Source organism: Rana temporaria, chromosome 13, assembly GCF_905171775.1.
Source record: "Rana temporaria chromosome 13, aRanTem1.1, whole genome shotgun sequence".
Taxonomy (NCBI): Eukaryota; Metazoa; Chordata; class Amphibia; order Anura; family Ranidae; genus Rana; species Rana temporaria.
Window position 1 is genome coordinate 89,611,994 of NC_053501.1, and position 72,089 is coordinate 89,684,082.

Here is a 72,089-nt window from a genome sequence, read left to right on the forward strand (position 1 = left end):
CAGCAGACTTCAGCCCCCAGCATGCACTCTGCTGGAAGAGAGTCTAGAACCAGGAAGAAACTGAGGGAGTGATTGCTACAGGACACAGGAAAAAGAGAGGACTGCCCTACATGTGGCAAGTGACAATCTGCAACATGTGGCAAGTGACAATCTGCATCTGGTGGCAGGTGACGCGGCAAGTGACACACTTGGGGCTCCCACTGATGGTGAGTTGAACTATTTTATTTGATATAACAATGTAATAATGCACTTTTTCTTTTTCTTTTTTTTTTGTTATTCGGCACTGCATCGATTTAACTGACAATTGCGCAGTCATGTGACGTTGTACCTAAACAAAATTTACGTAATTTTTTCCCCACAATAAGATTTCTTTTGGTGGTATTTGATCACTTCTGCGGTTTTTATTTGTTGTGCTATACACAAAAATAGCGACAATTTTGAAAAAAAAATTTTTTTTTTTACTTTTTGCTATAATAACATCCAAAAAAATCAAAATTAACATTTCTTCATCAGTTTAGGTCGATGTATTCTTCTACATATGTTTGGTAAAAAAAAATGCAATAAGTGTATATTGATTAGTTTGCACAAAAGTTATAGGGCCAGATTCAGGTAGATCGGCGCATCTTTGTGCATCTCATCTCATCTCATCTCATATGCGATACGCCGACACAATGGCAAGCAGAGTATTCACAAAGCACTCGCTCCCTACAATGCGCCAGCGTAACGTAAATCATTTGGCGTAAGCCCGTCTAATTCAAAGTAGGTGGACTGTGGGCGTGATCCATTTAATGAACCATGACCTCATGCAAATGATGGTATGACCGAATGGCGCATTTGCGTGCATGCTCAGAATCACGTCGAACATACTCCCTAAGATACGACGGCTCAATGCCTACGACGTGAACGTAACCTACGCCCAGCCCCATTCACGTACTACTACGTAAACGACGTAAAATACAACAGCTGTTCCGTCGTCCATACCTTTGCATGGGATGCGCCTCCTATAGGTGGAATAACTTTACGCCGGACGTACGCCTTACGTTGGGAAGGTAAGCGCTCTGTGAGCCCACTGCTGTGAAGATTCACTTAGAAGATCACAGAAAGAATTACAACACTATCAATATTATCTCAGTTATCCACAAAGTGTTTTATTATTGGGACTTTATGTTTTATCACTTGCTTTATTTTGCTAGTTTTAGCATTCATCTTTGCTAGCTTTTATTAGCTACACACATAGCACCCAGCTGTGCTCATTTTCACATCTTGCACATTTATTGCGCTCATCACCCCAATCACTAATCACTAGGAACAGCAGATCTGTCTCTCCTCCCCTGTCAGAATGTTTACATTGACAGATCCCCGTTCTGGCTCTCTGGAGCGATCGCGGGTGACCGTCTGATATCTTGGCCACGCACAGGTCATTTTATACTCCTATATACATGTATAAAGTCATGACAGGTCCTCTTTATACTCCTATGCATGTATAGAGCCATGACAGGTCCTCTATATATTCCTACATGCATGTATTGAGCCATGACACGTCCTTTTACACTCCTATATACATGTATAGAGCCATGATCGGTCCTCTTTATACATGTATAGAGCCATGACAGGTCCTCTTTATACTCCTACATACATGTATAGAGCCATGACAAGTCATCTTTATACTCCTATGCATGTATAGCGCCTTGACAGGTCCTCTATATACATGTATAGAACCATGACCGGTCCTCTTTATACTCCTATACATGAATAAAGCCATAACAAGTCCTTCTTATAGAGCCATGACAGGTCCTCCTTATATTCCTACATACATGTATAGAGCTATGACACATCCTTTTACACTCTTATACACATGTATAGAGCCATGACAAGTCCTCTTTTTATACTCCTATATACATGTATAGAGCCATGAAAGGTCCTCTTTTTATACTCCAATATACATGTATAGAGCCATGACAGGTCCACTTTAGTTATCATGATATAAAATAATGAATGTGGGGGCATTTTGGTGGGCGTGATTTTTTTTTGGGGGGGGGGGCAGCATTTCATTCTTGGTACCAGGCAGCACAATGTCTTGGGCCGGCACTGGGTGTACTGGACTCTTAATTAAGGCACCGAATGGATCAGTTCCGGAGAGAACTTTAGATTCATTCCATGCCTTCCAAATCTTAAAGGACCTAGGTAATGAACCATCAATAAATGCAGTTAAATGTTCCATCCTTCATATGTCTGTCACTGTAGCTAAACATTGTGGGAAGGTAGGGGGAGATGTGGACAACCAGCATCTAGGTATGACCCGCTGCTTTGCAGCAAATAAAATAAAGGACATAAGTCTCCCTGAGGCCCCATACACACCATAGAATCTATCCGCAGATAAATCCCATCAAATGGGTTTCTGCGGATAGATCCTATGGTGTGTACACGCCAACGGATATTTATTCGCAGAGAAATCTCCCCTGGGATGGATTTCCAGCAGATGGATATTTGCTGACATGCTCAACAAATCCATCTGCTGGAATCCATTCCAACGGATGGATCCGCTCGTCTGTACAGACTTACCGGATCCATCCGTCTAAAGGGATTCCCCGCACGCGTCGTAATGATTTGACGCATGCGTGGAATTCCTTATATGACAGCGTCGCGCCCGTCGCCGCGTCATAATAGCGGCGACGGCGCGACACGTCATCGGCAGAGGATTTCAGCGCGGATTTCAATGCGATGGTGTGTACACGCCATCGCATAGAAATCCTCTGAAATCCTCGAGGATTTATCCGCGGATACGGTCCGCTGGACCGTATCTGCGGATAAATCCTCTCGTGTGTATGGGGCCTGAGGCTTTAGGGATACCTGGTGGAGGAAGACCCAATAGGTAATGTATAGAGTTGAGAGGTATGGGGGTGTTCAGTAGGTTTTGCAGAAAATCCTGAATCTGGCCCCAAAACAAACTAATAACGGGGCATTCCCAGAATATATGAAAGTGGGTGTCTGTGGACACTTGGCATCTCCAGCATAGACTTGAGGCTTCTAGGTTTCGAACGTACAAGATGCCAGGAGTCCTATACCAGAAAAGAAGACCCTTAAATGCTGTTTCTTTCTGCACAACACAACGTGATGTTCTAGATATGGATTCCCATATTTTCCCCCAATCCTTTAAAGAGATAGGTTGCTGTAAAATACGGGACCATTTTTTCATATATGTGGTGGAGGGCGTCATGTAGAATTTTGTATATAGACAAAATTAATTGAGGTCCGTAAGGACCATTATCACAAAGGAGTTTAAAAGTAGTGGGTTTCTCCAGAGACAGTGAGGGAGATTGTATAGAGAAATAGTGTTTGAATTGCAAGTAGGAATAAAAAAAGTGTCTTAGGGACCTAGTGTTTCGCCTGGAGATCTTAAAAAGACATGCATGTCTGTGTCACTGGGTTCACAGGGTACTGAAGCTGGAAAACCCCTGCCTGAGTCCAAGGTAGCATCCGCTCGTAGGATAAACAATTGGGAATATCTGGGTTAAAGAGCACATTGGAAAAAGGAGGACAAGGGGAGGAAAGGAAAAAACGTTCCAAGCAACTCTTCCATATGGATAATGTGAATAACATTGGGCCTAAGCATATGGGGCCAAATTCTCAAAAGAGATACGCAGACTTAACTCCATTTTTTTAAATTTACACGGCGCGTATATTTGCGCACGATCGTCAAAACGACTTAAGCAAACATTTCCGTATTTTCAGCCCGCATTCCCGGGCGCAAATTACGCTAGGCTCGCCGCTGTTTTTGATAGGCAAAGATGCAAATGAGGGAGTTAGGGCGATTCTCAGAATTAAGTGTGTGCGCCGTATTTTCCGCCCTGTGCGCACCTGTTAGTTTTTCTGACTAAATTTCCACATTATAAAACCAGCCCTAATTTTACACATGCTGTGGAAGGGTTTGCTGAAGGTAGTCACTAGAGGTTAGAGCTCTAGTTGTGAAGGTAATTTGTTGAAAAATGCCAGGACCAGCGATGATTCTGACGGCACTTGCTGCCTTACAGGCACAAAGGAGGAGGAGGGCACAGAGGAGGAGGATGAGGGCACAGGCGCGAGTTTATCGTCCACGGCGTGATATTTGGCAAATGCCAGCTTATGAGGTGATTGGCAACTACCGTTTTGATAGGGAGGCCATCCTGGAGATCACCCAACTCCTTCATGAGGATCTAATCGCCCCAACCCTACGTTCCCATGCCCTGACACCTCTCGAAAAAGTGATGGCAACCCTCCATTTTTTATCGAGTGGCTCATTCCAGCGTGCATCTGGAGGTGTGGCTGGGATGGTGCAGTCATCAATGAGCAAATGTGTCCATCAGGTGGTCCCTGCCATACTGCGGCGCATGAGCAACCAGTTTGTCATGCCCACCCAGGAGGACCAGCGTGTGCAAGCCATGACAGACTTTTATAACATTGCTGGCTTTCCAAGGACCATCGGGGCGATAGACTGCACCCATGTGGCACTACAGCCCCCCCATGATACTGAACACCTGTTCAGAAATAGGAAAGGCTGGCATTCTATAAACGTACAGGTTATCGTAGATGCACATGGACTCATCTGGCACGTTTGTGCCAAGTTTCCTGGCTCGTGCCACGATAGTTACATCCTACAGCAGACCAAGATCTACAGAGACTTGGAGATGAACGTTTATGGAGACAGCTGGCTGATTGGTGAGTGACATTGGTGTCAGGTATGCCCCCCCCCCATGATGCAGACATCACAAGGGGCACATGCATGACTAATATCCTCCTGTCTTTTCCCTTACAGGTGACTCAGGATATGCTTTGGGACCCCACCTGATGACCCCCTTTAGGGACCCCCAAACACCCGGAGAACGGAAATTCAATGAGGTGCACATAAAGACCCGGGCAATAGTGGAGCGGACTTTTGGCCTTCTCAAGTCCAGATTTAGATGCCTTGACAAGACTGGGGGTACACTATTGTATTCCCCAGACTTTGTCTGCCAAATTATTGGGGCATGTTGCATCCTGCACAATTTTGCTTTGAGAAGGGGCCTGCATGTGGAGATATGTCCTGACCTAACCCCCCACCCAGGCAATCCCCCCCCCCAAACCCCTCTACCCGGTCTGCTGAGGGCCAGGCAATAAGGAGACAACTGTCTGAAGGCATCTTTGCCCAGTAAATGGATCCTAATTATCTTTTTGTTTTTGCTTTGCCCAGAACAAATCACAGAGATTATGTGACCTTTAAATATTTTCTTTGCAAATTAAATGCACATTACTTATATGCCAATGAGAATTTTTTTTTTTGTTCCAAAACGCACATTAATTATCTCACAGTGAGAATGCATGAATGCACGTCACTGTGGTCCTTAGCACAGACACATCACATGCACATCGAATTGGATTAGATCCAAGTACCCCCCCCCCCCTTTGGTACTTGGGAGCAGTAACGCCCCGCCACGGCTCCAATTATGTCACTGTGCATTCATACACCATTCAGGAACCTAGGATGACTTCTCCCTGGTCCTGGGGATCCATACTCCACCAAAACTGAGGGTGACGCCCTTATGATTTCAGGAATGCCACCCCCCCACATTCACACATCATTCACACACATAAACCAAATCATAAGTACAGTAGCAAAAAAAATATAAATAATAAATCAAAAGTACCCCTGCAAATTAACGATGTTGCCGAGTGCTCCTTCTGGGCTGCCCACGGCCACGGGCACGGCCACGGGGACGGCCACGGCCGACTGGGGGATCTTCACGGGGGGGGGGTCTGTGCAGGGGAGGGAGTATTTTCAGGGGGGGGGAGACTGTGCAGGGGAGGGAGTATTTTCAGGGGGGGGGTCTGTGCAGGGGAAGAAGCAGCCTCCCCTGGTGTCTGTCCTCCTGCTGGCCTTCCCTCCAAGGCAACGGCTATCCTTGTCAGACAGGAAGTAATCTCAGCCGTATTGGCCTGCACAGCCCGGGTATTGGCCTGCACAGCCTGGGTGAGGGCAGTCACCTCCTGGGCCACACCTGTTGTGGCGTTCCTCAGGTCCCACAAGCAGGTGATGACCCCCACGGAGTTGGTGGCCACGTCACCCAGTGACTCCCTCATTGCACCCAGGCTGCGCTCCACCTTGGTCATTGTTTTTTGTATTGCAGACAGACTGCGGGTCTGCCGGACATTGTCCCTCAACAGACTGACCGGCAGACGCACCAACCCCCCCCTGTTTTCCGGGGTCGGCCTCCTACTTGCCCCTGAGGCTTGTGGCCTTGGAGGAGGAGTTGGAGTGAGCCATGGGTGCTGCTGCATGTTGGAGGAGGGTTGGAAGGGGCGACCCATGATGGGGGCCTGACTGCTGGGCGCCTGTGGGGTTCCCTCAGGGGATGATTCAAAGGTCATATCTTGGCCCATCATTATTTCCTGCCCAATCAGAATATTGTCATCTTCCTCCCCCTCATCCTCCTCCCACTCAACATCCAAATTAGGGGAGTTGTGGGCACTCCCCTCCCATGGCGAATCCTGCCCTTCTTGGGACTCTGCATGAGCCTGTCTTGGGGGTGGTGCAGCAGCCTGCCCTGATGGGCCAGCAACCTCCTGACCTGATTGGGCTGCCACCTCCTGCCCTGATGGGCCAGCAACCTCCTGCCCTGATGGGGCTGCCACCTCCTGCCCTGATGGGGCTGCCACCTCCTGGGCTGATGGGGCTGCCACCTCCTGGGCTGATGGGGCTGCCACCTCCTGGGCTGATGGGGCTGCAACCTCCTGGCCATCTGGGGAGGACACAAAACAATCACAGGTTGTTGGATCCACACACTTGGCACATCTTCCCTTCCCCCACCCACACATGCTAATCACCAGATCGAAATTAAAAAAAATTACCTGTCCTCATAAGAGGATCATTGTCAAAGCCAGGCAGGCCCACCACCTGCTGTGGGTGGAAACACTGGGCCACTGCCCATTCCTCCTCACTCATCCTGACTGGGCAGGGTCCCCCTCCTCCAGTGCCCCTGGTATGGGCATGCAGCGTTGCCAGCTTGTTCCGGGACACGCTCCTCAAGTCATTAATTTTTTTTTGAACTCCAGCGATGGTCCTGGTCTCCCCCCCCCCCCGCCGCATTGATCCGATCGGTGATCTTTTGAAGGATCTCCTTCCTCCTGGCCGGGGTGGTGTTGTGGCTCTCAGGGCCATGGAGAAATCGCCCAAATTTAATGACGCCCTGAGCAAGTATATGCTTCTCTGCCAGGGTAAAATTAAGCTTCCTGCGCTTGGGAGCCATGACAGACAACACCCAGCAACAGGGAACTCACCCAAAAAACAAACACTTATCAAAAACAATCAGGCAAAAAAGGAAAACAAAAAACAATCACACACCAAAAAACAAACACTTATCAAAAACAATCAGGCAAACAATCAAAACAAAGAACTAATTAGCAAAAACAAACACCAACTATACCCTCCAACTCCACAAACACTTTTCTCACAAACAAATCTTACCAACAAACACTGACAAACGTTCAAAGCAGAAGCAACTTGCTTTAGGAAGGGAACACAGGGAAATACTTTTGCAATTGAAGTCTGTTTGACTGGGGCTATTTAAACACAGGGCGATCTTCAAACTAAGTACGCTTGGCCTTTTACCTATCTCACTGATTGCGCTGACCAAAGTTCTGCACATGCGCAGTGAGGTCCAGATTCGTGCGCGCATGCGCAGTACGGCCGGCACTTCATTTGCATGGGGTCACGGCTCATTACAATGAAGCACGCCCACTTCATTCCCACTTGCCATAACCACGCCTTACGCATTGAAACTTAAGTTAGGGATGGCGCAATTTTGTGCGCAAATGCACTGAGAATACGGTACTTACGACACCAACTTAGGGCGCCGTAACTTAAATGACATAAGTTAGATAATCCGAAATTTACACATGTTTTTGAGAATTTGGCCCATGGATCTCAATTGTGCCATATGTTTGCTCGAGGAAGGCCACAACATGTAGCATGGATGCACCGGGGAAGTAATCCCCATTTTGATTTCAGCCCATCTATTTGGGGCCTTTCTAGATGTCAAAGATGTCAGTACCTGCAAATGAGACGCATAATAATATTTAATGATGTCTGGAGCGGCCAGACCCCCTTTAGTTATAAGAGTAAGGACCACTGAACTTGCGATGCGATGGGAGGCCTTATTCCATACAGAGCATAGGCACTTTCATTGTAGAGCCTTTAGATGTGAAATCGGGACTTGGAGCGTCTCAAATAAGTAAAGACGTTTGGGAAGTATCGACATCTTGAGTATATTAATTCTTCCAAGAAGCGACAAAGGGAGGACAGTCCATTGGTTTAATAGTAATTTCCGTAAACATCTGAGGGAAATTGGCCTGATAGAGAGTAGAGTAAGAGGGGGTGAGATGGATACCTAGATATTTAAGGGTATGAGCACACCAGTGGTATTTAAAATTATGTTGGCGGGAAGCGAGTTGCTCTTGGGGGACATTTATAGGTAGGGCTTCTGTTTTGGACAAATTAATTTTAAACCATGATATAGAACTAAAATATGCTAGGGTATCGTATAGAGAAGGTAGTGAAATGTGGAGATGGGTGAGCAGGATATCGTCGGCAAAGAGGGACAGCTTATAATCTCGAAAACCCGCAAATGACTGGATGAGACCTAATGGCCTCCAGACAAAGGGCAACCCTGTCTGGTACCATTACTTAGGGGGAAGGTCTGCGACAGATGAGAGGACAGCTGGACTTGGGAAGAGGAATGTGAATATAGAGCCTTTAAAGCATTAAAGGGGTTGTAAAGGTTTGTTTTTTATTTTCTAAATAGGTTCCTTTAAGCTAGTGCATTGTTGGTTCACTAACCTTTTCCTTCGATTTCCCTTCTAAATGTTTTTTCTCTTTGTCTGAATTTCTCACTTCCTGTTTCTCCTCAGTAAGCTTGCTCCTATCATCCGAGCTGTTCTGGCTGGGGGTTAGTCAGCCAGAACAGCTTACTGAGGAGTAACAGGAAGTGAGAGTGAGAAATTCAGACAAAAACATTTAGAAGGGAAATGGAAGGAAAAGGTTAGTGAACCAACAATACACTAGCTTAAAGGAACCTATTTAGAAAATAAAAAACAAACCTTTACAACCCCTTTAATGAAAGAGCCCAAAAACCCATATCGGGATAGTAATGCGAACATGTATGGCCAGCTTAAGCGATCAAACGCTTTTTGAGCATCCACGCTCAAAACTATGGCAGGGCACTTTGTCTTAGTTAGGAGATCTATCAGATCTATTGTACGTCTTGTGTTGTCTCCTGCGTGTCTAGTTGAAACAAAGCCCACCTGATCCTTATGTATTAGAGACGGCAGCAATAGTGAGAGTCTATTGGCTAGAATTTTGGTAAATATATTATAGTCTGAATTTAACAATGATATGGGATGGTAGTTATCAGGTAGTAAGGGGTCTTTGCCTGTTTTTGGTATAACAATTATGTACGCATGTAAAAATTCAGGATGTGGGAGAGTGCCTTTGAGCAATGATGAGAATAGGGTCAGTAGGCGTGGGCCTAATGTTGGGAGGAAGGTTTTGTAGTAAAAATAGGGGAGCCGGAGACTTATGGAACGATAAAAGTTTGATCACTTTAGAAATTTCCTCGGCCGTAATAGGCAAATTAAGTTTAGAACTTTGTTCACGGGATATCTCTGGCAGTTGTATAGATGATATAAAGTCGTCAAATTTACCTTGTGTAAAATGTGAGGTAGGATCTGAGCTCAGACAATTATAAAGATCTTTATAGAAATCTCCAAACACCTTAGACATGGTATGAGGACAATAAGTGGGGGTACCATTCGGAATGTATATTATTTGTGAGTAGGATGCTTTACTCTCCACGTACCATAAAGATTGTAAGAGCGAACCAATTTGCAAAAAGAGGTGGATAGCTTTTGAGCTTGGGCTGGCGGAGTAGATTGAAATAAGGCAAATCCATCTTTAGTCGGGGACATGAACATATTAAAATCGCCTCCTATAACCATAGAGGGCTGTGAAATAGTCTGAAGTTTTTCAAAAACTTTCGTGAGAAAACCAATCTGTCCCGAATTAGGGGCACATATGTTTGCCAGATTAAAGGACGTATTCAGATGGGTACACTTCAGGAGCACAAACAAACCGTGGGGATCCAATATTGAAGAAAGTATTCGAATAAGGGTCAATCGTTTAATTAAAACTGCTACGCCGGCCTTCCCCGAGGGGTCAGACGCCCCAGGGTCGGAAATGAGTCTCCTCTCCTGGACCATAATTACATCTGCTCCAGAGGCTGAATTCCTTCAAAGCTTTCCATCTTTTTTTTATGGAATTCAAGCCCTTCACATTATAGGAAAGTACTTTAAGAGCCATTATAAATCATAATAAGTTTCAATGTTCGCTCAGGTAATAAGGAAATAGACAAAAATCTACGGTGTAAGGAACAGAAAATGCATTGAGGCTGGTTTGTTGAAATGATGAAACAGAGTGCATCTAGTAACCCAGAGAATGACAAAAAAAAGGCCAGCTGAAAAAGATATCAAAAGATCTAAAAAAAATTACTCATAAAAAAACAAAAAGGTTGAAAAAAGACACAAGTCCATTCAGTTCAACCACAAAAAGGGGTTGTAAAGGTACAATTTTTTTCCTAAATAGCTTCCTTTACCTTAGTGCAGTCCTCCTTCACTTACCTTATCCTTCGATTTTGCTTTTAAATGTCCTTATTTCTTCTGAGAAATCCTCACTTCCTCTTATTCTGTCTATAACTCCACACAGTAATGCAAGGTTTTCTCCCTGGTGTGGAGTGTCGTGCTTGCCCCCTCCCTTGGACTACAGGAGAGTCAGAACGCTCTCTACGTTGCAGCTAGAGAAAGGAGCTGTGTGTTAGTAGGCGACCTGACTCTCCCGTAGTACAAGGGAGGGGGGGAGCACGACACTCTACACCAGGGAGAAATCCTCACATTACTGTGTGGAGTTACAGACAGAAGAACAGGGAGTGAGGATTTCTCAGAAGAAATAAGGATATTTAAAAGCAAAATCGAAGGACGAGGTAAGTGAAGGACTGCACTAAGGTAAAGGAAGCTATTTAGGGGAAAAAATGGTACCTTTACAACCCCTTTAATAATAACATTGAGAGAAAAAAAACATTGTAGAAGGCCTGAAGGAAAAAAAAAATCTTCATGGATCCAAGGCAACTGACTTGAATATTGGTGAGGTGCATGGCTACCTGCAAGATCCAACAGTGGGGTCCCGTCTCCTCTAGGGAGCACATAACCTGATCTAATATGGAGTTAAAGGGGTTGTACATACGCTCATACTCAAGGGTGAATAGGAGCTACTAATCCAATTAACATAGAATGTGGTACCATTCAGAAAGAGAACGGGTGAAGCAACATCTGCCTTGACACATTATGTGTTGGGGTATGTTCCTGAAGCTCATTAGAACTAAAAAAAAAAGCTTTGACGAATAGCAAAACATATATTATTTTACAGAGCAAGTCCAGGTGAATGTGACTTATTACTACTAGCTATATGGAAACATAACAAAAAAAAATAGTCTGCAAAAACTTACCCGGGTAAGGCTCTTCCCCTGAAAAAACTGTCCACGCTAAGATTCCAAAACTACAACACAGCAAAACATAGTAAAGAGTTTGTCTAAAATATGGTAAAAACAATATAAAATAGCGTACAACTGACTGATATGTCAGCATAAAACATTAATTTCCAGCTACGACTATTATTCATAATTATTCCCGAAACACTAGGTTTATAGTAAGTTCCTTTTCCTTTAAACAACTATGTGTGTAAATTATAACAATCAGTAAATATAGAACATAATTTCTCAACCTTTTCAACATGGAGGAACCCTTGAAATAACTTTCCAGTCTAAGGGAACCCCTACTAAAAAGCACTATAGCTACAGCTCATGATACATTTGTGTGATGCTCAGTGCAGGAAGAATGCTCCCTACATTTGTGGTCATTGGGAAGAATCCCCCCTTTCAGATAGCTAAAAAGATCATTAGTTTCAGCGGGAACTTATCTAATGCCGTGTACACACAAACGTTTTTCATGACGGGAAAAATGCAATTTTTTTAATTGCTAGATTTTGATTGCTATGCCCTTGGGTGGCAATCAACACCCTGAATATACAGTATATAGTGCCACATCATAGTGAATGTTTGAAGAATATAATACAAAAGATGGACTTTATAGGCACTACTTAGAAATGTAAAAAATAGATTTTTAATAATCTGCAAATATGTACAATTCAAGGATGCCAATTGCATCTAATGAAACATTTAAAACACTAAAATTAAAACAAAATGTCAAGGTATAAGACCAGGTGAAAAAAAAAACGCAAATACAGGCTAATATTGTTGTTAATACTGTCGCCAAAGCGTGACAATTGGGGTTGATATTGCCTGGGTCGACACCGTCAAAGTCTTGACATGTATAGAAGTTGCTCAAAGGTTGCTCTTCATGTTTCGCGGATCAGACCCGCTTCCTCAGAAGCATTAGAACTACAACATATAAAGAATAACAGACAAAGAAAATAAAAAATATTAAGACATATGCTCAAAAGCAGATCCCCATGCTGGGATCGTGAATAAGCATTGGGTAAATATTATTGTACACTCACCAATCTAGTGGTGTTATTGGAGAATGTCCAGCGTGATCGTTATGCACTTCCAAAGATTATAACTTCAGCCCACCTACACCCGGCCGGGTGAGGATAGATGAGAAACTGAAAATTCCTATACTGCGTACTGCTGTGGCCAACAACTGGTTCAGCTGATGCACAAGGGGGTACACCAGGTAGCTAAAGAAATTACTGTATTTTAGATTCATGGTACAAAGCACTCGAATATAAAGCTTCTCCTTTAGGGAAGGTGCAAAAGCTGACATTGGGGCTATCTACAAATTTGCTGTAACATTGTTGCTAAGGTATATTAAACATTTATCTATTTGGCATTATGTGTCCGATTATAGCAAATATGCTTATAGTATAAGACACTGCCATGGGTCATATATACTTAGTGCGGATAAGGTGACTGATATTATGGATACTATTTTAATAATAGCGGTCTCTGAGTGCGCACGCTCCAGCTGGCGAATGCGCGGTAGGCTATGTGGCCGGCTCGCGTGACGTCAGACGCACGTCTGTCATGAACGCGAGCGGGGTACATATAAAGCGATGTGAGTTTTCACTCTCCAGCTGTCTTTTGGAGAGTGCAGCCACATCGCATATCCTGTCACAGAGAGCCCTGCACATATTGGGAGGTGAGTCACCATGGAACCGTCTGGATGTTGATTCCAGTCAGTCTCTCACTAATTAGCCTCACTTTTAAAGTGGTCTAACATGCAATATTTTCGCTGTTTGCTTGCCAGATCTGCTCCAACTGCAATTGAGCCTTAAGGGCTCCACTGTCCATAGTCTCTGTATTAGTGCTCCTTACAACCAATAAGGCAAGTTTATATTCAACTATTTATATTCTTTACATCCATGCATGCTTAAGTGTATCTGTATATAATTATATACACTTATAGGGCTAGATTCAGAAAGATGAGCGCATCTTTCTTCCGGGGTAACGGATCTCCGATACATTACGCCGCTGTAACTTTGGGCGCAAGTTCTGTATTCAGAAAGAACTTGCGCCTTTAGTTACGGCGGCGTAACGTATGTGTGGCGGTGTAAGCCCGCCTAATTCAAATGGGGATGTTGGGGGCGTGTTTTATTTAAATTTTACTTGACCCTGCGTTTTTAACGTTTTTTTCTGAACGGCGCATGCGCCGTCCGTGAAAAAATCCCAGTGCGCATGCTCGAAATTACGCCGCAAAGCCTCATTGGTATCGACGTGAATGTAACTTACGCAAAGCCCTATTCGCGAACGACTTACGCAAACAACCTAAAATTTTCAAAACTCGGCGCGGGAACGACGTCCATACTTAACAGTAGCTACGCCTCATATAGCAGGGGTAACTTTACGCCGAAAAAAGCCTAACGTAAACAACGTAAAAAAATGGGACGTACGTTTCTGAATCGGCGTAAATACCTATTTAGCATATTCCTCGCATAACTATACGGAAGCGCCACCTAGCGGCCAGCGTGATAATGCAGCCTAAGATACGACAGTGTAAGACACTTACACCAGTCGGATCTTAGGGATATCTATGCGTAACTGATTCTCTGAATCAGGCGCATAGATACGACGGCCGGCACTCAGAGATACGACGGCGTATCAGGAGATACGCCGTCGTATCTCCTATCTGAATCCGGCCCATATTGTTATTTGCCATTTAGCCAGGGTTTTCTAACGCACAAACAATAATATTTATCAGTATAGCCAAGAAAAAGATGCCTAAATGGTCCCATTAATTGCAATATAGGTTCTGAGTATTTTGCTTTTTTTACTATGGTTGGTACGCTCTGATCTCCCAGAACGGGAGTGTACCAACATTTAAACAACCTACCAAATGTTTGTATACATTTATATATTTTTGTATTGAGTGTAAAACAATTATATATATTATTAAAATAATATCCATAATAGGATATGTCACCTTATCCGCACTAAGTATATAGGACCAATGGCAGTGTCTTATACTATAAGCATATTTTCTATAATCGGACACATAATGCCAAATAGATAAATGTTTAATATACCTTAGCAAAAATGTTACAGCAAATTTGTAAATAGCCCCAATGTCAGCTTTTGCACCTTCCCTATAGCAGGAGCTTTATATTCGAGTGCTTTGTACCATAAATCTAAAATACAGTAATTTCTTTAGCTACCTGGTGTACCCCCTTGTGCATCAACTGAACCAGTTGTTGGCCACAGCAGTACGCAGTATAGGAATTTTCGGTTTCTCATCTATCCTCATCCGGCCGGGTGTAGGTAGGCTGAAGTTATAATCTTTGGAAGTGCATAACGATCATGCTGGACATTCTCCAATAACACCACTAGATTGGTGAGTGTACAATAATATTTACCCAATGCTTATTCACGATCCCTGCATGGGGATCTGCTTTTGAGTAGGGTTGAGCGAACCCGAATAATTGGAAACTACGGACTTTGTTTTTTTTTTTGTTCCCGAACCCGAATAATTGGAAAAAGTTTGGGTTCGGGTTTGGAGTTCGGCTATTTTATGGTGCGCTGCACGACAGCCAATCGCCATTTGTTTTACTAGTGAGACTAGGAAGCCATCACAGCCATGCCTACTAATGGCATGGCTGTGATTGGCCAGTGCAGCGTGTGACCCAGCATGTGACCAGCCTCTATATCAGATAGAGGCACACAGCACAGCTCGTCACTCTGCTTTAGCTAGGGTAGGGACAGGCTGCTGTTGATTGAGGGACAGTGTTAGATAGGATTATCCTGCTTGAGAAATCTACACCAGCACAGTTTATTTCTGTGAGATCTGCATCTTATCGTTTAGGGACTGTGCATTACATCGTTCAGGGCTCGTCAGTCTGCTTTAGCTAGGGTAGGGACAGGCTGCTGTTGATTGAGGGACAGTGTTAGATAGGATTATCCTGCTTGAGAAATCTACACCAGCACAGTTTATTTCTGCGAGATCTGCATCTTATAGTTTAGGGCTAGGTTCCTGCTATTTGCTATAGGGACAGAAATATATAGCTGACTCTCTGCATATTTCACCAGCACTGCACCTGTCACCTGTGATATACTGTGTGTGTCCAGTACATTGTTTAGGGAGAGGTTCCAGCTATAGGGACAGCAATATATAGGTAAATCTCTGCCTATTTCACCAGCACTGCACCTGTCATATACTGTGTGATTCCAGTACATTGTTTAGGGAGAGGTTCCAGCAATTTGCTATAGGGACAGCAATATATAGGTGACTCTCTGCCTATTTCACCAGCACTGCACCTGTCACCTATGATATACTGTGTGTGTCCAGTACATTGTTTAGGGAGAGGTTCCAGCTATTTGCTATAGGGACAGCAATATATAGGTGACTCTCTGCCTATTTCACCAGCACTGCACCTGTCACCTGTCATATACTGTGTGTGTCCAGTACATTGTTTAGGGAGAGGTTCCAGCAATTTGCTATAGGGACAGCAATATATAGGTGACTCTCTGCCTATTTCACCAGCACTGCACCTGTCACCTATGATATACTGTGTGTGTCCAGTACATTGTTTAGGGAGAACCATAAATGGAACATCTCTATATGATTCACGTAAGTTGCCAACACCCCTGGTAAACAGGAAAAGGTGGAGGGACCCCCTAAATGGGGCTTTAAAGGCAACAAAGGTATACAGTAATCACAGTAATCCAAAAAATAGATAATTTAATATTCAAAAATGGAAATTGTACACATATATCACATAGAATTATTTAAAAACAATACATGGTTAGGTGTCATTGAAAAGCAAGGTCCATGAAGACATACACGGCCCTACGCGTTTCGGATTACTCTTCATCAGGGGCCGAAGTATATGTAGTCAACGAGTATAAGAACCACTTTTCTAAAAAACAAAGAAAGCATATATGTCGCAAGTGTTACAAAATAGAAAAATGGCAATAAATACATCAAAAGGTGCAGATAAAAACACACACATACCAATCACAGCGTTTAATCAACCCTGCACACCCCAGAGAAAGGACACCACTATCAGGACGCAGAAAGACTCCTCTGGATGAAATTAAGAGGAAGGAAGCCGGCGGTGCAGAATCACATATAGCAAGACCTCAGGCCCATATAGTCACAAAGTAACATATGATAATGTAAAAACCTGTCCATAAAAAAAGGGACAGGATAAATATACATGTAATGAAATACCTAACCATATGTAGAAAAATATGTCAAAAAATAATAATTAAATAACTGCATACCTGAGGTTAGCAGAAATGTGTCATATTAAATTTGGCCAGAGGTGTCAGTAGAGAGCTAGCAGAGCTCCAATCTGTGAATACAATTGCATTGCTGGATGGCAGAGGTACTAGTGACATGTCTGGTGGCCACACTGAGCGCTTGTCTCTTGTAAGTACTCCCTTACTCTGGATCCTTTTATTTATCACCTTTTGCATTGGTTCCCTCCTTCCTTATCTAATGCCTGTTTCTATTGCCATCCATTGTATTCACAGATCGGAGCTCTGCTAGCTCTCTACTGACACCTCTGGCCAAATTTAATATGACACATTTCTGCTAACCTCAGGTATGCAGTTATTTAATTATTATTTTTTGACATATTTTTCTACATATGGTTAGGTATTTCATTACATGTATATTTATCCTGTCCCTTTTTTTATGGACAGGTTTTTACATTATCATATGTTACTTTGTGACTATATGGGCCTGAGGTCTTGCTATATGTGATTCTGCACCGCCGGCTTCCTTCCTCTTAATTTCATCCAGAGGAGTCTTTCTGCGTTCTGATAGTGGTGTCCTTTCTCTGGGGTGTGCAGGGTTGATTAAACGCTGTGATTGGTATGTGTGTGTTTTTATCTGCACCTTTTGATGCATTTATTGCCATTTTTCTATTTTGTAACACTTGCAACATATATGCTTTCTTTGTTTTTTAGAAAAGTGGTTCTTATACTCGTTGACTACATATACTTCGGCCCCTGATGAAGGGTAATCCGAAACGCGTAGGGCCATGTATGTCTTCATGGACCTTGTTTTTCAATGACACTTAACCATGTATTGTTTTTAAATAATTCTATGTGATATATGTGTACAATTTCCATTTTTGAATATTAAATTATATATTTTTTGGATTACTGTGATTACTGTATACCTTTGTTGCCTTTAAAGCCCCATTTAGGGGGTCCCACCACTTTTTCTTTTTTATTGTTTAGGGAGAGGTTCCAGCTATTTGCTATAGGGACAGCAATATATAGGTGACTCTCTGCGTATTTCACCAGCACCGCACCTGTCATATACTGTGTGTGTGTGTCCAGTACATTGTTTAGGGACAGGTTCCAGCTATTTGCTATAGGGACAGCAATATATAGGTGACTCTCTGCCTATTTCACCAGCACTGCACCTGTCACCTGTGATATACTGTGTGTGTCCATTACATTGTTTAGGGAGAGGTTCCTGCTATTTGCTATAGGGACAGCAATATATAGGTGACTCTCTGCCTATTTCACCAGCACCGCACCGGTCATATACTGTGTGTGTGTGTCCAGTACATTGTTTAGGGACAGGTTCCAGCTATTTGCTATAGGGACAGAAATATATAGGTGAATCTCTGCATATTTCACCAGCACTGCACCTGTCCCCTGTGATATACTGTCTGTGCAGTACATTGTTTAGGGCTAGGTTCCTGCTTCTTGCTATAGGGAAAGAATTATATAGGTGAATCTCTGCATATTTCACCAGCACTGCACCTGTCCCCTGTGATATACTGTCTGTCCAGTACATTGTTTAGGGCTAGGTTCCTGCTTCTTGCTATAGGGAAGGAATTATATAGGTGAATCTCTGCATATTTCACCAGCACTCCACCTGTCCCCTGTGATATACTGTCTGTGCAGTACATTGTTTAGGGCTAGGTTCCTGCTTCTTGCTATAGAGAAAGAATTATATAGGTGAATCTCTGCATATTACACCATATTACACTATTGTTGTATTTAAAAAAACACCCATTTAGGGCAAGATCATACATTTGAGAAATATGAGGAAAACTTCAAATAAGGGACGTGGCCGCGGTCGTGGTGCTGCTGGTGGAGCTCCTGTTACAGGGAGAGGACGTGGTCGGTCTGTGCCAGCTACACGCACAAGTGAAACACCTTTCTCAGGTGTGAGTAGGCAACAGAGCCTGCAGCAGTATTTTGTCGGGCCTAATCCAGCTCTACGAATGTTGAGGCCAGGAGCAGAACAGGCGGTAGTAGATTGGGTTGCTGACAGTGCCTCCAGTTCCTTCACATTGTCTCCCAACCAGTCTTGTGTTGAAAGTTCAGAGTTGGCGCCAGCAGCCGATGTCCACCATCAGTCTTTCACCTCACCCCCTTGCAAATCAGTCAAGCAATCTGAGCCCCAAATCATGCAGCAGTCTCTTCTTCTTTTTGATTAATCTGTTCGCATGTGTTCCCAGGGCCATTCACCTAGCCCAGCCCCAGAAGTGGAAGAGATTGAGTGCACCGATGCCCAACCACTTATATTTCAAGATGTGTACATGGGGGGACCATCACAGCACATCTTGGATGATGATGAAACACAGTTGCCAACTGCTGGTGCTTTTGCAATTGTGCAGACCGACAAGGAGGGCAGTGGTGAAGACTGGGTGGAAGATGTGGAGGACGATGAGGTCCTCGACCCGACATGGAATCAACCTCATGCAGGTGACCCATGTAGTTCGGAGGAAGAGGCGGTGGTCGCACAGAGCCACCAGCACAGCAGAAGAGGGGGCAGGGTGCCAAAGCAGAGCGTCCGTCCCCTAGACAGTACGCCTGCTACTGCCAAACGCAGCAAGGGACCGCGCACACCAAAGCCAGGTTCAAGGAGTTCCCTAGCGTAGCAGTTCTTCACACAATGTGCTGATGACAAGACACGAGTGGTTTTCACCTTGTGCAATCAGAGCCTGAAGCGAGGCATAAACGTTCTCAACCTGAGCACAACCTGCATGACCAGGCATCTAAGTGCAAAGCACGAGCTGCAGTGGAGTAGACACCTCAAAAACCAAGAAAGGTCTCTGGCTCCTCCTGCTTCCTCTTCTGCATCAGTCTCGGGCCTCTTCATCCACCTCTGTAGTGACAGTGCCACCTGCCACCCCTCAATTAGAGGACCGGCAAGCAACACTACCACCTGGGTCACCAAACATCTCCACAATGTCCCATGGAAGCATTCAGCTCTCTATCTCCCAAACACTGGAGCGGAAGAGGAAGTACCCCCCTACCCACCCGCGATCCCTGGCCCTGAATGCCAGCATTTCAAAATTACTGGCCTTTGAAATGCTGGCATTCCGTCTGGTGGAGACGCAGAATTTTAAAAGCCTGATGGCATTGGCTGTCCCACAGTACATCGTGCCCATCCGCCACTACTTTTCCAGGCGAGCCATCCCTTCCCTGCACAACCAAGTGGGGGACAAAATCAGGTGTGCACTGCGCAATGCCATCTGTGCCAAGGTCCACCTAACTACGGATCCGTGGACCAGTAAGCACGGTCAGGGACGTTATATCTCCCTAACAGCGCACTGGGTAAATGCAGTGGCGGCTGGGCCTGAGGCGGATAGCAGTTTGGCGCATGTCCTTCCACCGCCGAGGATTGCAGGGCGCTTCAGTTTGCCTCCTGTTCCTAACTCCTCCTACTCCGCTTCCTCATCCTCTACCGCTTTCTCATCCAGTCAGCGTAACAAATTCACCACCAACTTCAGCACAGCCATGGGTAAACGCCAGCAGGCAGTTTTAAAACGTTCCTGTTTGGGGGAAAAACCACACACCGCACAGGAGTTGTGGAGGGACATGGAACAACAGACCGATGAGTGGTTGGCGTCAGTGAGCCTCAAGCCGGGCCTGGTGGTGTGCGATAACGGGCAAAATCTCGTAGCAGCTCTGGGCCTAGCCGGTTTGACGCGCATCCCTTGCCTGGCGCATGTGCTGAATTTGGTGGTGCAGAGGTTCCTGAAAACTTACCCCGATATGCCACAGCTTCTGCAGAAAGTACGGGCCGTCTGTGCGCACTTTCGGCGTTCTCACCCTGCTGCTGCTCGCCTGTCAGCGCTGCAGCGTAACTTCGGCCTTCCCGCTCAGCGCCTCATATGTGATGTGCCCACAAGGTGGAACTCCACCTTGCACATGCTAGCCAGACTGTTGAAGCAGCAGCAGGCGATAGTGAAGTTTCAGCTGCAGCATGCGGAACAGAACCACTTCACCACCAATAACTGGGCCTCCATGTGAGACCTGTGTGCCTTGTTGCACTGTTTCGAGTACTCCACCAACATGACCAGTGCCAATGACGCCGCTCTCAGCGTGACTATCCCAGTTCTATGCCTCCTTGAAAAAACGCTACGGGCGATGATGGAAGAGGATGTGGCACAGGAGGAGGAGGAGGAATCAGGATCATTTCCAAGGCTTTCAGGGCAGTCATTCACAAGTGGCGCCGAGGGTGGGTTCGTGCACCAACAAAGGCCAGGTACACAATTGTCCAGCAAGGGCACAGTTCTGGAGGATGACGCGGTGGAGGATGAGGAGGAGGAAGACATGGAGGAGAAGGAGGAACCATGTTCACAGCAGGATGGCATCCAGACCAGCTCATGGCCATCACTGGTGCGTGGCTGGGGGGATACAGAGGACACAGATGATACACCTCCCACAGAGGACAGCTTTTCGTTGCCTCTAGGCAGCCTGGCACACATGAGCGATTACATGCTGCAGGGTCTCCGCAACGACCGCCGTGTTTCGCACATTTTAACAGGTGCTGATTACTGGGTGGCCACGCTGCTGGATCCCTGTTACAAGGACAATGTACCGTCCTTAATTCCCTCACTGGAGCGTGATCGCAAGATGCACGAGTACAAGCGCAAGCTGGTAGACGCGCTGCTGGTGCAATTCCCACCTGGCAGCGGGGGCACAGTGGAAGCACAAGGCGAAGGCAGAGGAGGAGAAAGAGGTCGCCAACGCAGCAGGGGCACCGCCAGCACCTCAGAAGGCAGGGTTAGCATGGCCGAAATGTGGAAAAGCTTTGTCAGCACGCCACAACAAACAGCACCACCAGCTGATATGGAACGTTTTAGCAGGACGCAGCATTTCAGCAACATGGTGGAGCAGTATGTGTGCACACGCCTACACGTACTGAATGACGGCTATGCCCCCTTAAACTTCTGGGTCTCCAAATTGGGCACATGGCCTGAGCTTGCCCTTTACGCCTTGTAGGTGTTGGCCTGCCCTGCGGCCAGTGTATTGTCTGAACGTGTATTTAGAACGGCAGGGAGCGTTATCACAGACAAGCGCAGCCGCCTGTCCAGAGCCAATGTGGACAAGCTCACGTTCATTAAAATGAACCAGGCATGGATCCCAGAGGACTTGTATGTACCTTGTGCAGAATAGACACTGGGCCGGCTTTACCCAGCCATTGTTTTTTTTCTGATCTTTCTAGGGTTGCCATCTCATCCCTTTAAAAGCAAAAACATATTAATTACACAGGTTCTCTGGCTGATTAAGGTGCTGCTAATTAAACTCACTTGGTGCCTTATCGACATTAAATTAGCCCCAGAACCTGTGTAATTACTCTGTGTTCAGGTTTAAAGGGATGAGGTAGCAACCCTAGATCTTTCTCACTCTTTTGGGGTTTACCCTAATTTAAAAAATAAATCAATTAAAAACCAAAACCTGCTGTGTTGGCTACCTCCTCCACCGCCGCTTCCACCTACACCGCCACATCCACCTCAACCACCTACTACATATGGACCTCGTCCTCCTAGGTCAAAATTATTATTTATTTATTTTATTTCCCTATCCACATTTATTTCCAGAGTACTTGCCATGCTCTTCCCGACATTTTGCTGCCATTTGCAGCCCTCCCTTTTTAGAGACATTTTAGTAGTCAAAAGTCCAGGTCCCCATTGACTTCAGTGGGATTCGGGTTCGGGTCAAAGTTCGGGTCCCGAACCCGAACTTTTTTTTCAAAGTTCGGGTTCGGGTCCGAACCCGAACATCCAGGTGTCCGCTCAACTCTACTTTTGAGCATATGTCTTAATATTTTTTCTTTTCTTTGTCTGTTATTCTTTATATGTTGTAGTTCTAATTCTCCTGAGGAAGCGGCTCTGATCAGCGAAACATGTAGAGCAACCTTTGAGCAACTTCTATACATGTCAAGACTTTGACGGTGTCGACCCAGGCAATATCAACCCCAATCGTCACGCTTTGGCGACAGTGTTAACAACAATATTAGCCTGTATTTGCGGTTTCTTCACCTGGTCTTATACCTTGACATTTTGTTTTTATTTTATTGTTTTATATGTTTCATTAGATGCAATTGGCATCCTTGAATTGTACATATTTGCAGATTATTAAAAATCTATTTTTTACATTTCTAAGTAGTGCCTATAAAGTCCATCTTTTGTAATATATTCTTCAAACATTCACTAGGATGTGGCACTATATATATTCAGGGTGTTGATTGCCACCCAAGGGCATAGCAATCAAAATCTAGCAATTAAAAAAATTCTATTATATTCTTCAAACATTTTTTTAATTGGTCATGAAAAACGGTCGTGTGTATGCTCCAGAGCATTTTTCTCAACGTCGTTCTATTTCACATCGTGAAAAATGGTCGTGTGTACACTTTAACGAGGGGGAAAAAACGCGCATGCTCAGAAGTTATGAGAGAGGAGCGCTCGTTCTGGTAAAACTAGTGTTTGTAATAGAGATAGCACATTCGTCACGCTGTAAGAGACTGAAAAACACGAAGACTGAAAAGCGCGAATAGTCTCTCACCAAACTTTTACTAACACGCGGTAACACAAAATCAGCAAAAGCAGCCCAAAGGGTGGCGCCATTCGAATAGAACTTCCCCTTTATAGTGCCGTCGTACGTGTTGTACGTCACCGCGCTTTGCTCAAGCATTTTTTTTCACGATCGTGAGTATGCAAGGCAGGCTTGAGAGGAATCACGTCGAGAAAAACGTTGTTTTTTTCCATGACATGAATAACGGTCGTGTGTACGCGGCATAAGAGGCAAAAATTGGTCATTGCTCAAGGAACCCCTAGCAACCTTTGGAGGAACCCTAGTTGAGAAACCCTGATATAGAATGTAACTGAAGACACCTAAAGACTAGAATGCAGGTTCTCACATACCCATGTCTTCTTATGTACTTTAGGAGCCCCAGATCTCAGGGTGCTTTAATATGAACAATTTTACACTTAAATGCAATATGCAAAGCTATCCCACCACCTACAACTTTCTGCACCTTCCAATTTCCCCATCACTGCAATGGGAGCCCTGGCTGGTCAATAGAAAGGTGTGGGAGGCAGAATGGTACTAGCTAGCGCTCAACACTGCTAGAAAATATCAAAGTTTCTATTTTAGAGCTTTTTGGGATTCAACTAGGTACCTGCACATTTATATCCTTGGTCAGTTTAGTAATCATTTTATATGATCCAAGAGTCATGCATTCTCTATGATACTGCCTGCTGCTCGTGGGTTTATATCGCTTTTCCACACAGTGGGACAAGTATGTCTCTTAAATGCCAACTTTCTATATATGATATCTGATGGTATAGTTTCTCTTTGGCATTTTACCTGCCATGCACTGCAATAGTAACTCATGGGGGGTCATTTCCGAAAGGCAAATCCACTTTGCACTTTAGGTGTCTTCAGTTACATTCTATATCAGGGTTTCTCAACTAGGGTTCCTCCAAAGGTGCACTTGGAAGTTCAGTCGCTGTAGATCTAAGGGGGGCATGCAAGGAAAATAAAAAACAGCATTTTAGCTTGCACATGATTGGATGATAAAGAGCTTCCCCTCATTTCAGATCTTCTTCTCAAATCTACAGCGACTGCAGTTCCAAGTGCACTTTCAGGTGCACTTGTAGTGCAGAGTGGATTTGCCTTTCGTAAATAACCCCCATGGTCTATCATTGGATTGTGTATCATATCTTTGTGCACAGCTTTGTGTTGTCTTTATTCTTTGCATTGAAAATAAAAATATTAAACTTAAAACAAGTGTTTAAGAAAGAAATCTTTTTTTATATATAGTTTGTAACTGGGGTAAAAAAGAGCCAGGATTCTCATCCAGACAGGTTAAGGAGCTCCAGGGGGGTTTAATTTTATCAGCTGATAAAACCTGTTTTGGGACCTGGAGCCTGAAAATTTCGTAGTGATTTGGGAGGGATGAAATCTCTAGTCCTGGGCCTGGGTTTTGTGAACAATTGGCACACTGATCGCACAGGTGTGTGCATGGGTTTTTGTAGAGACCTGACCATGGTTCTAAGGGTCACCTCTGCAGACAGAGGAGGTCTCTATCCAGGAGTACACTTACACTATGAGGACACCTGATGTGGGGGGGGCTCTGATGGGGACACCTGCTGTGGGGGCTCTGATGGGGGACACATGCTGTGGGGGGCTCTGATGGGGGACACATGCTGTGGGGGGGCTCTGATGGGGGACACTCTGATGGGGGACACTAATGAAGACTTCTTAGGGGAGCATATCTGTGTTTAAGTCATAGCCATAGAAACATATGTAAAGGGGAGGAGTTAGTAAGATGACCATGCCCATGTGGGGGCACCAGAAATATTTCTGCACCCAGGCGTCTGTGACCCTAGGATCGGCCCTGTCCTTAATGCAATACCACTTGAAGCTAGTTCTCACACTCTGGGGTTGATTTACTAAGGCTGGAGAGTGCATAATCTGGTGCGGCTGTGCATGGTAGCTAATCAGATTCTAACTTCAGCTTGTTCAATTAAGCTTTGACAAAAAAAAAAACTGGAAGCTGATTGGTTTCTATGCAGAGCTGCACCAGATTTCGCACTCTCCAGTTTTAGTAAATCAACCCCTAGATATGTACACGGAACAGTCACTATTATTCATTATGTACGCAGTTTCAAAATACTATAATGCAATTCATAAATCCATGGCCAGTTTTTTCTAACCTGTAAACATCATATGATTTTGAAGGCTGATAGTTAATATCCTTTAGAGCTTCGGGTGGCATGTAGGACACTGTCCCTTCAAACGATGGCTTTGCAGACGTAGTAGCCCCTATAATCTTAGACAATCCAAAATCTGTGATCTGTTAAAGAAGAATTATAATACATTTTATATGCGTTGTCAAATACTGGCATCAGAGAGAATCCCCAGATGGTTTCATATTCAAACATGGTGGTGGTAGTGGAAGGTACTGTGCATTTTCCTTACTTTTTCCATTCTAAAAGTAGGTTTCCTGATACACCTCATAATTCAGAGTTTCTTTTTAAAAGTATGTTCCCCATTGTAAAAGTTTTTGTTTAGAGTACCCACTTGGTCACCTACTTTCTACTTACACTGCAAATGTGCAGCATATTCTCCATAGGACCTTCAATGTGGCCAAACAGTTTAGTAAAGAGGACTAGCTGGGGTAGGCCAATGCAGATCAAGGAGGTTATGGGCTCATTTAAGATGAATGGAATGGGTATATATAGGGCAGGGAAGGAGGGGGGGGGGGGGACATTTGGAAAGGATAAATGTAAAATCCACAGCCTTAAACACAATGGACACAAATTCAGAATTTTCAATATAGTTATGTAGTCCGACATCAAAAGTTTCTAGTAGAATTGCTGACACCAACGACTAGTTGAAAGGGTGCCATCAGGTGAGCTAATCATTTAAACAAATTTCTGCCCCTGAAAAGGCTACCTAGTAGTTTACTAGGAGATAAAGACCCTGATTGCTCTTCACAAACCACAGATCTGTGGAATGAGATAGAATGCCAACTGCGAACCAGATTTGATCACTCTACATTGGTGTTAACCTAATTGATTGCTTTTGTGGCTGAATAGAAGCAAATTCTACTGGCTGTGTTCCAGTATCTAGCAGAAAACCTTCCAGAAAGAGAAGAGGCGAGGATCAACTTCATGTTAATAATCTTGATTTCAGAATAAGATGCTGAGAGGCAGGTGTCCCAAAGCTTTGGACCATATAGTGTAATATATTTAGTGTAGAATGTGAACCCAAAGCTAAAATATAGAACAGCATTACAGTAAGCCTATACATTGCCCATTGTAATAGATGGGAAAAAAAGGGGAAAAGAAACTGCGCTAAAAATGAAATTGTCTAAATATATGGTCCAAATAAAAAAAAAAAACAAGTGTATCTGTAAAAGTGAAGAAGCTGCAACCTGCTGATAAACAAACAGTGAAAAAAACTTGGAAAAAAGGGTGGTTGCGCTAACTATAGTTGGTCTGCATAACGTATAAACACAAATAGTGATCACCGTTAGTGCATGTAAATTTGTGAAAACACAGAATTGCATATAATAATCCGATAAAGTGAACCAAAAGATATTAGTGTAGCAAATAAATATGGTGAACAGATGAGTCCACAGAAACACACATGATAGTCCGATAAACTGGTCATATAGTGTTAATGGAATAAAATAGGTGTTTATAAACTAATAAGTCCAAAATAAAACCAAAAAATGGTGTAATATGTATAAAACGTTGGTGTGAAGATGGTGAATTGACTCCAAAACTTAGGACACCCGTGTAACAACAGTCTTTCTCCTATGCTGTAATAGCTTCATACAAGACTTGTAAGATGTGATCCACCACCGAAAAAAATGCCTGCTTACCGGATCTAGTTGACCCCCCTTTACAGAGGGTCAAAGACAGCCTTGAGATAATATGTTCAATCGCCTCCAGCTGAATCCAAAAGATGGCGGTCCGGGACAACACACTCGTAGGTTTAGTGGATTCCAATCTCAAAGGCCATACCGAAAAAAAAACAAAATGGCTCCCATAGTGTAAAACCGTAAGGTTTTATTGTAAAAGGGGATAAAAAAAACACACTTGCATCAACATAGTAGAAACACAGCCTTTAACCTGCTGTGCCGGCCGGTCTCCTGCAGGTAAACCCGTTCCTGTTTGGGTGAAGTGGGGAGTGACGTTACTGCGCCGTTCCGCCCTACGCCGTTTCTAAACAGAATTGCGTCTTCGAGGGGCACGGGTGGCGCATCACGTCACACCCTAAATACACAACTAGTGGCTAGACCCCGCCTTAGGATGCAGCACGCCATTCCGCGGGCCAAGCTTCGCATTAGGTCTCCTATCCGCAGCGTGCGCGGGCCATGCCTTGTATTGGATCTCCCATCCGCAGCGTGCGCGCATGCGCATCGGCGTGCGCACCAAGCCTTCTGGTAAAAGATGTACAACCCTGTGCGCGTGCCGAACAGCCCCGCCAACCAAGCCTCATTCTGGGCCGCTGGCTGGGGACAGGCGCGCATGCGCACCAGCACCATGGGCCAAGCCTCACTCTGAGCCACCATCCCCAGACATACAATGGAATATACCAAGGGGAGGAAAAGCCTCCCTGCTGGGATTCCCTTGAATGCACTAATGGCATCTGATCCTCCTCCAGTGGAAACTCATGGTGAACCATGTCCAAAGGGAGATGCCACAAAAAACTACTTAAGAAATTAAGCCATAATTAAAAGCCGATCTCATAAATAGTAAAGAATGGGGGGTCCCAGGTAATCCCCACAAACCCTGAGGCTCCAACAAGGGAAGAGGTGGGTGGGGAGGACTATACCGGTACTTTAAAGATTGGTTGCAAACAACCAGAGTGAGTCCCATTAGATAAATGGTATAAAAATGTATTCACATGAATACATTAGACAGAATAAAAAACACATGACATTAAAAACAACAACAATACAAACATGTTTGACCACAATTGAATCACCGGTCGTGCAATCCCTTATATATGAACAAGGGGGGGTGGCGGTGAGAAAGTTGGAGTCATGAGACAAGAGTCTCTGGTCTCTACTAGTTTCACGAACTCAATTTTCGCTTCGTCAGGAGACAGTCTAAAATATAATACAAGACAAAAATAAAACATTACATTAAAATAACATAAAACAAGATTTACTACCAGGGGGTGTAGGGGAGACACCCCCCGGGTACCAAAAAAAAACGGGGGAGAAAAAGGCTCGTGCATAAGAGGTTATGCATGGGCAGAAACAAGGACGGTGAAAAGCAAACAGAAACAACAGAAAAAGGATAGTGGAGAACCCGTGTGAAGATTGTGAACAGCCGATTAAGGTAAAGTGAACACCATCAAACCATGCAAATGCGTGACTTGTAAGTAAAATTGTAGTATTACCCAAGTGCCTTGATAGGCATATAACAATAAGGGGAATAGAGGTCCCAGGACAGAGAGGTCCCAAACAAATTAGGATTACTCAGGTGACACAGTAGTTGAACCTGGGTGACACATATGTCCAGGTTTGTGCAAAGGAAGGAGGTAAGTAAGTTACCAGTCTCCTGCCGATAGCAGTGCTGGTTCCTAGTAAATAAAGAAATGAATCAAGGTAAGACAAAAACGAATACTATACTCATTAGAAATAAAAATAAAGAGGAAATAGATATGCTGACTCAGGGAGAGCAGAGGTCGATGTAGGTCATAGCAGGATTCGGTACTCACTTGTAGTGTGTATGGTAACACACATGTCCTGGGACCCAGCTCCGGTGCAAGCAGCATCAGGGGAGCTGGGTTTAAATAGCCCCATGATCAGTCGGCGTGTGCGCCGCAATTGACAGGTGGGCGTGCACTCGCCGAGCATAGAGGTATGTCTGATGACGCATGAACTCTCCTTTGGTCCACAGGAGTTAGGCCGACACAATGAGATGAGCGGGGGGCGGTGCCTGTGTCTGACGTGTGATTCACAGGTCAGCGTGGTCGGGGATTGGCCAGGCGGCGCACAGGCCAGCACACGTCGCCTGTGGGTAGTAACCCAGTGCATTTATGAAAGAAAGGGGACTATTTTACCGTGCATATGTCGCAGGGTGATACTGCGAATGCACCTATGAATAGTGTGCCAACGCCCCGATATTACCAGAATTTGAGCGAGAAACTATTAAATTGGGCTTTGAGGGCACACAGTACAATTTTGTATAGAAAACTAGAAATTTATGAATATGAAATATCATAAAATCAGACAGACATAAAATCAAAATATAGAAATTAGGTCAGTGATTGGTACTACAAGGGTAATAGCAACAAATATACAATCTTATTGTGCACAAGCTTCGTTTCCAAAGCACAGTTACAGGTACAGTGTTGAGTTGTATATCCCATGTAGTATTCCGGAGGTTAATGGAGGGCTTGCTCTACATGTTACGCGCTTAGCGCTTCCTCAGGAGCATAAGATATTGCATAGATAGGCCGCATTGGGAGTACTCAAGCGACAATCATGTATTGACCCCACAGTGGCTGGGCATATGCAAAATGTATCGATCCAGTCTAAACGTGGGGGTATTATCATAAACACGAAAATATAAAAGTAATGGTATATGGGCAGTCAGTTGCTGGTAAGCAATAAAAGTTCAAATCCGGGGGTGTACATGCGTGGTAATTCAGTGCTGAATATACTGGGCTGATTGCAGGTAAGGAAGTAGGTAAAACTAACAAGGTAGTCTGTGGATCCTCATTCCAAAAGGCAGAGGATATAATATAAGACTGCCAAAACAAGATCCTGCAGCCTAGTTAGCACCCGAATCCACGCCTGTCCCCAATGGAAATGCTGACGCCGATACAGCTTTTATATTTTCGTGTTTATGATAATAAAATGCTGAATGCACCTTTTTTTCTGCAGGAAACAAAGGCATGGCAGCCCATTCAAATCAATGGGCTGCTGTACCTGCACAAATGAGGACCGCCCAAAACATACATGTGAACCAGCCAGGCCCAAAATAAGCTGGAGGGGGGCCCAAAAAAAATGTTTGCCCAGGGCCCAAACCATATTAAAGACGGCCCTGACTCTGGTTGTTTGCAACCAATCTTTAAAGTACCGGTATAGTCCTCCCCGCCCACCTCTTCCCTTGTTGGAGCCTCAGGGTTTGTGGGGATTCCCTGGGACCCCCCATTCTTTACTAGAATATTAGGACAATGGTACATCCCTTAATTGTATTTCCTCAATGATAAAAAGTTAAATCATATTCGATCTCATAAATAGTTACAAAAATCATATATAAAAAAATTATTATAAAAAAGTAATTTATTAAATAATGAAAAATAGTAGGGAAAATGTAAAAAAAAAATGTTTTTTAAATTTAAAAAAATTTAAACCCAGCCTGATTGATAGGCGGTTTGCTAAAAAATTCTAATCTTAAAATTTAATGGATATAAAAAGTATATGAAAATAAGAAAAATTTGTGGTGTCGCGTATAGAAACTCAGAATACACAGTCTTGGCCCATAGTGTGAGTAATTACATACAATGGGATATAACAACGGTGACCATCAAAATACATTGAATATTGCATCACACACAAAAAATTAAACACTCCACTACACTTACCTGTAGTGGCCAATTAAAATACAATAGTGATGTTTAGTCTTAGTTGTGATCACCGCAACTGCCATCTGCTGGCAACATCACAGTAGAGTTTTGGCTATAAGTATTAAATATATATTATATATGTAAAAAATATAAAAAAACGTATATAGAAAATATATGTACTCCTGTCAGATATTAACCAGATGCTCCTACGAGTTATTTAAGAATGCGTTAACATCTGTATCGACGTTAAGGCCGAAAGGGGCGTACGTCTTGAGCCGATAGATCCAGGACATTTCCTGTTTTGAAATCTCCTTGACCAAGGAGCTGCCTCTTCAATGTGGCCTATATTTATCAATCCCTATAAATAGAGTGCTGGAGGGGTTTCTCTTATGTACTTGGTCATAATGTCTGGAGACAGAGTGTTTGTCAAAGCCTCTCTTTATATTGCCAACATGTTCGTTCAAGCGAACGCGAAGTGCCCTTTTGGTCCTCCCAATGTATTGTAATCCACAGGGGCATTGAATCAGATAAACGACACCCTCTGTGGAACACGTGATGAACGGCTCTACCTCATAGGACCGCGAGGTACTCATGGATTTAAACTTACAGATTTTCCTAGCCTTACACATATTTGGACATGGTTCACCATGAGTTTCCAATGGAGGAGGATCAGATGCCATTAGTGCATTCAAGGGAATCCCCGCAGGGGGGCTTTCCCTCCCCTTGGTATATTCCATTGTATGTCTGGGGATGGTGGCTCAGAGTGAGGCTTGGCCCATGGTGCTGGTGCTCATGCGCGCCTGTCCCCAGCCATCGGCCCAGAATGAGGCTTGGTTGGCGGGGCTGTTGCACACGCGCATGGGGTTGTACATCTTTTACCGGGAGGCTTGGTGCGCACGCCGATGCGCATGCGCACACGCTGCGGATGGGAGATCCAATGCAAGACTTGGCCTGCGGAATGGCCCGCGCACGCTGCGGATAGGAGACCTAATGCGAGGCTTGGCCCACAGAATGTCACGCTGCATCCTAAGGCAGGGTCTAGCCACTAGTTGTGTATTTAGGGTGTGACGTGATGTGCCACCCATGCCCCTGGAAGGCGCAATTCTGTTGCGAAACGGCATAGGGCGGAACGGCCCAGTAACGTCACTCCCCACTTCACCCAAACAGGAACGGGTTTACCTGCAGGAGACCAGGCGGCACTGTAGGTTTAAGGCTGTGTTTCTACTATCTTGATGTAAGTGTGTTTTTTTATCCCCTTTTACAATAAATCCTTACGGTTTTACACTATGGGAGCCATTTTGTTTTGTTTTTTCGATATGACCTTTGAGATTGGAATCCACTAAACCTACCAGTGTGTTGTTCCCAGACCGCCATCTTTTGGATTCAGCTGGAGGCGATTGAACATATTATCTCAAGGCTGTCTTTGACCCTCTGTAAAGGGGGGTCAACTAAATCCGGTAACCAGGCATTTTTTTCGGTGGTGGATCACATCTTACAGGTCTTGTATGAAGCTATTACAGCATAGGAGAAAGACTGTTGTTACACGGGTGTCCAAAGTTTTGGAGTCAATTCATCATCTTCACACCAACGTTTTATACATATTACACCATTTTTTGGTTTTATTTTGGACTTATAATTTATAAACACCTATTTTGTTCCATTAACACTATATGACCAGTTTATCGGACTATCATGTGTGTTTCTGTGGACTCATCTGTTCACCATATTTATTTGCTACACTAATATATTTTGGTTCACTTTATCGGATTATTATATGCAATTCTGTGTTTTCACTAATTTACATGCACTAACAGTAATCTCTATTTGTGTTTATACGTTATGCAGACCAACAAGAGTTAGCGCAACCACCCTTTTTTCCATTGTAATAGATACATTGCATAGTCTATCATTCTGCTGCTGCTACGTACATTTCCTTTGCTCAAACGCCGTAGCTCTATGAAATTATCAGTACTGCTGGCTATAGGGTTCCTTGCGACTCACTCCCCTTGTTTCCACAAATCAGCATTGAGGCCCAAGGGAACAATCACATTGAAGATCCCTCGACTCTTGCGTGGATTTTGGAAAGGGTGGTGGAACAGAGCAGTGTAGAAGGAAGGCTATCGGCTGAATTTGTTGGCCTACCCATAATAGGAATATACAGGTATGCTTTAAACCTGCACACAATCTACATGACCCCACCCAATCAGCCCCCCCCCCCCCCCTCAGGAGCTTAAAACCTCATGTCTCTGATGCTGCTGTATACAGTGCCTGGAATGGTTAGGACTCTCATTGGACTCTTCCAATGTCCCACTAGAATACAGCACTTCTACTAAGGGTGTACAGGAGCTCATTATGGGGGGAAAATATGGGCTCTATTAGTCCCTGTGACTAATAGTGACTAAAGTGGAAGGGAGGATTGCACCGGTTCTGGACAAGTGGATGGTGTAAACATTAGATTGTAAACTGAGATATGCAACTGTATGCATTTGTAGACGATGGACTTTGGAAAAACAATGCAGATTGCATATTTAGAAAAAAAAATTTGCCTTTATATATAGTATAGATTGAACCTAAGTTTTGGATAGAATGTATAGAATGTTCAAAGGGTTAGGCCTTCAGTTGCATTCATATTGCTGTTGTTTTACCTGTTGGGAAGATTGTCCTGTCTATTGCTACTGAGACAAAGTGAGGGAGAATCCAAACGTTTAGGGTTGTCACCAAGACGAGAGATGAAAACTAACCATTCAATGTGGATATCTCCCCATTACTTATGCTGTATCATTCATGTGTTACAGGACACTTACCTGAACATCTAAATGCTTATTTAAAAGGACGTTGCAGGGTTTTAGATCCCGATGGATTATTGGAGGATCCAGACTGTGAAGGTAGTTCATTCCAAGGACCAATTGATGCAGAATCTGAAACCTCAAAGCCCATGGGACAGCTGGGATATCGTCAAACAGAGTGCGTAGAGAACCATAGGGCATATACTCCATAACCAGTCCATGTTCTACAAGACTGCCTTCCGCCTTCTCATATACTCCAAGGAGACGGAGAACATGGGGGTTGCTTGCTTTCTGCATCACATCTCGTTCCTTCATTAGATCCTTCATCAGCTTTTTCAGGTTAGAACTGAAACAAAGAATCCCAAAGCTATTGTGAGACTGTTACTGGTGCAGTATTACTCTCTAAATAAAAGGAAGTATACCTGAATAGCTAAAAGCCAAAACTTCCATCCAGTGCTGGGGGCAAAAGAAACAGTGCTAGCGTCAAAGCCAAGGCCACACCTGCAACATTCTTAATAAGAACTTTATTGTCCTCCAAGGAACCAACATGGCTAGGATAGGTGCCTTAGCTGTGCCATGTGTAGCACTACCCCTGTAGGAGCTGCTGGATTAGATTTAGGTCTGCCGTTACCTCACTGTTCACCGTATCAGAACTACAGTAGGTGTTTGTGATATTGTGCTTTTAGCACGACAGCGTCGCGCTGATACTCGGCGACAGGGTGCCGAGATCTCGCCGACATCTCACACTCACTGGAATAGTGACAGCACATTCCAGCAAGCGCGTCATAGAAGCGACGGGAGATCCGACTTGGATTCCCGCCAATTCTACACGTGTGCGGCGTTTGTTATGAATCCTGAAGGGGAAGTCCCCGCCGGATTTTAAATAAAAATCCGGCATGGGTCCCCCCTCAGGAGCATACCGGGCCCTTAGGTCTGTTATGGGTTGTAAGGAGAGCCCCCCTACGCCGGAAAAAACGGCGTAGAGGGTCCCCCTACAATCCATACCAGACCCGTATCCAAAGCACGCTACCCGGCCAGCCAGGAAGGGAGTGGGGACGAGCGAGCGCCCCCCCCCCTCCTGAGCCGTACCAGGCTGCATGCCCTCAACATGGGGGGGTTGGGTGCTCTGGGGCAGGGGGGCGCACTGCGGCCCCCCCCACCTCAGAGCACCCTGTCCCCATGTTGATGAGGACAGGGCCCCTTCCCGACAACCCTGGCCGTTGGTTGTCGGGGTATGCGGGCGGGAGGCTTATCGGAATCTGGGAGCCCCCTTTAATAAGGGGGCCCCCAGATACCGGCCCCCCAACCTAAGTGAATGAGTATGGGGTACATCGTACCCCTACCCATTCACCTGCAAGAAAAGTGGTAAAAACACAAATAAACCACACAGTGTATTAAAATATTTTATTTTTCTGCTCCGGAGGCCGCCCCCTGTCTTCTTTATTAGCTCTTTTACCAGGGGGGGCTTCTTCTTTGACGTCTTCGGGTGGGTGGGGGCCACCGTCTGGTTCTCTTCCACCGCCGGGGGGGGGTGGCTTTTAAAAAAGCCCCCACCCCCCCGGCGGGTTTCCTCCGGCGTCTTCGGCGGGGCTCTTCTTCTTCCGCTATCCCGACGGGTCTTCTCAACTCTCCGGGGTTCTCCTTCTGTCTTCGCCGCTCTCCGTTGTTGACTCGTCGCACCCCGGTTCTTCGTCTCGCTGTCCGGTGTCTTCTTCCGTGATGTACGTCTTCTCCTTCCGTGCTGTGATGAGTTCTTCTTCCGTGCTGTGACGTCATGTTCTTCACTTCTCTCCTTCTCCCGATGTTGCCACGCCGGTCCTCCTCGCTGAAATGACGGATGCGCGCCTTGCATCGGACCTATATAGGCCTCACAGTCCCATCATGCTCTGTACCTACCCATGTGATACCTATCCACGTGGTAGGTATCACATGGGTAGGTACAGAGCATGATGGGACTGTGAGGCCTATATAGGTCCGATGCAAGGCGCGCATCCGTCATTTCAGCGAGGAGGACCGGCGTGGCAACATCGGGAGAAGGAGAGAAGTGAAGAACATGACGTCACAGCACGGAAGAAGAACTCATCACAGCACGGAAGGAGAAGACGTACATCACGGAAGAAGACACCGGACAGCGAGACGAAGAACCGGGGTGCGACGAGTCAACAACGGAGAGCGGCGAAGACAGAAGGAGAACCCCGGAGAGTTGAGAAGACCCGTCGGGATAGCGGAAGAAGAAGAGCCCCGCCGAAGACGCCGGAGGAAACCCGCCGGGGGGGTGGGGGCTTTTTTAAAAGCCACCCCCCCCCGGCGGTGGAAGAGAACCAGACGGCGGCCCCCACCCACCCGAAGACGTCAAAGAAGAAGCCCCCCCTGGTAAAAGAGCTAATAAAGAAGACAGGGGGCGGCCTCCGGAGCAGAAAAATAAAATATTTTAATACACTGTGTGGTTTATTTGTGTTTTTACCACTTTTCTTGCAGGTGAATGGGTAGGGGTACGATGTACCCCATACTCATTCACTTAGGGTGGGGGGCCGGTATCTGGGGGCCCCCTTATTAAAGGGGGCTCCCAGATTCCGATAAGCCTCCCGCCCGCATACCCCGACAACCAACGGCCAGGGTTGTCGGGAAGGGGCCCTGTCCTCATCAACATGGGGACAGGGTGCTCTGAGGTGGGGGGGGCCGCAGTGCGCCCCCCTGCCCCAGAGCACCCAACCCCCCCATGTTGAGGGCATGCAGCCTGGTACGGCTCAGGAGGGGGGGGGGGCGCTCGCTCGTCCCCACTCCCTTCCTGGCTGGCCGGGTAGCGTGCTTTGGATACGGGTCTGGTATGGATTGTAGGGGGACCCCCTACGCCGTTTTTTCCGGCGTAGGGGGGCTCTCCTTACAACCCATAACAGACCTAAGGGCCCGGTATGCTCCTGAGGGGGGACCCATGCCGGATTTTTATTTAAAATCCGGCGGGGACTTCCCCTTCAGGATTCATAACAAACGCCGCACACGTGTAGAATTGGCGGGAATCCAAGTCGGATCTCCCGTCGCTTCTATGACGGCTCTGTATCCATCGCGGCAAGCCAGCTCGGCGCTGGCTCCCGCGATGGGGCTCGTAGGTGCTCAATCTCGCTGAGAAAGAGAGCGAGATTGACACAAAATCGGGTTCACCTACTGTAGGAGTCTGTATTGGAAAATACGTCCACAGATGTATGCACCAAGCACTTAGTCTTGTTCTTTTCCAATGCTTTTATTAAACAACTTGCGACAATAGAGGGATGGAGAGTTAGGGGAGATTCAGATACCTTGTTTGCAGATCACAGGTACTTCTTAGGATCCAGAGGACAAACAACTTCCAGCACTGGATCTAGCAACCATCGGATAGGCCTCTCTCACCGGCCTAGAAGCCGGTGCGATGCACAGACAAAGTCTCTGCCACAGACTTACCGAATACAATGGGGTTATTGCACAATCCTATGCCACAGGAGTGCATAACCAAAGAGTTTTTCCAAGTTTAAGCACAGCTACACAGTACCAGAGTGTTTAAGCCGTCCGGCAGTACTGTGAGGTAGATTGGTTGGGGTGCGTCCTCCAATTGAGTCACCAGGCCCCTTTCTGAGATACCAGCTGTTCGCTCGGTCCTCTCCCGGAAAAGGTCCTCCCCTGGCTCCTCCAATTGCTCAGATTCTCCCCTCAGGCAAGACAGCACAGGAACACCCCTGGTCCAGTAGACTCCAGAAACTCCTGTGCCTACTTTCAGTAACACAGCCTCGGGCCAGTAGGCCCAGAGGCAGAAGACCAGCTATGACATACCTTAGGCCAGGAGGGCCATCAGTTCAGAGAGAGCAAAAAATGGTGTCTTTCCCTTAAGTATCCTTTCCCAGAATGCACAGCGGCAAGAACACTCCCACTGGGCTGCCTCTGGGGAACGAGTACTCAATGCACCCAGCCTGCTGTATTTCCAACACTGACCTGTGGTGATAGCGACACCTACTGTAACGTGGGAAATGCACCCAACACAGCTAAATTAGAACAGCAGCAACAATTTACATAATCACTCTGAGCCATTTACAGCTCAGCTGACCCCTAAATTTACACATAGCGTCTACTCAAGAGGAGCAGGGCGCTACAAATGTAACAGCAGTGCAGACACAGGTTCTCTTCAAAGCTTATTATTTGCTGCAGAATGACAGGAATAAATGGGGAGCGGAGGAAAGTAGTTTTGAAGGTTTTGGTGTAAAAAAATATGTAGTATAGCATTGTTATTATCAGGGGCGGACTGACCATTCAGGCTCTCGGGCACTGCCCGAGGGCCCCATGCCACTAGGGGCCCCATCAGGGTTGCCAGGCTCAGTAAAACCAGGGACAGTATGTAAAAAATGTGTGTTTTTTTTTTTTACATCTGTCCCTGATATGTCCGATAACGACATGCTTTTGATGTGAAAATCCCAAGATTTTAGCTGCCCCACCTCCTGGCATGGTGGCTATCTGTAGGCCCGGGGGCCCCATAATCTTCTATTGCTCGGGGGGCCCCATGAGTTGTCAGTCCACCCATGGTTAGTATAGTATAGTATTGTATAGTATATTTTAAAAATAAACTCCAGTCTTACCATCCGCTCAGTGTCCACCAACCCTCTCTGCTAATCTCTCCTCTGGCTTCCGATTGCCAAACCAATAAAATAAAGCCATATTCTCATTCCTCCCAAAATCCTCCTGATCTCTAGCACCCTTGTCACCTCCTCCCATGTGAATCTCTAGCTTCCTTATCACCTCCTCCTATGCTCATCTCTAGCATCCTTGTCACCTTCTCCTATGCTCATCTCTAGCATCCTTGTCATCTCCTCCCATGCTCATCTCTAGCATCCTTGTCATCTCCTCCCATGCTCATCTCTAGCATCCTTGTCACCGCCTCCCATGCTCATCTCTAGCATCCTTGTCATCTCCTCCCATGCTCATCTCTAGCATCCTTGTCACCTCCTCCCATGCTCTTCTCTAGCATCCTTGTCACCTACTCCCATGCTCATCTCTAGCATCCTTGTCACCTCCTCTTATGCTCATCTCTAGCATCCTTGTCACCTACTCCCATGCTCATCTGTCGCACCCTCATCACCTCCTATCAAGCTCATCTCCAGGACATGTCCATCCCCTGGAACGCCGTACCCCAATATTTCTATCTCCAACTCTGTCCCCCTTTCAGGCAATCCTTAAAGCGGAGGTTCACACAAAAATTGAACCTCCGCTTTTTGGATCCCTCCCCTGGAACGCCGTACCCCAATATTTCTATCTCCAACTCTGTCCCCCTTTCAGGCAATCCTTAAAGCGGAGGTTCACACAAAAATTGAACCTCCGCTTTTTGGATCCCTCCCCCCCTCCGGTGTCACATTTGACACCTTTCAGGGGGGAGGGCGGTACAGATACCTGTCTGAGACAGGTATTTGCACCACTTCCGGGTTCGGATCCCCGCGGGGAATCCAGTCTGGCACGTCATCCCCCCCGCTGTCTTCTGGGAAACACTGTTCCCAGGAGAGAGCTGGGACCAGTGATGGCGCGCCGAGATCCTCGTGCATGCGCAGTAGGGAATCGGGCAGTGAAGCCTGCAAGGCTTCACTTTTCACTTCCTGATTCCCTCACGAGGATGGCAGCAGAAGCAGCCGAGGACCGAGCAATTGCTCAGCCTCAGCTGCTGAAATGTCAATTTTTTAAAATTCAGCAGTTGCAGTATTTGTAGCTGCTGGCTTTTAAAAAAATAATTTGTCCGAACCTCCGCTTTAAAAAACAAATCTCTTAAGACAAGCCTATTCCACTTCTAACTACCAACCAAATTTTACTTTCTCAAACAACTCATTCCCGTACAGTTACTACTTTTTGTATCACTTGCCCCTCTGTTGAGATTGTAAGCTCTCACGAGCAGGAACTCTTCATAGGTTGGGCATGCACATATAGTGGTTCCTTAATTTACGCTATACAATGCAGATGGAGGAATCTCCCACTGTGGCTACTGTATTCTGACAGCTGGCCCCACCATCTGATAGGATACAGCTGCTCTCTGGAAGATCATTTTCCACCCGCCTCTATTTATTTTTTAGTCGGGCAACAGGGCCACACACTGATTGCATTTTGACCTGATTCCTTTTGTTTGTGGCCAGCTTAACCCTTGTATTGAATCGTGTTGAACTCTCTGGCCCGGATTCTCGTATGAGTTACGCCGGCGTATCTCCAGATACGCCGTCGTATCTATGTGCCTGATTCTTAGAATCAGTTACGCATAGATTTGTATTAGAGCCAACCGGCGTAAGTCTCTTACGCCGTCATATCTTAACTGCATATTTACGCTGGCCGCTAGGGGCGTGTACGCTGATTTACGCCTAGAAATATGTAAATCAGCTAGATACGCCAATTCACAAACGTACGCCCGGCCGTCGCAGTACAGATACGCCGTTTACGTTAGGCTTTTCCCAGCGTAAAGTTACCCCTGCTATATGAGGCGTACATGAGGCGTACCAATGTTAAGTATGGACGTCGGGCCAGCGTTGAATTTTTCACGTTTAACGTTGTTTGCGTAAGTCGTTCGCGAATAGGGCTGGGCGTCATTTCCGTTCACGTCGAAAGCATTGGCTTACTGCGGGTTAATTTGGAGCATGCGCACTGGGATACTTTCACGGACGGCACATGCGCGGTTCGTAAAAAGCGTCATTTACGCGGGGTCACATTAAATTTACATAACACACGCCCACATCTACCACATTTGAATTAGGCGGGCTTACGCCGGCCTATTTACGCTACGCCGCCGCAACTTTGGTTTGAGAATACGGCACTTGCCTGTCAAAGTTGCAGAGGCGTAACGTAAATAGGATACGTTACAAAGATACGCGCTTCTACGTGAACCCGGGCCTCTGTTTTTATTTCATAAAGTGCCGCAGGAAACTGTTGGCTATATATAAATCCTGTATAATCATTAACATAAACGTATCACATACAATCTTCAAATGTTTTGTCAGCTAAAACTGTTTTACAGTATATACTGTATGTATTACACAAGTAACTGTGTATTTAGGTACGGAACTTTCTACGAGTTTCACTTCAATATATGAGCTGTGTGAGCTCCTCATACATGGAGTATTCTGTTTTCTATAATGCATTTCGGATGCGATTGTAGTCAGTTCCCCATTTGTCACAGTTGGACTTCCTGTCCAGCTTCTCTTATTGCTCCAGCAGCTCTGTCACTACCCAGATAGCAAGGATAACTTGCCACAAATTTGTGACAGTGTTGAATTGTAAGTCTTGTTAACTTGCTGCACATTTTCTCTGGCAAGTTGTACACTTGCAGGGCACCTAAAGCACAAGTTTTAGTTGACACTTTTCCAATTTGTAGCAAATTTTCATGGCAAGTCTCTAGCAAGAGCAAAGTTGAGGTGGTGAGTCTACAGCAAGAGCTCTGCAAGTCTACAGCATGAAAATTCAGCCACAGAGACCCCTGTGGTGGGAGGACTATTGCACATCATAACTGAACCAGAACTTGCAGCAGACCTGCGGAATGTTTGCAATTATTATTACCAGAGCCGGTTCACACTGGGGCGACTCGTCAGGCGACTCAGCCGCCTGACAAGTCGCGTCCCATTCTATTCAATAGAACCGTTCTAATAGGAGTGACGCAAGTTGCTCCGACTTAGAAAAAGGTTCCTGTACGACTTTGGGGCGACTCGGGGCGACTTGCATTGACTTCTATACAGAAGTCATTTTGCAAGTCGCCTCAGAAGTCGTCTTCAGGACGCCTTGCCGAGTCGCCCCAGTGTGAACCGGCTCTTATTATTATTAATAATAAGAATATTGAAATTATTATTACGATTATTAATATTATCCAAGATTTATATAGAGCCAACAGTTTGTGCAGTGCTTTGAAAAATAAAAGAAGACAGTACAAGAGAATTAGGAGGACCCTGCACATGAGAGCTTACAATATAAAAAGAAGTGTAAGTATAAAATGTGGGGATGAGTTAAACTACAGATATACGAAAGAGGGATTAGAATTCCTATCAGGTTTTTATTTCTGTCTGTGCCCCCATTGGGGAGATTTCCCCTCTCTAGCTGTCCTGGTTACCAATATCTTCAAAGTGAAGGTAAAGGAAAACCCCAAATTTTGGGTTGTCATCAGAACAGTAATAGAGGGGGAAATCTTCCAATGGGGACACTAGTTCTGGCGACAGCCAGGGATGCATTCACTTTGGAGTGAAGGGAAATCTCCCCAATGGGACATGGATGGCATAGATGGTTATAACCTTTCCTTGCGCTATCTAAAATTAACAACAAATAAAGTTTTCCTTTAGTTCTACTTTAATGGAGAAAGTAGAAGTTCCATTTTTAGGTGGAGGTGGGATAGGCTTCCCTGAAGAAATACGTTTTCAGGGGTTACCTATGAAAACCAGTGTTCCAGAAGTATCTTGTTAGTACATACCTGAGGCCTCCTTGCACCACTTTGAGCGCTACTTCCATTTTCAGCGTCTGGCTCCATCCTCTATAGACGTTCCCAAATCCTCCGCGTCCCACCAGCTTCAGGCTCTCCAGATCTCCCGATGGGAGAAGCAACATGTTGGAGGTCTGCAGACAACACAATAACTGAACTGCTATAGGCGTAAAGGGATTTACTGATTGCTCCAGAGTCCATAGAGGAAGTCTCACTGTGTGTACATAAATACACTGCAGACAGGGAATTTCTGCTCTTGCTTCACTTATGTATATTGCCTAATTTAAAGTCTTTTATGATAATTTTGCTTAGTTTTTTTTTTTTTGGGTGCCGAGGGGGGTTGAGTACACGAGATTCCGGCATGGCTAAAACTATCCTTCTAGAACTAAAGCTGGGTAAATGCACAACATATTTTTTTTTTGTTCAGCTGGAGGGCTAAATGAAAACAAAAATGAATGGGTTTCCCCATCCACAAAAGCGTGGAGGGTGGTTGGTGGAGGAATGCTCCCCGCTTTGCTATTGAATTTTGACAGTGGGTATGTCTTTGCTGTCAGAATACACTGATTAGAGGAGGCCTGTAATGCACACGCAGTGCTGGATGGTGGTCTTATGTCTGAGTGGAGGCCTGTAATGAACAGTGCTCTGGATGCTGGTGGTCAGAGGAGGCCTGTAATGCTGCACGGTTCTCTGAGTGCTGGTGGTCAGAGGAGGCCTGTAATCATACCTCCCAACATTTGAACTTATCAATGAGGGACACTTGAGGCAAGGGACAACCTGCGGTGCACGCCACGACAAAATGTGGGTGTGTAAAATACAGAGTGCAGGGGTGTGGAGTGTGTAATGCAGAGAACGCAGGGTGGGGAGTGTGTAATGCACAGAATCTAATGGGGGAAGAGGGCGCTAGTAAAAAATACCTCTAATGGGGTGTTGAAAACGTGATCCCAAATGGTATATGTGGGAAATGTGTATATGATACACTCTAATGTCTAAACAATTATAACAAAAAATATCTCGATTTGACCATATGCAATCACTGTGCTAATATAGCACACACACTGGTGACCTCAGTGAAAGTCCAAAAAAACACTATCCAAATAGTGCGTCTTATTGCGGTACTCAAAACCATATGCAAAATTAAATAAAACAGTCCATGTGTGCTTATTGACAAATCCAAACGATCATTGGAGCATGCAAAAACGGATCTTGAGTGTTGCTACAGCCACCACCATTAATACATTTGCACCCGAAGTGATCTTGCTAAAAGGGAGGCTTACCAAAGGCAGTGGACCCCTTTCATATGAATTGGGTCAGATAAGCTGAACAGGTGTTAGTGCCTGCACACTGATGATAACGTGCAGACTGCAGATTCAATGCCAGTGATGATCAGGATTCCATCCAAAAACATTAACAGAGAGAAAAGCTATAGTGCATTACCGTTTATTTTAAAATCACATAACATTCATAACAATCACATTCTTTGCAACACCTGCACAGAATGCAGGTGTTGCAAAGAATGAGTTGTGATCATTCTCTGATTCCAGTCAAGCAAGCAAGGATTCCCCCCCACGCAGGAATGCAATATGTTACACTCGTCTCCAAGAAGCCTAGGGAAAGACAGCTGTTAGGCAGTCTCCACAGACAAAAGACATTGATTAGGACAAGGATCAAAAGAATTGGCTAGGCAGGGAAGGACTAAGGAAATGATCACGAAAGTGCAATGATTGGGTGAAGGCAACTGGGAGGGAGTTTTGAATGAGTGTTGAGTGAGTGCGGCTCATTGAGAGCTCTCTATTCTCTTGGATGCTAGGTGAGTGAGGATCTTGGCTGGCCAAAGGCTTCATGGAAACCTGGTGGCCATCTTGGGTCTAAGACATGTGGCCAGGCCTTCTAGCTCTTTCTCCCTCCTCTTGATACCGGCCATGGGAGCTTTAGGCTCTCTGCTAACCAGCTGATCTTATAGATGTGATAAGTATATATGAATTTCTCTTGTATATGTATGTATATTATGATGTTTTAATTAGGGTGACCACATTTCCAAACTGCCATTCAGGGACACCCCCCCCCCCCCCATTTTTTTGCAGATTTTTGGGGCAGGGGCGTATGAAATCAGCGGGCCCATGTGCGAGATCAAAAGTGGGCCCTAGGCATCAAGAAAAACAACTGAGTGGTCGGGGGGGGGGGGGGCACAGAGTAGTCAGAGGGGCAGTGGGATGGATAGAGGCACACCTCCCAACTTTCTGAGATGGAAATGAAGGACACCTATTAGCAAAAATATGTAGGAGAATTATAAACAAAGAAAAACTGGTTAAACCCACAGGTGCTTTTTTACCACTACTATTCTTTTATATTGGCTCCTTGAGGGACACACAAGGAGGAAAGAGGAACAGAGGGGCAGAGGGACAATGCTCTAAATGAGGGACAGTTCCTCCAAATCAGGAACAGCACAGGAGGGGGGATGAAGAACAGCACAGATGGGACCAGAGGACAGCACAGGAGGGGGGGACTGATGAACTGCACGGGGTGGGGGACTGGAGAACAGCACAGGTGGGGGACTGGAGAACAGCACAGGTGGGGGACTGAAGAACAGCACAGGTGGGGGACTGGAGAACAGCACAGGTGGGGGACTGGAGAACAGCACAGGTGGGGGACTGGAGAACAGCATAGGTGGGGGACTGGAGAACAGCACAGGTGGGGGACTGGAGAACAGCACAGGTGGGGGACTGGAGAACAGCACAGGTGGGACCAGAGGACAGCACAGGAGGGGGGGACTGATGAACTGCACAGGGTGGGGGACTGGAGAACAGCACAGGTGGGGGACTGGAGAACAGCACAGGTGGGGGACTGGAGAACAGCACAGGTGGGGGACTGGAGAACAGCACAGGTGGGGGACTGGAGAACAGCACAGGTGGGACCAGAGGACATCACAGGAGGGGGGGACTGATGAACTGCACGGGGTGGGGGACTGGAGAACAGCACAGGTGGGGGACTGGAGAACAGCACAGGTGGGGGACTGGAGAACAGCACAGGTGGGACCAGAGGACAGCACAGGAGGGGGGGACTGATGAACTGCACGGGGTGGGGGACTGGAGAACAGCGCAGGTGGGGGACTGGAGAACAGCACAGGTGGGGGACTGGAGAACAGCACAGGTGGGGGACCGGAGGACTGCACAGGTGGGACCGGAGGACTGCACAGGTGGGACCAGAGGACTGCACAGGTGGGACCAGAGGACTGCACAGGTGGGACCAGAGGACTGCACAGGGGGGAACAGAGGACTGCACAGGGGGGAACAGAGGACTGCACAGGAGGGGGGGCTGAAGAACAACACAGGGTGGGACCAGAGGACAGCAGGGGGTTGGCGAATGGGGGGTGAGGTGGGAGAGAGCAGAGAAGTTACTGGGGAAGATCAGCCAGGAGAGTGTTGAAGGACCTGTGGGCAGCAGAAGAAAACTGGATAGGAGGGGTGGCATATAGAGAAACTGATGCCCCCCATGTTCTTCTTGCAGCCACTGAATGCCCGCTTTTCCTCCTTTACCTCCTGCAGGCATTCAGTGGCTGCAAGAAGAACATGGGGGGCATCAGTTCCTCTATATGCCGCCCCTCCTATCCAGGTTTAGAGGGAAGCTGCATGGACCATCCTGGAGTATGAGGCTGGGTTGCAATGGCGCCCCCTGTAGTTACACCGCTGCAGTGGAGTAACTAAAACATTTCTGGCAGTTTGAAGGAGCAATGAATGGAATGCTGGCAGGATTCTGAGGTTGTGATAGTCGCTGATGAGCCACTCCTGAGAGGATTGCTTGATATACAGAGGGGGTAACAAGACTAGTAGGTGAAAAGGTGGCAGAACATGAAAGGCTGAGGGTGAAGGAGGAGGGGGGGGGGGGGCAGTGAGAGGCAAACAAGTAGTGGGAGAGAAGAGACATGGAGCAGCTGGACAGGACTGGGTGTGAGGAGTTATCATGTGTGCAGGAAACATCTTCAGCTCTGAGGGGTTCATGCTGGCACCTGTAGTTCTTCACTTTTGGGGGGGAAGTCACATCCCCAAAAGTGAAGGATTACAAGTCCCAGCATGAACCCTGCCCTGATATCTAAGGATGTTTCCTCCTTCCATCCAGGGTGTCATGTGTAATCTGTTCTCTGTCTCCTGCCGACCCTTATCTGCCTTATCTTACTCAGCCTGGAGCAAGCCTCTGAGTGTCCTGTGCAGACACACACTCCAGCTTCTTACAAGTGCTGAACTCTGACTGCTGAGGGAGAGCTGACAGGATTATAACACGGATGGATCTGCTGGTCAGTGCTTTGCAATCTTACTTGCCTTAGTTTGTACCATCTCTCATCTGTACACTGCAGTCTGTCTCACAGTCCGATGTTTCTTCTGTCTGCCGCTGCCTGGCTGGACTCCAGAACATACACGAGGAGGTGGGTGGAGCTGAACAGAAGGCGCGGAGGAGGAAGTTAAACTCTCCTCCGCTGTGATAGGTCTCTGCCTCTCTCCTGCTCTGACGTCACTGGTTGCTACACGCCAAGCGGGAGGCAGCCCGGTAGCAACCAGTTTGGGCACTGAGCCAGTGGTGAATAGGGGTCTCACTCTCTGTCAGCTAGGGGTCCACCACAGGCTGAGACAGAGATGATGTGTACAAAGGCTATTTTAGGGGGCATTAGATCTGCCCAGGCCAATTCCGGGACTCTGTATTGTCCCGTAATGAGTGTGTCCGGGACACGGGACACAAGCATTAATTAAGGGACAGTCCCGGGCAATCCGGGACACGTGGTCACCCTAGTTTTAATGTGTGATATCGGACTATCCCTATTTCCTTGGGAATAAACACAGATGTTCATTTACCAGCAGCAGTGTGTATGTGTGTGTCTTAATAGGCGTAGATCAATGAATTCATTTATGCAGTAGATAGAGGGAACCTGTGAATATCTCTTGAGATTATTAGTTTAGATCATATTAAATAGCCTTGTAAAATATAGCAGATTCTACAGCAGGGGTCAGGAGTGTTTGGAGTTGCGATACATACTGAGTGCAGGATTGCGGGGTGCGCTATGTACTGAGTGCAGGGTGCGCTTTGTACTGAGTGCAGGGTGCCGGGGTGCGCTATGTACTGAGTGCAGGGTGGCGGGGTGCGCTATATACTGAGTGCAGGGTGGAGGGAGAGGAGGGGGGTAGAGGGAGGGGGAGAAGGAGGGCGGAGGAGGAAGGAGGGGAAGAGAGAAAGGGAGGGAGAGAGGGACGGAGAGAGGGAGGGAGAGAGGTCAGTGTGCAGTGTGGTCTGTGTAGTGTGCTTTTGAAATTAACTCTTTACAGACTATGTTATGTTCTTTTTGGACTCTGCATTCGTTTTCCTTTTAATACATTTTTCACATATCATTTGTTTACATTTCAAGGTACATTTCATTTATTTCACACATGGTTTTAACCACATAGCGCTGCACTCTTTCCATGTTTTGAACACATGTGATCTATCTGACCCCCTGACACACACACTGATCCACCTGACTCCTACTTTCTGCACTACTCTGACCTGACACCTACACTGATCCCCCCGCCCCGACACCTACACCTACACTGACCCCCTGACACCTACACATACACCTGACCCCCGACACCTACACTGACCCCCGACACCTACACTGACCCCCGACACCTACCAGACACATACACTGACCCCCGACACCTACCAGACACATACGCTGACCTCCGACACCTACACTGACCCCCGACACCTACACTGACCCACCTGACTCCTACAGTAAGCGTCCTACTTCCTGCACTACTCACACCCCCCTCCCCACAGCTCGGTTCAAATACGTCCTCCTTACCTCTGTCCCGGCTGTCCCGACTCCCCGCCTGCGCCATCCACCCGCAGCCTGGGCCGCTCCATGGTGTAAGACTGCACCTCCATGCTCCCATCTCTTAGAGATGATCTCTACCAAGCTGAGTCGCCCTGCCCCTCCGCTCCGCTGGACACACTGCCACACAGAGCAGAGGGACACACTGCCGCCGAGGGACACAGAGCAGAGGGACACACTGCCGCCGAGGGACACAGAGCAGAGAGACAGGCGGAGGGGAAGACCGCAGCTCCGGCGGCTTACACTGTGATTGTCTCCCGCCACCATGGTCCGTATTTCCCGTTGCACTGTGATTGGGCGTATAGCGGTCATGTGCAGAGGCGGGACTTCTAGACGATCGCAGACAGACCAGCCCCACGCTGCACATGACCCCCATACGCCCAATCACAGGGCACTAGACACCAAACATGGCGGGCGAGATCGTGGACACAGGAAATGAAAATTAGGAGGAGGCACAGAATGTTGCCCCCCTAAATGTCGCTCCTGGGGCCCTGTTTTCCGGGACTCTAGTCTAGTCCGCGGGACCCACTTGGAATTGCGGGAGGGTCCCGCGGAATCCGGGACGGTTGGGAGGTATGCAATGAACAGTGCTCTGGATGCTGGTGGTCAGAGGAGGCCTGTAATGCTGCACGGTGCTCTGGATGCTGGTGGTCACTGGTCAGAGGAGGCCTAATGCTGCACAGTGCTGGTCTCAGGTCTGAGGGGAGGCCTGTAATGAACAGTGCTTTGGATGCTGGTGGTCAGAGGAGGCCTGTAATGCTGTATGATGCTCTGGATACTGGTGATCAGAGGAGGCCTGTAATGAACAGTGCTCTGGATGCTGGTGGTCAAAGGAGGCCTGTAATGCTGCACAGTGCTCTGGATGCTGGTGGTCACTGGTCAGAGGAGGCTTAATGCTGCACAGTGCTGGATGGTGGTCTCAGGTCTGATGGGGAAGGCGTGTAATGCACAGTGCTTTGGATGTCAGTGGTCAGAGGAGGCCTGTAATGCTGCATGATGCTCTGGATGCTGGTGGTCAGAGGAGGCCTGTAATGAACAGTGCTCTGGATGCTGGTGGTCAGAGGAGGCCTGTAATGCTGCACGGTGCTCTGGATGCTGGTGGTCAGAGGAGGCCTGTAATTCTGCACAGTGCTCTGGATGCTGGTGGTCACTGGTCAGAAGAGGCCTAATGCTGCACAGTGCTGGATGGTGGTCTCAGGTCTGATGGGTATGGCCTGTAATGCACAGTGCTCTGGATGCTGGTGGTCAGAGGAGGCCTGTAATTCTGCACAGTGCTGTATGGTAGTGGTCTAAGGGGAGGCCTCAGGTCTGTATTTGTAATGAACACAGTGGGTGCTCTCTGCTCTGGACGGTCGTCATCGTAAGACACCTGGCTGCCGAAGTCAGCAAGGGAGTGACATACACAAAGCAGGTAAGTGTTCTCCCTGCATATTCTACAGAGTAATAATCCTGTTATTGGCTGTCCTCATCAGCGATAGGATCACAAATTCGATCTCCTCCTTTTAGTGCCCCTTCACCCATGTGCGTGCCATTAACACGCATTTTATCATGTATTACTGACAATGCACAGCCACATGCAAACTGCAGTGTGGCGCGTAACATTATCATTTATTTTGAAAAGCACTAGGACACACTAACACAGATCAATGCATCGCATTTTCGCTGTAACACACCACAACTGTGAATGATTTATGCACTGCTTTAGAAAAAATTTGGTATGCAGCCTCTTTGGTGCGTCATGCCCATAACAAATAGGCTTCTTAACACAATGCAGGGGGAAAACGCATGTGCGGTAACACAAGACACAGATGTAAACCAGCCCACCAATGACTAGACAGTGGAAGAATCACTTTAGAAGACAGAGAAACTATTGACCTACTTCCCTCAAAACGCTTCAAAATCACCCTCAACAATGCGACGGAGGCACTTTGCTGTTCCGGTCAGCAACAGAGTTACACATAGAAATAGTTCAGTAGCTTTTTCTCAAATGTACAGCAGGAACAGGCTGAGATTCAATCCATCTATGGGCAGGCTGAATGTACCCAAGTTGATCCATCGATTGACTTCGGTACAATCAGCATGTTGAATTTTTAGCATGCAATTATTGCCAGTAGCTATAGTCGCTAGCAGAATGACTGTATTCTCCCGGCAGGGATGCTCCCTGCTCCCCCTTTATGGAAGAACACAATAGCTCTGTGGGAGGAAATCCTTCATCAACACTAACTGGCTGTGCAGATATAGCATAAAGTACAGAGTATTGCTAAGTCCGGAGGCAATGTTTAAGGTCTTTTTACATGGTTCAGCGCCGTTCAGCATGAATGCATGAACAGATCCTCTGCTGATTTGGAGCAGAATATGGATATCACTTTTGTGACCTCCATGCCTTCTAGTTTTTTGTCCACGTTTTGACAGTGGATGTTTGTGGACCCCTGTTGGCTCTATGGACTACTGAATGTAATTGGACCCGTGTCCATTTACATGAGGCTACCACCGATTCATCCCATTTAGGTCAGTTTTTTTTCCTGGTGCTATATGGACTTGGGGATAGGCAGATGTACAGTGTCTTGAAAAAGTACTCATAGGCCTCGTACACACGACAGAGTTTCTCGGCAGAATTCACCGAGAAACTCGGTCAAAACCCGGATTCTGCCGAGAATCTCTGTCGTGTGTACACTTTTGGCTCGATGGAGCCGCCGAGGAGCTCGTCGAGAAAATAGAGAACATGTTCTCTATTTTCTCGTTGTTCTATGGGAGAAGGCGTCCCGCCGAGCTCCTCGGCGGCTTCATCCCAGAACTCGACGAGGAACTCGACGTGCCAAGCACGTCGAGTTCCTCGGCCGTGTGTACGGGGCCTCACCCTTAAAATATTTCAAATTTTGTCATGCTACAAACAAAAACTTAAGAGCCCATTCACACAGGTCCGACTTTGGATCCAACTTCAAGTGGCCCCTAGTCGCCTCAAGTCGCGCTGCATGAAGAAATCAATGTAAGTGAATGGAGCCGTCTTAATGCACACTACTGCAGTCGCTTTGACTTCAAAAAAGGTTCCTGTACTACTTCAATCCGACTTCTAGGCGACTTGTACCAACCGATTTCAATGGAAGTCACCTCCAAGTTGGATCCCCGTCCATAGTAAGGCAATTTTACAGGAAGTTGCCCCAGTGTGAGCCGGCTCCAAGGCAAACCCCTCCCTCCCACACTGCTGGTATTTGGTATGAATCATGAGGGGGAACTCCACGCCAAGTTTTAAATTAAAAACCGGCATGGGTTACCCCTCCAAGAGCATACCAGGCCCTTAGGTCTGGTATGGATTTCAAGGGGAACCCCCTACGATGAAAAAATGGTGCTGGGTCCCCCCAAAATCCATACCAGACCCTTATCTGAGCACACAGCACGGCCAGTCAGGAAAGGGGGTGGGGACGAGAGAGCGCCCCCCTCCTCCTGAACTGTACCAGGCCGCATGCCCTCAACATGGGGGGGTAGGTGCTTTGGGGCGATGGGCACCACCCAGAGCATGATGGGACTGTGACGTCATAAGAGGCATATATAAATCGTTGCGTACCGCGCACCCGGCATTATAGCGATCGTCGAGTCAACATCGAAGAAGAGAAGAGGGAAGAAGGCGACGCAGAAGACCGGGCTCTAGTAAAAGAACTGGAAGAAGATAGCGGAGGTGCCTGGCAGAAGGTAGAAAGAACCGGAGAGCGGGAGAAAAGAGCGGAGAAGTCGGAAGAAGACCCCCGAAGTCAGAAGAAGACCCCTGAAGTTGGAAGAAGGGAGAAGACGGGCCACCACTAGTAAAAGAGCTGGAAGAAGATAGCGGAGGAGCCCGGCAGAAGGAAGAAAGAACCAGAGAGCGGAGAAGTCGGAAGAAGACCCCTGGAGCTGCCTAATAAATTACTTTAAAAGTAAGTAAGTGGTTTTATTCTTGACAATTTTTCCCCCCAGGTAAATGAGTAGGGGTACAATGTACCCCATACTCATTCACATAGGGTGGGGGGCTGGTATGTGGGGGCCCCCTTATTAAAGGGGGCTTCCGGATTCCGATAAGCCCCCCGCTTGCAGACCCCGACAACGACCAGGGTTGTCGGGAAGAGGCCCTTGTCCCCATCAACATGGGGTCAAGGTGCTTTGGGGTGGGGGGGCCGCAGGGCGCTCGCTTGTCCCCATAACCCTTTCCTGACTGGCCAGGCTGCATGCTCAGATAAGGGTCTGGTATGGATTTTGGGGGGACCCTGCACTGTTTTTTCAGCGTAGGGGGCTCCCCTTGAAATCCATACCAGACCTTAGGGACTGGTATGCTCTTGGAGGGGGAACCCATGCCGGATTTTTATTAAAAAATTGGCGTGAAGTTCCCCCTCCTGGAGACAACTTCAAGTCGCGTTGTAATTCACGCTCAAGTCGTGTCTAAGTTGCGCTTAAAGTCGTGTTGCCCCTGTGTGACCCGGCTCTAAATATATTTGATTGGGATTTTATGTGATAGACCAACACAAAGTGGTACATAATTGTGAAGTGGAAGGAAAATGATAAATAGTTTTGAAAATTATTTACAAATATGTGAAAAGTGTGACGTGTATTTGTATTCAGCCCCCCTGAGTCAATACTTTGAAGAACCACCTTTTTCTGCAATTACAGCTGCAAGTCTTTTTGGGGATGTCTCTACCAGCTTTGCACATCTAGAGAGTGACATGTTTGCCCATTCTTCTTTGCAAAATAGCTCAAGCTCTGTCAGATTGAATGGAGAGCGCCTGTGAACAGAAATTTTCAAGTCTTGCCACAGATTCTCAATCGGATTTAGGTCTGGACTTTGACTGGGCCATTCTAACATATGAATATGCTTTGATCTAAACCATTCCATTGTAGTTCTGGCTGTATGTTTAGGGTCGTTTTCCTGCTGGAAGGTGAACCTCCACCCCAGTCTCAAGTCTTTTGCAGACTCTAACAGGTTTTCTTCTAAGATTGCCCTGTATTTGGCTCCATCCATCTTCCCATCAACTCTGACCAGCTTCCTTGTCCCTGCTGAAGAAAAGCATCCCAACAACATGATGCTACCACCACCATGTTTCACAGTGGGGATGGCATGTTCAGGGTGATGTGCAGTGTTAGTTTTCTGCCACATTTAGTGTTTTACTTTTAGGCCAAAAAAGTTTAATTTTGGTCTCATCTGACCAGAGCACCTTCTTCCACATGTTTGGTGTGTCCCTTGCATGGCTTCTCACACACTGCAAACAGGAATTCTTATGGCTTTCTTTCAACAATGGCTTTCCTCTTGCCACTCTACCATAAAGGCCAGATTTGTGAAATGCATAAAAAATAGTTGTCCTGTGCACAGATTCTCCCACCTGAGCTGTGGATCTCTGCAGCTTCTCCAGAGTTACCATGGGCCTCTAGGCTGCTTCTCCGAATAATGCTCTCCTTGCCCGGCCTCTCGGTTTAGGTGGATGGCCATGTCTTGGTAGGTTTTTTCAGTTGTGCCATACTCTTTCCATTATCGGATAAGAGATTGAATAGAGCTCTGTGAGATGTTAAGAGCTTGGAATCTTTTTTTTTTATAACCCTTTAAATCTAACCCTTTAAACTTTACCCCTGACCTGTCTGGCCTTCATTATGCTGTTTGTTCACTGAGGTTCTCTAACAAACCTCTGAGAGCTTCACAGAACATCTGTATTTATACTGAGATTACAAAGGTGAAAACCATTTATCATTTTCCTTCCACCTCACAATTATGTGCCACTTTGTGTTGGTCTATCACATAAAATCCCAATAAAATACATGTACATTTTTGTACAAATGACAAAATGTGGAAAATTGCAACGGGTATGAATACTTTTTCAAGGCACTGTATTATGGACACACGTCCTGACATAGACCTGCATGAAGCTTCTGATGAGATCCTCCCGAAAAAAATGACCGGCAGACCTAATCGGAAAGCTTGCATTATAACATTTTGCAGTTTTGTTTTTTTGGGAACTTCTACAAAGGTTGACTTTCCTTGTTCAAGTTGTTCTGCAGAAAAATACAAGGTGGGTAAGAAGCCTTTAAATGCTTTTTATGTTTTGGACTGCCTCTCCGCAAGCTCTACTGTACGCCTAAAGCTGATCCGTGGCGATCCTCCTCCCTCCTCTTCTGCTGGCCAGTGAGTAGGGGCCCGGCCGTGAAGGCGACAGGCTACACTGCCGGGTTCCCTTAGTAGCAATGGCTACAGAAGCATCCAACCATCTGATTCCTAAGATCGCCTGCGGTGCCTTTATCGCTGGACTCCAGGACAGGTAAGTGTCCTAATGTTAAAAGTCAGCAGCTACAGACTTTTAATTTTTACAGGGGCAATGGACCTCCTCTTTATGGATTGCATTGCATTGGATTGCATTGTTTAACAATATCATAAAAAGAAAGCCTTGCTTGTAGTGGCATCGCTAGGGAGGGCGTTGGCTGCACCCAGATGACACCTGCCTGAGGTAGGACACCCATCAGCAGGGCCCAGGGCAACGCCATTGCACCCGCATCTCTCGTGGGCAGTCTGAGTTGTCTCCGCTGATGCTGTCTCACACAGCCAAGTGGAGCAAAGCCGCCTCCCCCTCAGAGAGCTGTTTAACCAAACTATTAACCTTCTATGAGGAGGTGAGTTGCCGTCTAGATGAAGGCCTGTAGACGTGGTGTTTATGGATTTTGCAAAAGCATTTGATACAGTTCCCCATAAACGTTTACTGTACAAAATAAGGCTTGTTGGCATGGACCATAAGGTGAGTAAATGAATAGAAAACTGGCTACAAGGGGGAGTTCAGAGGGTGGTGAAAAATGGGAAATACTCAGAATGGTCAGGGGTGGTTAGTGGGGTCCCACAGGGTTCTACGCTGGGACCAATCCTATTTAATTTGGTCATAAATGCCCTGGTGGATTGGGTAAAGAGTTCAATATCTGTATTTGCGAATGATACTAAGCTAATCAGGGCAATAACTTCTCTGCAGGATGTGGAAACCTTGTAAGAAGATCTGAACAAATTTAATGCGGTGGGCAACTACATGGCAAATGAGGTTTAATATTGAAAAATGTAAAATAATGCATTTGGGTGGCAAAAATATGAATGCAATCTATACACTAGGGGGGGAACCTCTGGGGAGATCTAGGATGGAAGAGGATCTGGGGTCCTAGTAGATGACAGGCAACGGCATGCAATGCCAAGCTGCTGCTAACAAAGCAAACACAATATTGGCATGCATTAAAAAAGGATTAACTCCAGGGATAAAGTCATAATTCTCCCGCTCTACAAGACTCTTGTCCGGCCGCACCTGGAGTATGCTATCCAGTTCTGGGCACCAGTCCTCAAGAAGGATGTACTGGAAATGGAGAGAGTACAAAGAAGGGCAACAAAGCTAATAAAGCGTCAGGAGAATATTAGTTATGAGGAAAGGTTGTGAGCACTGAACTTATTCTCTCTGGAGAAGAGATGCTTCAGAGGGGATATGATTGCAATTTACAAATCCCATACTGGTGACCCCACAATAGGGATAAAACTTTTTCGCAGAAGGGAGTTTAACAAGACACGTGACCACTCATTAAAATCAGAAGAAAAGAGGTTTAACCTTAAACTACGTAGAGGGTTCTTTACTGTAATGCCGCGTACACGTGATTGGAAATTCCGACAACAAAACCGTGGATTTTTTTTCGACGGAATGTTGGCTCAAACTTGTGTTGCATATACGCGTCACACAAAATTCAGACCGTCAAGAACGCGGTGATGTACAACACTATGACGAGCCGAGAAAAATTAAGTTCAATGCTTCCGAGCATGCGTTGACTTGATTCCGAGCATTTTGTGCGTTGGAATTGCATACAGACGATCAAAATTTTCGAAATAACTTTTCCCGTCGGAAAAATTGATAACCAGCTCTCAAATTTTTGTTGTTGGAAATTCCGACAGAAAAAGTCAGATGGAGCCTACACACGGTTCGATTTTCTGACCAAAATCTCACATCGAACTATTCTTGTCGGAAATTCCGATCGTGTGTATTAGAGTGGCAAGGATGTGGATTTCCCTTCCACAAATGGTGGTCTCAGTGGGGGGCATCGATAGTTTAAAAAAACTATTAAATAAGCACCTGACCACAACATACAGGGATATACAATGTAATACTGACATAGAATCACACACAGGTTGGACTTGTGTCAACCTCACCTACTATGTAACTATGCAACATCAAATATTGATTTAATTTGGTGCTTTCTTTTTTGTTCATTAATTTTTCGTTTTTGTTAATTGATAAAAAATAAACCCTTAACACCTCTATTTCTAAAAGCTTTATGAATTTCACACCTGCCTAAAACTTTTTCACAGTAGTGTGTGTATGTGTGTGTGTAAAAGCTTTATGAATTTCACACCTGCCTAAAACTTTTTCACAGTAGTGTGTGTATGTGTGTGTGTGTGTGTGTGTGTATATATATATATATATATATATAGAACTTCCAACTTAGCTGCCATTATTTATACCACATCCTAACAATATAAAAAAAAATCAGCTATAATGTCTTTTCCCTTAAGGTCTTTACTGGTACTAAGGAAGACATTTCATTAAAAAATATATAATCAGTTTATTACATAGTAAAAAGAATTAATAAAAGCATCACTAGGGAAACAGATGCCCGATTTGGCTACATCACTTGAAGTTTTATGAGTACAAAGGTATAACATTCACCTCTTTTAACTAGTCTGATCCAAGAAATCAACGCGTTTCACATAAAATACTTCTTCAGGACCCTTTTTTTTGGAGACAAGGGTGAATAACCTATCTGAGAAATACAACATATTATGATACTGTATATGAACCAAAATTTAATCCATGGATACTTACATATCACTTCAAGGTGAAAAGCACGGTTGGTCAATGGTGGGATAGGCTACCCCAATGTTGCAAAGATATATATTGTTCATATACAGTATCATTATGTGTTGTGAGCAAACCGGCACACAAGTGACAATATATCTGAGTTTTCAGCATGCGATTCTGAACCTGAAATTTTTGTTCTCTTCTGTAAAACTGATTAAAATCAAATCAGCAAATTACACATTTGAACTAGGATTAGAGAAAACACTGAAGAAATAATTGAACACAAATAAACCCAAAATAAAACATTGTCTTTTATAAAAGAGCAAATAAACATGTATAATTATATATGTTTTGGATGAATATACAATCAAATATAAAGATATAGGTATAGTTTTACCTAACCCACTTTCTTTATTTTAAACTAAGGACACTACTGTCAGTTTATAATTGGGCACTTGCCCAATTATAAATTCTGTGCTTCTCCCATTTGGACCATGCTCCATTTATCCACTATTAATGAGAAAAAGCAGATGAAAACTGAAGACATTTTAGGTTCTAGCATCTCAGAGCTGAATTGTTGGGGCGCAGGGAATGGGTGCTTTCAACTTTGATACTGGCAAAGAAACACCCAGTACTTTTGAGGAGCAGGTTGACTAGTGTTAGGGGTTAAGGTCAGGGATAAGAAGTTAAGAGATGCTGGGCAACTGTACCTTTATTGTGACCTAGCTGAATACCCGGCGTTGTCCGGTCTTCCTATCTTAACCTTTTGGGGAGGAAAATCATAGTAATATAAATATACCCATCTTTTATATAAGGGTGTAGGTAAGGGTTAATTTAACTGTCATATATTTTTATTTGGCATATAAGTAATATGTGTACCAGGTATTATTGAAATATCTCCAGGCGTACAGAAGTTATGTGGGAACATACATTTCCCATTGACTTGCATGGGACTTTAAACAAAAACCCTGACCCTCACAAATGGGGGTAGTTAAGGGATAAATTAACTATCCTATAGTTTAAGTGGACATATAAGTAACATGTGACCAAGTGTTATCGAAATATCTACAGCCGTTTGGAAGTTATGAAGTAACATGTATTTCCCATAGAGTTGAATGGGACTTTAAAGGAAAACCCCGACCATGGCAAATGGGGGTGGGTTAGGGTTAAACCACCTATCCTATGTTTGTTGCTGACATATAAGTAACATGTGTGCCAAGTTTCATGTTAATATCTTTAGCCGTTTGGACGTGATGCTGGAACATGTATTTCCCATAGAGTTGAATGGGACTTTAAAGAAAAACCCCGACCATGGCAAATGGGGGTGGGTAAGGGTTAAACCACCTATCCTATGTTTGTTGCTGACATATAAGTAACATTTGTGCCAAGTTTCATGTTAATATCTTTAGCCGTTTGGACGTGATGCTGGAACATACATACATACACACATTGGGCCTGATTTACTATGCTCTGTGCGCTGCGCTGGTTCATGCGTTAATTAGTACTCCGGGTGGAGGCTTAATTGGGCGCATGAACCAGCGTAGCAGCCGGCGCATTGAAACTAATATGTAAAGCCGCGCCGAACTCCCTATAGAAGTCTATGGGAGAAATCAAAAGTGTTCATTTTAAAGGCTAATCTGCAAGTTTTGTCCTAAAAAGTGTTTGGGGACCTCAGTCCTGCCCCAGGGAACATGTATCAATGCTTTTTTTATTTTTTAAAACGGCCGTTTTTTCGGGAGCAGTGAAATTAATAATTCTTAAAGTGAAACAATAAAAGTGAAATATTCCTTTAAATTTCGTACCTAGGGGGGGTGTAATGTCAGCATGTGAAATAGCGCATTTTTCCCGCACTTAGAACTCCCCCTGCACAAAATGACATTCAGAAGGAAAAAAGTCATTTAAAAATTCACACGCGGCTATAATGAATTGTCGGCTCTGACAATTCTAAAGGGATTCATTCATAAAACAAACAAAAAAATGTGTAGGGGTTCCCCCAAATTAAATTACCAGGCCCTTCAGGTCTGGAATGGATATTAAGGGGAACCCCGCCGTAAAAACCAAAAAAAAAAAAGACGTGCGGTTCCCGGCAAATATCCATTCCAGGCCTTTCAGGTCTGGTGTGGATTTTAAGGGGAACTCCACCCCAAATTGAAAAAAAAAATGGCGTGGAGTCCCCCTAAAAATCCACACCAGACCCTTATCCGAGCACGTTGACCTGGCCGGCCGCAGAAAAGAGGGGGGGACAGAGTGCGGCCCCCCCTCTCTCCTGAACCGCACCAGGCCACATGCCCTCAACATGGGGAGGATGTCCCCATGTTGATGGGGACAAGGGTCTCATCCCCACAACCCTTGCCCGGTGGTTGTGGGGGTATGCGGGCGGGAGGTTTATCAGAATCTGGAAGACCCCTTTAACAAAGGGGACCCCCAGATCCTGACCCCCCCCCCCTGTGTGAAATGGTAATGGGGTACATTGTACCTCTACCATTTCACCCCAAAAAAAATGTCAAAGTGTTAAAAATGACAGTAGCCGGTTTTTGACAAATCTTTTAATAAAATCTTCTTTTCTTCTTTCCTTCGGGTTTCTTCCGCTGCTTCTTTCTTCTCGTTCACATCTTGCCCGACGTCTTCTTCTATCTTCTCCGTCCGTCCTTCAGCCTTCTGGTCCCGCATCTTGCCCGTTGTCTTGTCCTGTCTCCTCCTCGTCCGCATCTTGGGTCTTCTGCGGTGTTCTTCTCGTCCCCGGACCCAGCGTTTGAATTTGATTTGGCCGCCGTTTTCCCGCTCCTGGGACCCGCCCCCCTCTGACGCCACAAGTAAACTCCTTAGAAGGTCATGTGCGTCAGAGGGGGGCGGGGTCGCAGAGCGTCACACAGCGGGGGAATTCAATTTCAATCGCGCCGCCCGGAGAAGAAGTTCCCGCCGTGTCACACTCATGTGACCCCGCCCCCCTCTGACGCCACAAGTAAACTCCTTAGAAGGTCATGTGCGTCAGAGGGGGGCGGGGTCGCAGAGCGTCACACAGCGGGGGAATTCAATTTCAATCGCGCCGCCCGGAGAAGAAGTTCCCGCCGTGTCACACTCATGTGACCCCGCCCCCCTCTGACGCCACAAGTAAACTCCTTAGAAGGTCATGTGCGTCAGAGGGGGCGGGGTCGCAGAGCGTCACACAGCGGGGGAATTCAATTTCAATCGCGCCGCCCGGAGAAGAAGTTCCCGCCGTGTCACACTCATGTGACCCCGCCCCCCTCTGACGCACATGACCTTCTAAGGAGTTTACTTGTGGCGTCAGAGGGGGGCGGGTCCCAGGAGCGGGAAAACGGCGGCCAAATCAAATTCAAACGCTGGGTCCGGGGACGAGAAGAACACCGCAGAAGACCCAAGATGCGGACGAGGAGGCGGACGGAGAAGAAGACAGGACAAGACAACGGGCAAGATGCGGGACCAGAAGGCTGAAGGACGGACGGAGAAGATAGAAGAACACGTCGGGCAAGATGTGGACGAGAAGAAAGAAGCAGCGGAAGAAACCCGAAGGAAAGAAGAAAAGAAGATTTTATTAAAAGATTTGTCAAAAACCGGCTACTGTCATTTTTAACACTTTGACATTTTTTTTGGGGTGAAATGGTAGAGGTACAATGTACCCCATTACCATTTCACATAGGGGGGGGGGCCAGGATTTGGGGGTCCCCTTTGTTAAAGGGGTCTTCCAGATTCTGATAAGCCCCCCCGCCCGCATACCCCCACAACCACCGGGCAAGGGTTGTGGGGATGAGACCCTTGTCCCCATCAACATGGGGACATCCTCCCCATGTTGAGGGCATGTGGCCTGGTGCGGTTCAGGAGAGGGGGGGGGGCCGCACTCTGTCCCCCCCTCTTTTCTGCGGCCGGCCAGGTCAACGTGCTCGGATAAGGGTCTGGTGTGGATTTTTAGGGGGACTCCACGCCATTTTTTTTCAATTTGGGGTGGAGTTCCCCTTAAAATCCACACCAGACCTGAAGGGTCTGGTATGGATATTTGGGGGGACCCCACGCCATTTTTTGGGGGTTTTTTACGGCGGGGTTCCCCTTAATATCCATTCCAGACCTGAAGGGCCTGGTAATTTAATTTGGAGGGACCCCCTTTTTTTTTTTTTTTTTTAATGAGCAATGACTCTATTCTTTATAGCCATGAGTACTTTAACCACTTGCCCACCGGGTTAATTCTGGCACTTCTCTCCTTCATGTGAAAATCACAATTTTTTGGCTAGAAAATTAATCAGAACCCCCAAACATTATATATTTTTTTTAGCAGACATCCTAGGGAATAAAATGGCAGTCATTGCAATACTTTTTGTCACACCGTATTTGCGCAGCGGTCTTACAAGCGCACTTTTTTTGGATAAAAATCACTTTTTTGAATTAAAAAATAAGACAACAATACATTTTGCCCAATTTTTTTATATATTGTGAAAGATAATGTTACGCCGAGTAAAATGATACCCAACATGTCACGCTTAAAAATTGCGCCCGCTCGTGGCATGGCATCAAACTTTTACCCTTTAAAAATCTCGATAGGCGACGTATAAAAAATTCTACAGGTTGCATTTTTTGAGTTGCAGAGTAGGTCTAGGGCTAGAATTATTGCTCTCACTCTAACGATCGCGGCGATACCTCACTTGTGTGGTTTGAATACCGTTTTCATATGCGGGCGCTACTCGCGTATGCGTTTGCTTCTGTGCGCGAGCTCGTCGGGACGGGGCGCTTTAAAAAAATTTTTGGGGGTTTTCTTATTTATTTTTATTTAGTTTTATAATGTTTTACACTGAAATAAAAAAAAAATGATCAGTTTTCTTCCTATTACAAGGAATGTAAACATCCCTTGTAATAGGACTAGTGTGTGACAGGTCCTCTTTATGGAGAGAGGCGGGGTCAATAAGGCTGGAAAGCATGGTATTGAAAAAAAAAAAAAAAGTTCTCATGCTTTCAGCTGCAATCATGTTCGTTCACCACAGTGGTGTAGTGTATAGCACTTTGACCTAGCAGCAAAAGAGTCGTTGGTTCGAATCCCGCCCGTGACAGCATCTGCATGGAGTTTGCATGTTCTCCCTGTGCCTGCGTGGGTTTCCTCCCACAATATAAAAACACGCTGTAAATCGGTTCCGGTCTAAATAAGCCCTAATATGCAGTAGTATATTTAGGTTTGGTTCTGCCCTAGGCCTGACTACATATCTGCACCTCCTAATAGAAAAATGACCCACCCCTTCCTGTCAAGGTCACACCCTGTTTTTGTATAACCCCGCCCAGTAATTTTCAGGGGACCCACACACTAGTTCTGGGGGGGCACTGGATTCCCTTAACCACTTCCATACCAGGCACTTACGCACCTTCCCGCCAAGCCAATTTTCAGCTTTCAACACTGTGGCACTTTGAATGGCAATTGCGCGGTCATACAACACTGTACCCAAACAAAATTGGCGTCCTTTTTTCCCCACAAATAGAGCTTTCTTTTGTTGTTATTTGATCACCTCTGCGTTTTTTTTTTTTGCGCAACAACTAAAAAAAGACTGCAAATTTTGAAACAAAAAAAAGTTTTTATTTTTTTAGGTTAATTTTTTGGTAAATAAGTTTTTCTCTTTCAATTACGGGCACTGATATGGCGGCACTGATGGGCACCGATGAGATGGCACTGATGGACATCGATGAGGTAGTACTGACGGCACAGATGAGGTGGCATTGATTGGCGGCGCTGCTATGCGGCACTGATGGGCACTCATAGGCGGCACTGATGGGCACTCATGGGCGGCACAGATGGGCGGCACTTATGGGTGGCACTGATGGATACTTATGGGTGGCACAGGTGGGCACTGATAGGTGGGCACTGTGCATGGATGGGCACTGTGGGGTGGCACTGATGGACACTGTGGGGTGGCACTGATTTTCCCAGTCAGTGCCCATTTGTGGGCACTGATTGGCATCTTTTTTCTTATTTTTTATTGCTTTTTGTTTTTTTGTTCTATATTTTTTTGGTTTTTGCACACCCTGGTGGTCCAGGGTGGGCATCCCTGGTGGTCCAGTGTGGTGATCCGAGGGGGGGCTGCGCTGATAAACAATCAGCGCGAACGCCCCCTGTCAGGAGAGCCGCCGATCGGCTCTCCTATACTCGCGTCTGTCAGACGCGAGTGAGGAAGAGCCATCGATGGCTCTTCCTGTTTACATCGTGATCAGCCGTGATTGGACACGGCTGATCACGTGGTAAAGAGTCTCCGTCTCCGTGAGAGACTCTTTACTGAGATCAGACTGACACCCCGCATCACCGATCGCCGCACTGCGTGCCCCCACAGGCGCGTGCGGCATGAAATCCTGCAGGACGTCCTGTCAGGATTGTGTAACCACTTCCCGGACGTAAATCGGCCATAGGCTGGGCGGGAAGTGGTTAATTTGCATAGTTTTTCTCTCACTTCCTGTTTGGCTATGGGGCAGGAAGTGAAGGCAAATCTCCCCAATTGGACACAGATAATACAAAATAAACTGACAGGGCCTATAACCCTCCCTCACTCTATCCAAAATTAAAGAAAATAAAACTTGTTGATTATAGTTCTTGTCAGGGGCGGACTGACCATTGAGTCACTCGGGCACTGCCCAAGGGCCCCATGCCACTAGGGGGCCCCATCCGGGTTGCCAGGCTCAGTAAAACCAGGGACAGTATGTAAAAATCTGTGTTTTTTTTAGATCTGTCCCCGATATGTCCGAAAATGACATGCTTTTAATGTGAATATCCCAAGATTTTAGCTGCCCGCCTCTGCACTACCTCCTGGCGTGGTGGTCATCTGTAAGCCAGAGGGGCCCCATAATCTTCTATTGCCCAGGGGCCACATGAGTTGTCAGTCCGCCCCTGGTTCTAGTTTAAGCACAAATTTCATAGAGTTTTATTGAGAGCCCCAAAAAATATAACCATGCCAATAGGCCAGGATAGAGCGTTGCTAATATGTAGGAATGTGTGCGTTAGAGCACCCCACCCAATGTTAACTAAAAAATTATTAATTTGCAAATAAGTATTATCTGCTCATTTTTTGGGGATGTCTGCACCCCTGATAGTGACAACATTTGTGAGGTGTCTTCACCCTTTCTAATTCATTCACTTCCTGTCACATAGCCAAACAGGAAGTGAGGGTAAAACCTTACTAATATCTTTTCTTGGGGACACAGAGATCAAGCTAAATAGTTTCCCATTATGTAAATTGCACTCTAGCATTTTGCTGTGTACACCCCAAATTATTAGGGATCTTGGACTTTGGGGTCCATTGACTAAAGGCAAATCCACTTTGCACTACAAGTGCAAAGCAAGGAAGAAAGAAAACAAAACAACTTTGCTTCTACAGGATTGGATGTTAAAACCATCAGTGCTTCCTCTCTGATTTTCAGCAACTATGCTTGTACTGCAGAGTGGCTTTGCCTTTACTAAACCCCAAACTAAATAATCATTTGGGGCAGGGATCCTCAAACTACGGCCCTCCAGCTGTTTTAGAACTACACATCCCATGAGGCCTTGTAATGCACTGACATTCACAGACATGACTAGGCATGATGGGAATTGTAGTTCCTGAACAACTGGAGGGCCGTAGTTTGAAGACCCATGATTTGGGGTGTACACAGCAGTGCTGGAGTGCAATTTGCTTAATGGGGACACTAGTTAGATTGACCTGTGTCCCCAAGAAATGACACTGGTAGGGTTTTAACCTCACTTCCTGTTCAGCTGTGTGACAGGAAGTGAAGCCAATTTTAAGAAAAGGGACACAAAGCTCAACACAAAAATAAAAAAACACAAAGCAGGGGTTCTAACACTCACTTGGCTTCCCTCAAACACCCACAATTTGAATAGGATTGCCTTGCGCTAGATTTAAGCACAGTGCTGTAAATCAGCACGTCAAGCCTGTCCACCAATAGCAAACCCCCCCCCCCACAGGCCATGTTTGCAGGTTTTCCTTCATCTTGCACATGTGCTTTAAAATACAGTCTGGACAGCAATTCTTGATAAGAGAAATCCCCAAAACATGTCCTGTCGGGGGTACTAGAGGGCTGAGGACCACTGCATAATAAATAAAATACTTACCAGTTTTTGTCTTTAAAGTCAGGGAGAATAAACATGGCAAACATTTCATGATTACACACCAGGAAAGAAGCTTAGACAAAAATCACACATAATTTGTTAGGCCCAAACCTAGTTCAGCTGCAGCTGTCAACATATGTAGCATGAAAAAGTAACAAAAGACAAACTTAACAATTTTAAAGTAATTTTTATTGGTCAACAAAACAAGGAAAGCAAAAAAACAAACAAAAATACATTTCAAAATTCTAAATAACCATAGCTTTACACATTTTTCATAAAATAAGGCCACATAGACAAATACATCAAAGTGAACATCATTTAAAAATAAACCAAAACCATTGGCAAATTAAAACAAAACCCATGCAACAAACCACATTTGTGTTTAGCAACAGCATTTCTGCCAGCCTGCCCCTTCTGAGGGCAGCTGAGGACTGATCGATCCAAGCTTTTTATAACAGTGCTAGTAATGAAGCAATTGAAATCACATGACCAAATTGCAGTCTCTAGTTTGGGTGAGCTTGTAATTGGGCACACCTGCAATTAATCCAAACCACGCTCTATGAGCATCCAATGAGTGTTTTTCACCTTTTAAAAAGAAAGGATATTTTTTTTCTAAGTGTTTGAGCATGCTCAGTTCATCACACATGTAGGAACCAAGCTGCAATGGAATGAGAGCTTTTTTTTTTTGGTTTCCCCTGATCTGATGCTTTCCAGCCTGAAGGGGAGGTGTTAAAGACAGAAGTAAACACGCACATTTAATAATCTATTTGTGTGAAAAAAAAGGTTGCCAATTTTGTTTGGGAGCCACGTCGCACGACTGCGCAATTGTCAGTTAAAGCGACGCCGTGCCGAATCACAAAAACTTGCCCGGTCATTGACCAGAAATATGGTCCGGGCTCAAGTGGTTAAAAATTAACAAAACACAAAAGTGAGCCCAATTTTTGGGGATAATGTGAAAGATGATGTTACACCGAGTAAATAGATACCTTACATGTCACGCTTTACTATTGGAAACACTCCTGCAATGGGGCCAAAATGAATTCCGTGAATATCCCCATAGGCAACCTTTTTCTTTTTTTTCCAGGTTACCAGTTTATAGTTACAAAGAAGGTCTAGTGGTAAAAGTATTGCTCTCGCTCTAACGCACGCGTCAATACCTCACATGTGTGGTTTGAACGATGTTTATATATGTGGGCGGGACTTGTGTAAGTCCCGCCCACATATGTAAAAATTAGTTTTACTTTTTGCTATAATAAATATCCCCAAAAATATATATTCAAAAAACTAAAAAACCCCTCAGTTTAGGCCGATACGTATTCTACATCTTTTTGGTTCCAAAAAATCGCAAATAGCGTTTAGTGTTTGGTTTTTGCAAAAGTTATAGCGTCTACAAATTTTTTTTTTTGTTGTTTTAACTAGTTATTGGGGCGATCAGCGATTTTTATCGGTACTGCGACATTATGGCGGACACATCGAACACTTTTTTGGAACCATTGGCATTTTTCTAGCGATCAGTGCTGTAAAAAATGCATTGCTTACTCAAAAAATGCCACTGGCAGGGAAGGGGTTAACACTAGGTGCGAGGGAGGGGTTAAATATGTTCCCTGGGTGTGTTCTAACTGTAGGGGGGGGGGACTGACAAGTGTAAATGACAGATCGCTGTTCATGAAGGGGAACTCCAGACCAAAAAGCTTCCAGCTCCTCCCAGTTTGGTCATTCCACTTCCTGCTGGAGTAGAGAGAAGACCTGTCTTCCAGAGCTCCTGTGTTCCAGAGGATCCAGCCACCAGGACCAGCCTCCAGCCCCAGCCCCAGCCCCAGCCCCAGCCCCTGGCCCCGGAAGAGGGGAGGGATGGCCTCCCTCAGCCCAGGTGAAGGACCAGCATCCGGCCTCCGGAGTAACCAGCAGCACCTGCCCTCCTCCAGCCAGACGAAGATCAGCAGGGATGACCGCCTCTTCCTGGGCACCCAGCAGGGTCTCTCGGACTGGACCACCACACTACCAGGTGAGACTGAGGCCAAAGCCAGGAAGAGGTGTGATAAGATCAAGTCCCTGCTGGTTAGGATAGCCCAGGCCTGCGTGGAAAAAATGTCAGCTCTCGCAGGCCTGAGGGACAAGAGGGACAGGTGCTCCAGCAGTAAGAGGTCGGAGTACAGGGAGGCCATTAACACCCACCGGCTGCAGGTGAAGGAAATTTGGGACTATATTGGGGGATTTTGTGAACGTGGGGCTGGAGAAGTTGCTTTCCTTGAGGAGCTCAGGAAGACCCTCCAGCAGGCCAACCAATCAGGAAGTCAGACGGCAAGGAGGAGCAGCGGGCGGTCGGGGTCCCAACCCTCCAAGCAGCCGGGGAAGTCAGGAGAGCCTGGGTGTAGTGGGGGGGGTGGAAGCTCTGGTGGTGCAGGGCCCAGTAAGGCCATAAAACCTGGGGAGGGCTCCCGAGAGCCGATCCCTCGGTCCGTGAAAAAGGGGGCTGGGGGGTTGGCTATGACAGGGGAGCCCAGTGATCCAGGAGGCCGCAGGGCCCAGGCGCCGCCGGAGGTACCCCCCCGGTGTCTTCGGGTCAGCATGCCCAGGCTCCCTCAGGATGGTCACGCTGCCACAGCTGGAGCCCACCATGTGCCGGCCTCCATGACCCCTCAGCGTGCAGTAGAGCGGGATGATCTGGCAGTGAAAGTGTCAGGGACTGCTCCTGCAGCTGCTATGTCACCGGGAGAGGGGCAGGTACATGGTGGAGGTATAATAACAAAGTCAGCTTCAGGCAAACAGCTGGTGTGTAGTGTGACCAAGATGGCGCCGGCTGCTGGGGGAGGAGCAGCTGAGGCCACATTCCCCAGTGGGAATCAACCCCTTTTCAGGGAAGGGGGATGTGGCCAGCTCCCATCCAGTGCTCGGGACCCGGAAGTGACCGCCCGTGAACCGGAAGTGCATCCCCCGCGAACCGGAAGTGCACCCCCCGCGACCGGAAGTGCACCCCCCCGCGACCGGAAGTGCACCCCCCGCGACCGGAAGTGCCCCCCCCGCGATCGGAAGTGCCCCCCTGCGAATCTGCGGCTGGTGTCACCAGCTTGGAGGACCTGGGGGATGAGAGGCCGGGGGTGCGGGGGTGCCTAGTCCCGGATGCTGCAGCAGGCACCTCCAGGCACCCCCGGCAAGTAATGGACGGTAATATGGACGGTAATATGGACGGTAACATGGACGGTAAGCTGCCACCCCCCCAGGTCCCCATGGACATTACCACAAGCCCCGAGGGGCTCCCTGCAGGACAGGCGGGGTGGGGGGAATGTCAGGTGGGACCCCTCCCGGTGGACTGTGCAGCTTATGACTTTATCCGGCAGTTGGAGGGGTCCCAGGGGGGCATCCCCCCAATACGGGTTGAGTCCCAAGGGGCTGGTGAGGTCGCAGAGGGGTCTGGTTGGGGGAGTTTGGTGGGGGAGGTACCCCCCTCTGCTGTGGCCCCAGGGGGGGAGGGGCCTGTAGTCAGGCCAAGGGTGGTGGGTCAGGGAGGTCAGGGTAGTTCAGTGGGGGTGGGTGCAACACCACCGGCAGGGATGGGGGCCCCCCCGCTCCCCCCCACTTCTGGGGGTGCTGAGGGGGGTGCCCCGCTTCCGGAGAACATCTTTCGGGGGTCTCCGGAGGCCAACTTATTATCTGCCCTAAAGGGGGGTCGCTCTTTCGCCCAGGTGGCGGGCTCTCGTGCCCCTCTGGACCACCTGTACAGCCGGTTTGGCGCCCAGAATTTCCGCGCCCCCCCTGCTGACCAGGAGAGGACGCAGGGGTCGGCGTGGACGAGGGGTACAGGTGGTCCAGAGAGGAGGCGTAGGAATGTTGTCCAGCTTCGGTACGAGGGTCCGGACCCCTGCCCCGCCCGAGGTGAGGTGGTGGACCTGGTACTCTCCTTGGGTTTTGGGGTGGGTGACCTTTTTGCTGTCATCCACCCTACCAACACACGGGAGTTTGACATCAGTTTTGTCACTCCCGTGTGTATGGAACGCTTCATCACCAGCTTTGGGCTGGTGAGGGGCGTTGACCCTTGGAAGAGGTACAGGCTCATTCCCATCTCCAGGCAGGAGGAGGTTAAGAACATCACCATCCTGGTGAGGAATGAGTCGCTCCCTCCGGAGGACATTGCCACCTGGCTTGGGAGGTACGGGCAGTTGCAGACCCCCCTGAGGAAGAACCTTGATGAGCGCGGGGTCTGGACCGGGGCTTGGTTGGCCAGGATCCGGCTTAAGAGGGAGGGCAACAGTGTTGCCCACCTCCCTGGCAGCGCCTTCCTGGGCAGAGACCGGATCCTGGCCTTCTACCCGGGACAGCCCCGTCGTTGCTTCAAGTGCGGCAGCCCGACCCACATGAGCTCGGACTGCACGGTGGTCAGATGTGGCCGGTGCCACGAGTTTGGCCACCAGTCCGAGTCATGTGGGAAGATATGCTGCAATTTGTGTGGTGAGATGGGGCACCCATTCAGTCGGTGCCCCAAAGCATATCGGGGTTCTTTCTCAGGGGGGGGACCTCCCGGGCCGGGAGCGGCCGAAGCCCCCCCGGCGAGTGATGGCCGGGGGGGTGGGGATCCTGGGGCCCCTAATGCCCCTCCGGAGGGACCAACAGGCCCACAGCCTCAAAGAAGGCGGGGCAGGCGTGGGCGAGGGGCTCCCCCCCCGGGAGATACGGGCTCAGTTGGCCAGGAGGCTCCCGATCCTCCGGAAGGCGAAGCCGGTGGGGAGGAGTCGGGGAGGCCTGGGGGTCCCGGGCCTGAGGGTCCGGGGCCCCGGCTTTCCCCTCCTTTAGTTGCAGGGCCGATCCCCCCCCCCTCCACCTGTTCTATCTGCCTCCCCATGCAGCCCCCCCTCATCTTCCCGTCCCCCCCCCCCTCGTCCCCCCCCTCCCAAGTCCCGTCCCCCCCCTCCCCCTTCTTCTGCCGATCCCCTTTCTGTCCCCCCCCTGTCTCTGGCCCCCCTCCTGCCTCTCCCACCCCCCCCCCTTCTGGACCCAAAGTCTCCTCTGGCCTTGTGGCCATGGAGACGGAAGCTGCTCGAGCCTCATCTAAGAGGGAAATCTCGAGCAGCGGGTCCGAGGAGGGGGGTGGCGTAGTCACCTCAGAGAGATGGCAGGAGTGGGAGCAGGTGAGACGCAGGAAGAAGGGGAAGGCTGTGAAATCTGGGGGCGGGAGGTCCCCTGTGAAGGGTGGGGTTCCCCCAGGGGCACGAAGTGGGGTGTCCCTGGGGAACCCGTTTGGTGTCCTCTCCTCCTCCTCGGACTCAGAGGAGGAGGAGGGAGTGTAAATATGTAAATATGTTTTGGTGTTTGTAGTATGAAGGAGAACGTGACCCTTTCAATCATTTTGATGGCGGTACCCTCTCCAATACGGCTTGCGACCATTAATGTCGCAAGTATTCGTTCTGCACGAGCTCGTTTTATGGCCTTTGATTTTCTCAGCCGTGTTGAAGCTGACATTTTGTTTTTGCAGGAGACCTGGCTGGCATCTGTGGCAGAGATGCATCTAGCAAAGAGGGAGTGGAGATGTGGGCCCTCCCTCTGGTCTCTTGCGGCCGAGCCCTGCAGTGGTGTTGCGGTCATTTTTAAGACTGGTTCGGTGGCTTGCCGGCGAGTGATTGAAGTGGAGATTGGTAGATGTCTGGTGGTGGACGCTGTCGTGAGGGGGCAATTCCTCCGGCTCATTAATTTTTATGGGCCTCAAACCAAGAGGGAGAGGAAGAGCCTCCTTACGGCAGTTAAGCCTTATCTTTTTACATCCCAGCAGGTGATCTTTGGTGGTGACTTCAATATGATCACTAGGCCCAAAGACCGGGCAGATGCCGCCAACCCTCTGGGATATGATAGTACTTTTTTGAATAGCGTAGTGAGGGAGGCCGGGTTGGTGGATGTGCACGTTCGTCACCTCCCCAACCTCACTGGTTTCACATTTTCCCGAGGTAGTTCTAAGAGTAGATTAGATAGGTTTTTTTTAAAGGGGGACTCTGCTTGCTCAGCTCCAGAGCTGCAGTCGGTGGAGTTCTCCGATCACTGTATGGTATCTGTGGCCCTGAATGTCGCCGACACTCCTCAGAAAGGGAGGGGTGTGTGGCGCCTGAATGGGTCGCTACTGGAGGATCCTGAGGTTAGGGAAGCCTATGAGGTTTTCTTCCTGGACCAGACCTCGCTCCTTGAGGGCAACTGCTCCCGCCTTGAATGGTGGGAAGTAGTTAAAAAGAGGTCTGGTGACTTTTTCCGGGAAATCTCTGGGTACAGGGCAGCTTCCAAGTACCAGGCCTACCAGAGACTACGCAGGCAGCTTGACCGCCTGGTGTCCTCTGGGGGCTCTCGGGAACAGATATCCGGTCTGAAGGCGCAGATGAAGGAGTGTCAGTACGACCGTCTCGCCTCCCTGGTTTTTGAGAGGGATTATGGGAAGTTTATCTCTCCTGATCCCTACAGGAGCTGTGGTGAGGCGGCGAGTTCGAAGGTCGTACACGGCCTGAAGGATGCCTCGGGATCTCTGGTCCGGTCCAGATCGGGGATCCTGGGTGTCGTCAGAGACCACTTTTCGGACCTCCTGAAGAAGCGGCCTCTAGACATGGAGAAAGTCAGGGAATTCCTTGATGAGACCCCACTGGAAGTGAGGTCTGACCTTCCTGACTCTCTGACAGAAGAGATCTCGGTGGCTGAAGTCGAGCAGGCTATCAGCTCTTTAGCATCTAAAAAGTCGCCTGGGCCCGATGGGCTCACGGCAGAGTTTTACAAAACCTTTAAGAGCCTCTTGGCTCCTCATTTGAGGGATGTGTACCGTGAATGTTTGGCCTATGGCCTGCTGCCTCCCTCAATGAGAAGGTCAGCTCTGATCCTTCTGTCAAAGGGGAAAGACCCGTCTGTGGTGGAGAATTGGCGTCCGATCGCCCTTCTTACCACAGATAGGAAGATACTGGCAAAGATCTTGTTTACACGTCTGTCTGCTTTGGCGGGCAGGATGCTGTCTCCCTCTCAGCACTGCACAATTCCTGGCCGGGGCACTTTTGGTGCCGTCCTGAACGTCCGGGAGGCTGTGGAAAGGTGCAGGGCTGATGGCAGCGAGCGGTATCTGCTTGCACTGGATCAGGCTAAGGCGTTTGATCGGGTGAACCATGAGTACCTTTGGCTGCTTCTGAGGAGATACGGTCTGCCTG

General features: G+C 46.9%; 1 protein-coding gene and 1 long non-coding RNA gene across 2 annotated transcripts; both read right to left on the bottom strand.

The window, feature by feature from the left end:
- Positions 1 to 11,397: 11,397 nt before the first annotated feature.
- LOC120920629 (receptor-interacting serine/threonine-protein kinase 3-like) lies at positions 11,398 to 42,405 on the bottom strand. The gene is made up of 4 exons (XM_040332812.1): positions 42,162 to 42,405; positions 33,740 to 34,067; positions 25,553 to 25,692; positions 11,398 to 11,614 (listed from the first exon to the last, which is right to left on the bottom strand). The coding sequence occupies exons 1-4, from the start codon at positions 42,293 to 42,295 to the stop codon at positions 11,521 to 11,523; spliced, it is 696 nt and encodes a 231-aa protein (XP_040188746.1). The 5' UTR covers positions 42,296 to 42,405; the 3' UTR covers positions 11,398 to 11,520.
- On the bottom strand, positions 16,289 to 16,926 carry LOC120920630. Its single transcript, XR_005744751.1, has 3 exons — positions 16,854 to 16,926; positions 16,582 to 16,753; positions 16,289 to 16,486 (listed from the first exon to the last, which is right to left on the bottom strand). It is a non-coding gene; the product is annotated as an uncharacterized LOC120920630 (long non-coding RNA).
- Positions 42,406 to 72,089: the final 29,684 nt, after the last annotated feature.

Coding starts and splice junctions, on each gene's coding strand:
- LOC120920629 (XM_040332812.1), bottom strand. CDS start 42,295: ATGTTGCTTCTCCCATCGGGAGATCTGGAGAGCCTGAAGCTGGTGGGA. Junction 25,693..33,739: donor ATAAGCATTTAGATGTTCAG/GTAAGTGTCCTG, acceptor CTTCTTTAACAG/ATCACAGATTTTGGATTGTC. Junction 11,615..25,552: donor AAATCATATGATGTTTACAG/GTTAGAAAAAAC, acceptor GCTGTGTTGTAG/TTTTGGAATCTTAGCGTGGA.